This window comes from Prosopis cineraria, unplaced genomic scaffold (genome assembly GCF_029017545.1).
Source record: "Prosopis cineraria cultivar Desert tree isolate PC_DT_omini unplaced genomic scaffold, ASM2901754v1 PC10, whole genome shotgun sequence".
Classification (NCBI taxonomy): domain Eukaryota; kingdom Viridiplantae; phylum Streptophyta; class Magnoliopsida; order Fabales; family Fabaceae; genus Prosopis; species Prosopis cineraria.
The window spans coordinates 30068131-30140219 of record NW_026555341.1 but is presented as its reverse complement, the minus strand read 5'-3'; the positions used below and the strand labels follow the sequence as shown (position 1 = coordinate 30140219).

General features: G+C 31.9%; 4 protein-coding genes across 6 annotated transcripts; 3 read left to right on the top strand and 1 right to left on the bottom strand.

The window, feature by feature from the left end:
- Positions 1–1701: 1701 nt before the first annotated feature.
- Positions 1702–5102, top strand: LOC129322544 (cytosolic sulfotransferase 12-like). The gene is made up of 4 exons (XM_054968849.1): positions 1702–2037; positions 2168–2311; positions 2407–2544; positions 4980–5102. Exons 1-4 carry the CDS (start codon positions 1702–1704, stop codon positions 5100–5102), a joined length of 741 nt encoding a protein of 246 aa, XP_054824824.1.
- Positions 5103–28294: 23192 nt separating this feature from the next.
- LOC129321297 (cytosolic sulfotransferase 12-like) lies at positions 28295–35244 on the top strand. Of its 2 annotated transcripts, XR_008595974.1 has the most exons (3): positions 28295–29435; positions 29550–29629; positions 35153–35244. XR_008595974.1 is itself a non-coding variant. In XM_054967017.1 (1 exon), the coding sequence occupies exon 1, from the start codon at positions 28313–28315 to the stop codon at positions 29339–29341; it is 1029 nt and encodes a 342-aa protein (XP_054822992.1). In that variant the 5' UTR covers positions 28295–28312; the 3' UTR covers positions 29342–29482. The 2 variants fall into 2 exon arrangements, 1 of the variants encoding a protein (XP_054822992.1); XM_054967017.1 differs by lacking the exons at positions 29550–29629; positions 35153–35244 and having other exon boundaries at positions 28295–29482.
- An 8577-nt stretch (positions 35245–43821) lies between these two features.
- On the bottom strand, positions 43822–44856 carry LOC129322543 (cytosolic sulfotransferase 12-like). Its single transcript, XM_054968848.1, has one exon. It carries the CDS (start codon positions 44854–44856, stop codon positions 43822–43824), a length of 1035 nt encoding a protein of 344 aa, XP_054824823.1.
- A 6436-nt stretch (positions 44857–51292) lies between these two features.
- Positions 51293–52665, top strand: LOC129284628 (thiosulfate sulfurtransferase 18-like). 2 transcript variants are annotated; one of them, XM_054920154.1, is made up of 6 exons: positions 51293–51398; positions 51482–51562; positions 51687–51766; positions 51843–51910; positions 52232–52285; positions 52380–52665. In XM_054920154.1, the coding sequence occupies exons 1-6, from the start codon at positions 51382–51384 to the stop codon at positions 52467–52469; spliced, it is 390 nt and encodes a 129-aa protein (XP_054776129.1). In that variant the 5' UTR covers positions 51293–51381; the 3' UTR covers positions 52470–52665. The 2 variants fall into 2 exon arrangements, with proteins under 2 accessions (XP_054776129.1, XP_054776128.1); XM_054920153.1 differs by having other exon boundaries at positions 51843–51913.
- The last annotated feature ends 19424 nt before the right edge of the window (positions 52666–72089 follow it).

Here is a 72089-nt window from a genome sequence, read left to right as displayed (position 1 = left end):
TATAAATATTTAAAAATATTTTTTATAAAAATATAAATATTTAAATTATGCCTTCATTAATTTATTTTTTTGGGCTGGCAGAAAATGTTTCACATGTTATAAAATAATTATCATGTGTAGGCTGCTTAACTTGTCTTTTTGAAGTAAAAACTGTAGTTCATTTATTCATTGAACAAGCAGCAAACTCTATCCCATCGACTACATAACTCCTTAAAGATTATCCTTCTTTTTTTAATTGTGCCAGGAAAATCAGAGCTGCCATTATCTTATTGACTAATATTGCTTAGACCAACGCCACCACAAATAATAAATTCACCTCTTTCATGATTAATTTACCAAAGCTTATTTCAACGGGGGAATAACATTTAAAAATTAAGTAAATTATTCATAAATAAAGATCAATGACAAGTCGTATTCGAAAAAAAATAAATTATATTTTTATTTTAATAATAATTTATTTTATAAAAATTTTTATTTGTAAATAAGTTTTTTTTGATGGTTTTTAAATGTGATTCTCCTAGAAACTGTACCACCGACAGACAATGGATGCTTTGTTCGTCTTTTATTTCGGCCCCACCTCGCACTGGGCTTGGGGTATCTAATTCTCTGCCTCTGTTATCTTTTATCTTTTGTAATGTTAAGTCTTACTAACTTCGGGTTTTTTTTTTTTTTGACTTTTTGACTAACTAATTTTTATATAAAATAAAAGATACTTTAATATTTTAAAATCACAAAATGAAAATTTTTATATTTTTATGAATTTTTGAAAATAAAAGTGTGTAACTTTAATATTTTTATCTAAAAAATTATAAAAAAATATAAAATTCTTTTGTTTCAAAAGTTCAATATCTCGTATTTTATAATTATGTAAAAAATAATAATTCAAAGAAAAAAAAGTTGGAAATTAAAGGTGGTACATTACAAATGGCATAAGAATAAATATTAAGAAATGGCATCAAAAACTCCTAGTGATAATTCACATATTTTATATGCTTTTATCGAGAAATTCTTAGATGGACTTGATGTATCATATCATCTATATTTCATTCAATAAATTTATGACATTCAAATGACATTAAAAATAATTAATTCTAATATTAATGATAATAATAAGAGAGGAGGCAAGAAATTGAATAAACATTTTATTATAAAAATAAAGTAATTAAAAATAATGATACATAAAATTTTATTTAATTGAATTAGTGTAATATTATTGGATAGACCATGATGTGGTGTATCATATCCATCCAAAGCTTCTCCACTTTTACTTCTCAAATCTTGGCTTTTTAACGCTTATTTTAGAGTATTTTGGTTTATTTGGTCTTGTAATTAGAGGCTAAGGTAATATTTTTAGAAATTTTTTTGATTTTTTTTAAAAAATTAATTTTTTTAAAAGGGAGGGCTTATGGTCTAACTCTAAATCATTTGAATAAATACCGAGTGTCAAAAAAATAGTAAAAATTACAGTGATCAAGCTTATGAACCGTACCTACAAGGACGGGCTAGTTGGCTGCCCAATTATAAAAAGTTGGAAAAGTGTGGCACTAAAAAAGCATTAGAAAAAGTTATATCAGACTCAGAGGCTCTACCCTCTCAATACATGCAATATAACACGTGTTTCAATTTCCTCGAATCTCAGTTATATAAACCCATAAGCTATTTCCCTACCTTCACCCATTATTCAATTGTTTTCTCTGTACAATGGCCTATCCCAAGAAAATAGACGACGAAGACCTATCCCAAGAATGCCCGGACTTCACTGCCACATTACCCTCCGAACCCGATTGGTTTGCAACTCAACCGTACAATTACCAAGGATTTTGGCACTCCAAGAGACTAATGCAAGGAATTCTCAATTTCCAAAACCACTTCCAAGCCTGTGACTCTGACATCTTCCTTGTCACCTTTCCAAAATGTGGCACCACTTGGCTTAAAGCTCTCACTTTCACCGTCCTTAACCGCAAGAGCCATTATCCAAGCCCGAATCCAGACTTGACCCGAAGATCAATCATTCCTCCTCCTCACCCTCTCTTCACTGTCAAGTGTCAACCCTCATGTTCTTGTCCCTCTCTTGGAGTTTAAACCTAACCAGCCTCATGATCTCAGCTCGTTTCCATCATCACCGAGGCTTTTTGCAACTCATCTGCCGTATGTTTCATTGCCACAGTCGCTGAAGCAATCAAGATGCAAGATAATATTCATGTGTCGAAATCCTGAGGATGCGTTCGTCTCACTCTGGCACTTTGGTAACAAATTACGACCAGATCAGTCCAACAGGATCGATGGTGCATTTGAGAAGTTTTGCCAAGGAGTGAGCATTTTTGGGCCACTTTGGGATCATGTGTTGGGGTACTTTAAGGGTAGTGTTGAGAGGGCAAAAAAGATAAGTTTTTGAAGTATGAACAGCTAAAGGATGAACCAGTCCAGATTTTGAAGAAGCTAGCCGAGTTTATAGGGCATGGTTTTTCTAAGGAGGAGGAAGATGGTGATGCTGTTGGTGATATATTGAAGCTATGTAGTTTTGAGACGTTGAGTAATTTGGAGGTGAATAAGAAGGGGAAATTGCCGATAGGTATTGAAAATAAGCTTTTTTTTAGACGCGGAGAAGTTGGCAATAGAAAAAATTTTCTCACATCTGATATGATTCAGCGTCTTAATGCTATTACACAAGAAAAACTAGGAAAACATGGCTTGAAGTTTTAAATCCATTTAAAAAAAGCAAAGTCTGCTGTAAGAAATAATGGTTTTCTGCAGAGTATGCATGTTTGCTTTTGATATCTTAGCTGACTTCATATAATAAATTGATCTGTAGGAATTGTTCTTCATGACGTTTCATAATATAAAAATCAAAACATGTAGAGGTATATATCAGTTCAATTGTGATTGCTTGAGCTACTTTATTTTATTATTTTTACTTTCCATTTTACTTACAGTGATGTGTATATGCGAGCTGTGTTTCCTGTGTCCATGAAGAGTTCTGAGGTTCCTAGATGTTTGAGAAAATAGTGTTTGACGCTTTTCTTCAACCGTTGACATAAACATATACTCCCTCCGTTCTTTATTATATAGCACTTTCTGTAGATTTTTTTTTTTGTTCTCAACATAAAGCATACTATGGGATATTAATGTACGTTTTTTTAATATTATTCAAATTATAAACTCATTGATTATGAGAGAGAATATAATACAAATTTTAAAATCTTTTCTTTAGACAGGGGTGAAATTGAAAACTTATTCTATTTTTAGATAAAATTAATAAATTGACTACATATCCTTTGTTGGGTTATTCACCCTTGGTGGATTTGGCCCATATAAAAGCCCAAATTAAAGAATGAGGTTCTTGTCACAATTATGAAAAATGCTTAAGTTTAATGTGTAATTTACTCAGGGTCTCAAACGTAATTTTCTCCAATCTTTGAATTTTGAGAGGGAACGGTTGAGAAACTGAATTTGCCGCACATTCCCATATATCTTTGGTTATAGGTGCGGTTCACTCGATTTTTTTTTTCGGAGTGAATGAACAAAATGCTCTCATTTGTTTTTCTTGGCTTCTCATATTCTCTTTGTGTGTGCATTTGCTGTGTGTATCCGAATGAAGTTTGACCAGTGTGGCTTTGTTCCCACATACATATGTGCAACCCAACCACTACATGTATGCTTTCCTCCTCAGATTCTTACATTAGTATCAGAGCCAGGTTTTTCCTGGGCTACGTTTCCTATGTCTAAAGAACCTATAATGATTTTCTTAACCATATACACGCAAATCTACAAGTTCAATTTTTTTGTTTTCTTACTGTGTTTTCACATGAATTTGTATCTATTCGTCTTTATGATTATTATTGCCAAAATAAACATGTTTATATACTTCTTGGTTGATATGAGTGTTCGATATAAGGCTATACACGTTCTGCATGCAATTAACAGTGATGAACGTAACAACCGAAATCAAACCAAATAATGGGTGTTTAAAAATTGAGTTTTTTGAACAAAAGGATTACATAAACGTGTAGAGCTCGAAAAAACAAAGAAAACAACACCAAGAACACATAAAATGAAGACTGGACGGAGGAGATATGGCCTCTGAAAGTTTCAAATCTGACAAACTCGACCAGCTAGAGGAACTGGGTCAACTTGACTCGGTTAGAGGTAGAAGATGATAGAAACAATGCATCATTTATGTCCACGTCAAAACAACATGTCGTCAACAAAAATGATTGTCCAGAAGCCTTAAAAAAATAACTTTGGGCTTCCAAGCCCAACCTAAAAAAATAGTTTTTTTGTTTTGTTTTGGGTTATGGGCCTATGTGTTGGGTACATAAAACCCGACCTAGATTCAAAAAAAATTTTAATAAATAAAAAATATATATATTTAATTTAAATTTTTAAAATAAAATATAAATAAATATTTGAACATGTGGCACATGGGACCTATCAGGAGACTAAATTGGCGCGTGGTTGACCCATCCCTGAAGTCGTCAGCACATGGAGCACAACGAACAGGCTCATGTTGATATTGGAGCATGATAAGGTGACACATGCCTCTTCCGAGAGTGAAATATTCTTTTTTTTTAAGTTTTTCTAGAATTTCTTAATCTAGAATCATTCTTGAGCATGTGTGGGCGCATGTAGAACAAGATTGGGAAACAGTTTGTCTTAAAAAATTCTTAAATTTGATATCTTCATTTTGATATATAATTCACATGTTTTAGAGACAAAACAAGAATTTATTTTTGAGTTATCTAGTGCATTTTATGAGTTTAATAAAAAAATATTTCCTAAATTTTTTGTTTTATTTTTTAGGTAAATATGAAGCAAGAGGCTTCTAACAGCACTGATAACTCACAAAATTATTCTGTTAGCGTTGAGTATTTGGATGAACTATAATATGATCCTCTTAGTGAGGATTTTGACTTAAAACCCTTCGAAGAGGAGGGGGAATATGAACTTCAAAGTGAGATTTTGATTCTGATCTTGAAAAGAATCCTAATGTTGATCTTAAAAATGTGCCAGAAGGACCTAAAGAGGTGTGCATGCTGCCGAGACCAAAATATGAATCAGAGGGTGATGAGAATCTTCAAGATGAAAATGATGATGTGGAATAACCTTTCACACCTTCAATGATCATAAATATAGCAAAAAGAGAAGCTCAAAGGATTAAAAAGCCATATCAAATTTCTCAAATAGTAAGAGCATATTCAAGCTTCATAACAAAAGAAAAACAAGCTATGGTTGTAGGAAAAATTTTCAAACAATTTAGGAAAGAGTTTGTGCAACATAACAAGTAAAACAAGTCGTACTCAGGAAATCCTCTATGGAATAGAGCCATCAAGGGGATGAAAGTACAAGAAAAATATAAAGACATAATTAAGAGTTGTCTTTTTAGGTTTATACCTCAAGCGTTTTTTTGTTTTTCAAGAATTTGTTTTTAGTTAAGTTATGTTGTATTAAGACCTTGATGATTTATGATATATATGAAGCATGTTATTTTATTTTTTTATTGCTTTATATATACTTTATTTGAGCGGGAGCTCTAAATTGATAAGTCATTTAAGAGCCATATATGATGATTATGAAAAAATTTGTAAAATTCTTTATAGATGATAGTGATTTTGTTAGAATCAATGTGATGAGAGATACAAATGTAGCCTCTTATTGTTGACCTTATAGAGTTGTTATCACTCTAATAAACAATAATACAAATATAAGCCATTATATGTTTCTCATAAGTATTTTATTCTTGGTTTAATATAGAAAATTATTAATGTGCGATAGTTTGTCTCAGAACTAAGAATGGCAACAAAAAATATTATCGCTAAATTGAATAAGGGCAACAAATTAAACAGGGATAACTGAGATATCTGGCACCGTAAGGTGTCATATATTTTAAAAGAACAAGATGCTGTTGAGCCACTAACTATGGTTATATCCAAGCCTGAGGTAGGAAACTCGGCTTAGTATAGGAGAGACCAAGAGGCATTTGTGGCATGGAAACAAAAAAATAGCATCACATGAATAACACTTCTAAGTGCTATGGCCGACAATCTGATGTGTGAATTTAAGAAGCACTCCACTGCCCAAGCCATGTGGGCTACCTTAAAGGAAAAGTTTGGTGGTACCTCAACTACCAAACTGACAAGGCTTACAATTAAATTTGACACTTATAAACTAAAGCCAAATACTCCTATATAGCAGCATCTTAGAGAGATGGCCAACATGATTTGTGAACTTAAAGAAGACGAGCACGATCTTTCTGATGAACAGCAAGTACAGGCTGTAATTGTAACATCCCAATTTAAATTTTAATAGTTAATTTGGGTTAATAGAAATTTTGAAAAATATTTAGAGGTAAGCAAATTAGTAGGAGATGATTATTAAATCTAACTTAGGATATAATTATAAATTAAAATTAAAAAATTTAAAAAAATAAAAAAAATATTATTAAATTATTATTATTATTATTATAAAAAAAAGAGAAAAGGTAAAAAAAACAAACAAACAAAACGAGAAGAATAAGAAAACTTTCGGCCGTGCGCGTGTAATCATTATATTTATATAATAATAATAATAATAAAAAAGAAAGAAGAGAGAGGAAAGAGGAAAATAATAAAAAAAATTTGTGGGACCCACATTCATTTTTTTAAAAACCACTGTTCTCTTCTCATTTTTCCTTCATTTCTCTTTTCTTTCGTGTGCGATCAGAGAGAGCGTCTGTGAGTCAGGTCGCCGGTGCGAAAGATCTAAATTTTTAAGGTAAGAGTTTTTGATAGGATATTTAGGGTGTGATTTCAAGCTTTTCAAGACTAAGTATGTGTTCTAAAATTTTTTCTTAGTCATCCTTTCTCTTTAGTTTCTGATTTTGTGGTGGTAGAAAATTTAGGATCTGAAAAAGGGATAAATTTATGTTGAATAAATATGGTTTATGAGATTGTTAGTAGTATAATAAATGTTCTAGAGTATAAATTTATTGATGATCTTTGAATTTGTGGCTTATGGATCAAATTCTAGACTAAATCTGAAAATATATGTTGATTTATTGAGGTTTAGATGATTATTTGGGATGAGAAATGAATTATTATGGCTATAGGATTATGATTCTAAGCTAGAGACTTAATTTTTAATTTTTGGGTATTTTAGGTGCGAATTTATAAAATAAAAAAAAATTTTGATAATAGAAATTAGTTTAAAATTTGATTTTTAGATTATTAATGTTTATTGATGAGTAAAAGAGGAGTTAAAAATTTACTTAATAGTATTAACTCTAGATTTGTATTAAGATTGAGATTAGGAATTATGTTATATTTTTAATTCTATTATTAGAATTATTTATTAGTTTCAAAAATTGAAACTAATATTTATAAATAATATGTTATTTGTAGATTGTATTATTGGTGAAGATTGTAGTGGGAGAGAAATTGTAAGGAATAATTTTATTGAAAAAGCCACAAGGTAACCATACTTTTAATTTGAGATTAGTGTTATTTCATGTTAATTGGGTGATTATTGAAAAAATTATGAATTTTGTAATATTGTATAATTGTGCAATATTATTATGAATTTATTTGATTATTGTGGAAAGTGTTGGGAGACTTGCTATTGTTGTTGTATTTATGTGCCACGTGGTACGCCTCTATTGGAGCTCAATAGATGGCTTGTAAGGGCTCAGGCTAATTTACCTTTGGCCGGGTAATTTAGCACCGAGTGAGGGCTACGGCTCGAGGTTAATAGAGGGATATAAGGATGGTTGTTTGTATGTATTGTAATATTTCTTATAATTGTTGGAATTATATTATTTTTAATTTTCACTTAATAAGCACACACTTAACTGTTTGTATACACTATCATAAATTGGCTTTGGTTACTGGGACTTTTGAGTCTCATTATGTGGTTAAAAATTTTCAGGAGAAGAGCCACGAGTGACACGTGGAGGAGTCCCAGAGGCTTAGTGGCATAGATCCACTGTCTCTTTTGGGTATTTGATTTATGATTTAAAATGTGTTATATTGCCAATATTAGGGCTTTTTATTTATTGTCAATTATATGAATATATAAATATAATCATGCCTTTCAAACTATTTTTATTTTTGGTACAATTTGGATGACTATAATTTTAATATTTGGTTTACTTTGGATTGGTTAAAATGGAATGATTATAAAGACAAATAATTGGCTTGTATTGAAAATTGACTAAATTGCTTATTTTACTTGTTGGGAGTATAAGGATGGACAAATGTGATTTAGTTTACTTGTTGGGAGTATAAGGATGGACAAATGTGATTTAGCCTAATGGCATGTGGGAGGTAAAAATTTATCTGAAATGTTATATTGTGTGAGTTGAAGCCAATTATAAAATATTTTATATTGAAATTATTGATATAAAAATGTGTTGGGTGGCTGTAACCCAACTATGGTTAAGTTAAATTATTTTAAAAAAAAATTTGGTGTGTTACAGTAATCAGATCTCTCCCAACCAATTGGGAGCATATGAAAGTTAACTTAACCCATAATGAAAACATTGTTAACTTTAACGATGTGGCTAAGAACTTCGCTATGTAAGAGAGGTTGGAGGATCGAACCTGGGAAGGCTCCCTTAGCGCAGTGGGTGTGGGAAATAACTCCTGAACTACCAGGAGGAAAGCCGGCTGGTGGTTGCCGTGAGGTGGCACGGCCCAGTCCACCACTCGCAACAGTGGGCTCGGGGGGGTGTGACTGTTACATAGAGGTTGAACATCTAAAGGCTTACAAGTCATTTGGACAGGCTTACCTTGTCGAGAAAGGTGGTCCTTCAAATTCTAAGGCCAAGAGGGGCAAGAAGCAATAAAAGAAGGGTACAAGAGTGGCCTTAAAGTAAAGAAGGACAAATAACCTTTCAAGAAGAAGGGAAAGAAGAGCCAAAAAAAGAGAATTAACCTTAAAAAGGTTAAATGTTTCGCCTGTCAAAAGATGGGCCATTTTGTAAAGGATTTTTCTGAGCAAAGTGGATGTGATCATGTACTTGTGAATTATATGAATTCACATTTTTCTTATGTTTCCAGTAATATTTTTCTAACGAAAATTGTTTTCTCTTCTTAGATTATAGACTCAGGCTCCATAGACCACGTAAGCAAGGATCGTGGATCTTTCATAGAGTACCGTCAGTTGCAAGGTGGCAACAATGCGAGGATCAAGGTAAAAGACGTAGGAACTTGCAAGTTGAACTTGCGTGGTGAAAAAACCTTAATTCTTCTTGATGTTTACATGCACCGAATATCCGACAGAACTTAATTTCAATTGCTTGTCTTTTAGAATTTAGGTTTGTAATTAATTTTCATGACAAGATTGTTGACATTATGTACAATTCAACCTTTTATAGTTGTGCTTTTCTTTCAAAAAGGTTCTTTATTATGAATATTGTTGATAAAGTTTATTTTCATGATTGCTTTACCACCTCTTCCAATAATGTTGATATGAATATCTAGCATGCTAGACTAAGGCATATTAATCAAAATAAAATGATTAAACTAGCTAAAGAAGGAATGCTAGGTCCAATTACAAACATGAAAATTTCCTTATATGAAAATTGTCTAGCTGGTAAAGCAACGAGAAAACCTTTTGGTAAAGGTGTTATGGCTGAAAATCCATTGCAATTAATCCATTCTGATATATGTGGCACAACTATATTTTGTCCAGCCATTTTTTTTAAATTTAATAAAAACAATAATAAATAACTAAAAAATATATAAAAAATGAAATTTAATCCTTTTTAGGATTATATTTTCAAAAAAAATAATTAATAGAGTTTAATTTTATTTTATCCTAGATAATCTTTTGTTGAGTAAGATTTTATTTCTTTTAGTTCATTAAAATAATTAAAATATATAAAAATATAAAAATAAAATTTAATCCTTTTTGGGAATATATTTTAACAAAATTAAAAGAAAACAACCTTGCTTAAATCTTTAAAAATCTCTCCCAAATTATCCCAATGATTCGAAAATATTGGGAGTCAACTTTTGAGAGTCAACTTTTCTCTCCTTAAATCTTATTTTTCATATATATATATATATATATATCTGTGTGTGTGTTAATCTAATTATAAATTAATTATTATTAATTAAGGCTGGATGAAACGCTAATGAATTAGTATTTCATCACAAGCAAAATAAATTAATTAATTAAGGCTGGAAGAAAAATGCACAGAAAGAAAGTTGAAGGAGTAAATGGAAAAGACAGGGAAGAAAAAGTTGACCAGAGCAACACACACATGAAAGCAAAACACACGCAGAGAAGACCATACACATGAAAATGCATAAAAAGAAAGAGTAGAGTAGAAATACAAAGACAGAAAGCAAATCTGAAATGGCATCCCTTCGGTTCGAAAAGCCAGACACGACCTTAGAGAAAAGTAGGGAACGATAGAAAAAAGATGAAGCGAGCGTGTATAGAGAACACACAAAACCAGAGTCACAAAAGCAGAGAATAGCGAAACAACCCATAGACAAGAGAGCTTTCGGCACACACGCAAAAAATGCGGCGGAATAGAAGGAAAAAAGCAAGAAGCAGAGTTGTGAGTAATCGCCCTTCCTTTCAATTCTCTATAAAAGCTAGAGAAGGAGACGGAGAGTAAGAGACAAAGGAGATTGAGATCAGAGGGAGAGAGTTTTTTGAAAAAAAGAGACTGAGAGAAAATGTCGAGATCAGAGGATAGAGCAGACTGAGATCAGAGGGAGAGTTTTCTGAAGAAAAAAAATAGAGATTGAGAGAAAGAAGAGGCCAAGAAGAGATGGAAAGATGAAGAGTTCTGAGAAAAAGTGAGCTTAAACTGAAAGAAAGAGAGGATCTTTGAAGGTGAACGACGAAGAAGTGAAATTTGAAAATTTTAAAGAAGGGACTGAGAGAGGTTTGGAGAAAGGACTTGCATTTTTCAGAGAGTAAAGGAGGAAGAGGCATTGCACAGGTTCTCTAATCTATATGCTTTTAGATCTGGAATATTTTCCAGTTGATTTCAACTTACATTTTGTAAAACTCCAGGTTCTGTTTTTACATATGAACATTGCAAAGATTTTACATATTGTTCTTGTATGGCTTGGCTATAGAAATCTTTTTTTTTCTCTTTGGTCACGAATTTGGATGGATTAAATGGTTGAAAACATTTGTTTGATGTTCATCAAGTTTTGGACTAATATTTTGTTGCTCTGATTTTAAGTTGTAAGGGACTATGGGTGTGCTTAAGATATCAATAAAAATGGTATGAGAAATCAAACACCGTATTGAATTCTTGGATATGAGGTTCCTCTAGGGTAGACTTAGTTATTTGAGATTGCTAAAGTGCTTGCCTTGCAATTTGGTTATCTTGGAGAGTTTTTTTATAAAAAAAAAAGATTATGATCACATGGCTTTATATATTTAACAAATGGAATGTTGTGAAAATACCTTTTGAAACAAAGTTCTTATGTGAAAAAAAATGATGGAACCTTTCGATATAATTACCATATATGTGGCTTTAGATGGCAAAATGTGAGTTGAGTTTATTCTCTTTAAAAATGTTAGCTTTAATTAATGTTGATTATGTTGTTGTTAACTTAAAGGGAATGCATTTTTTAAAATTACACTTGTTTGCTTCTTGAGCCATGGCTATAAAGATTGCTGTGCTGTTTTAATAATTGAATAAGTAAGATTTAAATCTGCATGAGTTTGGCTATGTATTTTTAAATTTTGTGCTTTAGTTCTCAATAGACATGGCTTCAACTATGTCAAACAAAATTGATTGTATGAGATTTTAAGAGCCTTCACAATTGACTAAAATGACTTCTTATCGTGTATATCGATAAGATTCTATAGGTATGAAGATCAACCTTTTATATAATGAACATGGGCTCCAACGACCTATCATTAGAATTAATTCAAATTAATAATTTATTTAAGTCTCATGTGAGATTTTAAGAATCTTCGTAGAGACTTAAATTAATCACATCATCATGTAGGATGATAAATCCTCGCAGATGTAATGATTTTCAATTTCTATAATAAATAAATGATTTTGGTAAATAGTGATATAATACACAATTTAGAGAATTAATTAATCAAATTAATGCATTTAAAGTGTAATCATATTTACCAATTATATTTTTTAGTCATGTGAGATTTTTGAATTTTTATAGACTTTTAAAATAATCATGTTATCGTATGAGTCAATAAGACTCTGCAGATATAATGATTAAGTTTTTTTAAAAAATATGTATATAAATTATATATTAAATTAAAAATATATTTAAATAAATTTAATCCTTTTATCGTGTGAGATTTTGAAATCTCCATAAATATTTAGGATAATCATATTGTCATATAAGTCAATAAGGCTTTGCAGGTATAATGATTAAGAATCTTTAATATATATATATATATATATATATGCTTAAACAAAAATAAATAAACTAAGTTGCTAAATTTTTTTATCGTGTGAGATATCATAATCTCCGTAGATATATAGAATAATTGTATTATCATATAAGCCAATAAGGTTCTGCAGGTATTTATCATAAAATATAAAAAAAATAAACTATTTTCTTTTCTTTATTTCAAAAATTGAGAAAGTAATTAAAATTAAATTACTTTTTGCAATTTAAAACACACATATCAAAATTTTAGAAATTGTTTTATTTACAAAATCATAAATTATTTCTAATTAATTTCTCTTCAAAATAATATATTTTCACTAATAATTTTTAAGCCTAAACTACATAGACTTTGATCCCCATCACAAGGTACGTAGACCTTAGAGTTTGATTCTGAGTCAAGTCCTCCCTCGTAAATAAATAAATACTTCTCACTTAATTCTTATCATTTTTATATCAAACACATGAATATAAAAGGGATAATTAAAATAATTTTAAAACCATATTAGTATAGCACAACAAACTTCAAGTAACTGTTCTCACAGACGGGTGTTGTGGGGTACTCAACACCTTCCCCATACTCAATCGACTTCCGAACCTACTTTCTGATTTCACAAACTATCCTTATTCTTCTTTAATTGGTTTCCCTAGATTTTTCACAAACTATCCTCATTCGTCCACGTCACACTTTTCGGGTGTAATAGTAGTCCTATGAGTATAAGGGCAAAATATAGAGTTTGGTATTTTATTACCTTTATCGATAATTTTTCATGTTTTAGTCATGTCTATTTGATATCACAAAAGTTTAAAGCTCTTGAGTGCTTTAGACGATATATTAATGAGGTCAAAAATCAAATGGACGATAAAATTAAAGCATTGCGAATTGACCAAGGATATGAATACTTGTCCGATCAACTTAAAGAACTCTATGAAGAAAAAGGAATAATTAGACAACTAAATATTCCTGATACTCCACAACATAATGGAGTTGCTGAAAGCAGAAATAGACTCTTTTAGATATGGTTAAGTCAATGATGGTACAAGCAAATCTTCCAATCTCATATTGAGGGGATGCTTTACTGACTACAGCCTTCATACTTAATCATATGCCCCCAAAATCAATTACTTTCATGCCCTATAAGTTATGGACAAAACATAAACTAGATTTAAATATCATAAGACCATGGGGGTCAATTGCATATGTCTATGATGATTCCCATAAATATAGAAAATTAGGTCCAAGAGGGAAAAAATGTATCTTTATAAGATATTCTAAGCAATCAAAGGGTTATGTTTTTATTGGTGAAAATGATGATTGAACTATAACTGAATTTGAATCTAGAAATATCACATTTTTAGAAAATGAGTTTCCTAACAGGGGAGAAATTGATCAAACTGTATCTCTTTATGAGACATGGGAGTAAAATAATATAAAACAAATAGATAGGCTTGAATCATCACAAAATGCTGATTTAAGTGGGAGCTCTAAAAGGTCCACCAGAAGACCCAAAAAGAATCAAAATTCATAAGAGACCCCATTTTGAAAAAGTAATCAAAGTGTGTTGAAAAGATGCTTCCAAATTGAAGGTGAAGCATTGATAGTAACTCCTTTAGATGATGATGAGCCATGTTTTGTAAATGAAGCTTTATCAAGAACTGCTAAAGATAAATGGAAGAAAGCAATGGATGAAGAAATGGGTTCTATGAGGACCAACCAAGTATGAAAATTAGTTGATTTATCATGTGGTTGAAAGGCTATTGGGAACTAGTAGGTTCTCAAAATCAAAAGAAAAGTGGATGGATCAATTGATAAATACAAGGCTCGCTTGGTAGTAAAATGGTATATACAACAAAAGGGAATAAATTATGAGGACACATTTTCTCCTGTTGTACGCTTCAATTCTATCAGACTAATTTTGCAATAGTAAATAGTCTGGAATTAGAGTTGTACCAGACCAAATGGATGTAAAATTGCTTTTCTAAACGATGATCTGGATGAAAAAATTTATATACAGCAACCATTAGGTTTTGTTGAAAAAAGAAAAGAAGATAAAGTATGTAAATTAAATAGATTAATTTATGGACCAAAATAATCATCCAAATAGTGGTATTTAAGGTTTCACAGAGCAATAACCTCATATGACTTCCAAATGATTAAAGAAAACCACTGTGTTTACATTAAGAGGTTCAACGGGAACTTTATAATATTATCTCTTTATGTGGACGATATTCTACTAGCTGAAAATAGTTTGGATTCGATAATTGCTTTTAAAGAATGGCTTTTATTAAATTTTGAAATGAAAGACATGGGTGAAGCAAAATGATTCTTGAAGTTAAAATCTAAAGAAATCGCTTTAAGAAGCTCCTTTCTCTGTCATAAGAGAATTATATAAGGAAAATTCTTGAGCATTTTAATATGAAAGACTATAAACCTATAGATACCCCAGTAGCTTCAAGTATGAAGTTTAGTCCTTATATGGCTCCTAGCCAAAAAGAAAATGGAAAAAGTTCCATTTGCCAGTGTAGTCGGAAGTTTGATGTACGCAATGATGAGTACAAGACCAAATATTTGTTATGCTATAAGACTTGTGAGTCACTACCAATCCAACCCTAGAGAAGATTGGAAGGCTACAAAGAGGATCTTAAGATACTTAAAGGGTACTTTTGACTATACACTGTGTTATCAAGGGAGTGATTTATGCCTGACAGAATACTCTGACACAGATTTTGGCAGAGATGAAGATGAACGAAGATCGACTTCAAGCTACACTTTCTTACTAAACAATAGGGCCATTTGTTGGAGCAGCAAGAAGCAGATATGTATTGCCCTACACTCTATGGAAGTTGAGTTTGTAGCATGTATTGTAGTAGTGCAAGATGTTATATGGCTTAAGAGATTTTTAGAACATCTTGGGTTTGGAAATGAAAGTACAAATCCAGTGCTAATTCATTGTGACAACACTGCAACCATAGCCTATACCAAAGATCCTAACTATCACAGCAAAACCAAACACATAAACATTAAGAATAATTTGATAAGGAATTATATAGCATAAAAGGTTATCACTGTTTAATACATTTCCACAAAATGTATGATAGCAGATCCCTTAACAAAACCTATAGCAAATAATATATTTGAAAAACATGTAAGGGCTCTTAGTATGGCTAGATTGATTTAATGTAATATTTTGGTTATATTAATGAGAATTTTCATTACTTCTATATATGTACACTAAAGAATATATAATGTCTAGTATGCCGTACAAGTTGATAAGGTTGACTCTCTCACATGAGTAATAGCCTTTGACATTTAAATCAAAGATAAGACATTCGTGTTCACCAACAAGGCAACAAAAATGTTGATATGGTAGAGAAGAAACACAAATCATATGTTTCCTCGATCAAAGAGCAAGTCGAGATGAGATATGTAAGCATACTTAGATCGAGTCATGGATCCCCATATCCATGATACTTGTAGCCAAACAACAAATTCTTCTAAATTGATGTCATGCGAGATCAATAGAAAAGAAGAATTTAGGTTTAGGTATAGTGAATATCTAAACTTAAGTTTTTATGGTACTAATAATAAATGAAAATGACGTACGCTCTTACAAGCAAGAGTAACACCATAACATGTGTTTCATACCACATGTGCTTAAGAATCACAATGGGAAGCAAGTAAATAAATCCTTGCTTTATTGCTGTGTGATTCTCAAAAAAAAAAAATCCTTTCAATGATTTCCTTTGACTTTGACATTATCATGGAGATATGTTACAGCGTCTGCTACTTAACATACATCCTATGGTCATGATTGATGTGACCTAAAGGTTTCATGTTAAGAAAGCGATTGTTTCATATCAAAGTGGTGTATGGGCGAAATGAAAATTATCTTAAATATACACGTCTATACTTGTATTCAAGACATGTCCCTTAGGAAATAATTTTTAGATTCATAAGCAAGGATACTACGCATATAAGAGAGACTATCTGAGTCTTAGACTGACTTAAGAGGGATCAGATTAGTTATAATGAAAAAAACATATATTAGTAAATCTAGGACATTAAGGCATAAATTCAATTAAAAATAAATTCAACTTTAGGGTTATTTATGCTGGTCCTTAATAGGATTCCTAGTGCGAAAACCCAAAATGAAGACATCAAGCCTTTGCGGTCACGACAAAGTACCTTGTATGAAGAAAGGAAAGAGAAAGAGATAGGATTGACATTATCTTCTCCACCAAGTGTGAGTGAGAGATGTTGGGTTATCCATCCTTGGTGGATCAGGCTCATATAAAAGCCTAAATTGAGGAATGGGGTTCTTGTCACAATTATGAGAAATTCTTAGGTTCAATGTGCAATTTACTCAGGGCCTCAAATGTAATTTTCTTCAACCTTTGAATTTTGAGAGGGAATAGTTCAGAACTGAATCTAACACACATTCCCATATATCCTCAGTTATGGGTGCAGTTCACTCGATTTTTTTTCTGAGTGAATAAGCAGAACGCTCTTATTCATTTTTCCTGGCTTCTCACGTTCTCTCTATGTGTACATTTGCTATGTATATCTGAATGAAGTTCGACTGATATGGCTTTGTTCCTGCATACATCCATGCAACTCAACCACTTTCATCCTCAGATTCTTACATCCTTAATTTTGGTGAATTAATTAAAGGTACCTATAATAGAAATTGGGAGAACTATATTGCAACACTTCTTACTTATGGGAACTATTAAAAAGTATTGGTATAAAAAGTTTTTTCCCCTATTTAAAAAGGGAGAGATCCAACTAGGATATGCATGGTAATACAGATACAAGGTATGGCCAATGCATAAAACATCACCTTGAAGAAGTTGGTATAAAAAGTGTTTTTAATATTAGCAATGTGGACTGGTCATGAGTAAATGCAAATTTAGAAACTATAACTACTAGTATATTTTAAGGTTGATTTAATTTTCAATTTTTTTACCTCACTTAAAATGGTTAGGATATTGATTATACCAAGAGGGTGGGTGTGTACAAGATACTTAAAAATGAGGCAATCATGGAAGAAGCAATCTTATGGTGCTTTTAAATACATTTTGTTTATAGTGTTATTGGTGGATGGGTGTACCAAAGGATTTTGTCTTCAAACATTTTGATACACCTGACTTTTAAATCAAATGATGAATTCTAAGGATTATTTCTTACAATTTTTCTGGATGTAAATGCATAAAAATAAATAAAAAGAGATGGTACAAAATGCAAGAATTACATAACAGAAGCAAATATAATATTATAACTATGTAATGGTAGATATTTTAATTATTTTATAGTATTTCAAAAGGAATTATTGTCTTGATTAATAATATTAATCATTATTTAAGTTTATTTATTATATATTAAATCTCATTATTATTCAAAACATCTTTTATTTTATTTGTATTAAGATGTTATTATCTGGTGTTTTATTGCCCAATGTTCATGAGAATTCTGCCTTAAAAAGGTAGTTGTTATCTTAGGTTTTAATACATTGTCTTGAGCTTTCAGCCACTCTCATCTCCTCCTCTCCTCATTTGTGTTTCTCTTGAAATATTATGTGATTTTTTGTTGTTCTGTGACCTTGCTTCCTACATAAAGTGTTCAATCATTTATTCCTAAGGAGTTATCATAATTTAACTACTGTAGCAAAATAGCTCTTAAAGACACTATTCTAGGGCACAACTCAAATTAGCTTTTCTACAAGATTTACAACATGTAATACAAAAAATAGAAGAAAAATGCCAAAGCCAAGATGTTATTATTCTACCACTTATGTAGAAAGGGACATCTATATTGATTAAAATTGATTATCTACATTGATTTTATAATCGGTGTAGATAAGACTAGTATAGAAACCATACCAATATCTATACCGATTATACAATCGATGTAGATAATGATGATATCTATACTTGTTAGATAACTAGTGTAGATAAGTTTTTAGAAATTTTAATTAATTCTTTTCTTCTTAAAAAACCTACACTGGTTATGGCCATAACCGGTGTTATATATATCTACATTATGGCCATATCGGTGTAGATAATGCATATTAAAAAAAAAATACCACATTTGTTTCTTTCATTTACGTTAGCCATGATAGCTACAATTTAAACCTGCAATACAATCAAATATGCCAAAAGCCAAACAACTAGACAATTCTAATACAATCAAATATTAATCAAATCAAATGAATTATTAAATATTTATATTTCTGTTTACATAAAACTACACAATCTAACAATTAAACATCAAATGAATTGTCAAACCTGAACATTTAACTACACAATCCTACACAACTACACCAATTTTTTTCCACAATTGTACATTCAAAAGGATGATTGTTGTGATGGTTTAACAGGAACAGTTTGCAATGTTTTATAATATCTTAGATCTCTAATTCAGGAAATGGAGACGGATAATTGAACATCTAAAAAGATTAAGGATAAAAAAAATTAACTTAGCAATTCAAAGTAAAAAAAATTGGCAACACCTAAAATTAAATTTACCTCTTTAGTTAACCCAATCAAGCTAGTTGTGATGATATTGTATACATGTCTCAACACATAAAAGCCACACAAGTTAGTAGAGGGTTGATGATGGCTCTATAAAATAACACAATATTATCAAAATTATATTTAAAGAAAGCTCTAGCTATCATCAAAATTGCATAGAATAAAAACATGCATATACTACTTACTTTTGATATTATCCACGTGAGATCCTTGACATTACATGAGGCCTTTTCCAAGTAGATTTGTTAGCTAATAGCCCTATTATCAACATCACATAGCTAGTAATTTAATCACAGATAATAATGTATTATAAGACTTCTTAAACACACTTATTGCTCACAAGACTTCTTCATTGCCAAATTAAGTTTATGATGCAAAGAGCATAAAAAGATGATAGAATTGCTCTTTATTGAAAAGACGATCAATTGCCAATGTGTATTGCAAAAAAAAAGTAACTTAAGCAAATATTTAATACCATTACAAACAAATTTAAACACATTTACTTACAGATTGAGAAACATGAAAAAGTAATACTCCTTGTAGTCTTCATTGAGCCTCTAATTCATGTATTCCTCCTTTGCCTCTTTGGTGATCTCCTTATCATTAGTGTAACATAGGAAATGAAATCTATATTATGTGTCTTTACTAGACGAAACTAATTATTGATGCAAAAATATGTGAAAATGAAAACAAGTTGGTTTCAAGAGCCAAATTGTCTAATTTCATTTAAATTTATAAGAAGACATTTACATCATTCCAATTTGAATGTCCGCCATAATCAAGTTAGTATCAATGAAAATCCAACAGAGATCAATATTCTCAATAAAGATTTCTTAGTTCTTTATGCTTGTAAGATCAAGAACTGCTTGAAAACACCTAAGTGGAAATGGTCCACCATATGCCATCATGACAAATCAATCCCACAAACTCAGCTCGAACAATTAGATCTTTCAACCTCCTTTATTGATAGATGGGGTCTCCTTTTAAATTAAAAAAATGTTGGTCAAATATGCTTAAATATAAATAATGAATTATAACTAATTAATTTTGTTACCAAATCTTTAAGGTTACCAGTAAGTCTCTTTGGCCATATTCTAAAAGCACCCTTGGCATCTTTCATCATCCTAATCTCATCAGTAGGGAACGAAACAAGAGCATCATCAATTGACAACAACTTATTGAACTTCCTAAAAGTGGCATTTTAACCAAGCCCTCATGGATGCAACTATGAGTTACCGAGCATCTCTCCATATCCTCCACATACAAGAAGCATAGTTTATCAAGCTCAGGGATGAGGTCATCCTCTAAAGGAATTGGAATAATGTTACTCCTTTTAGTACTCAGATGACAAGTTGGAGAATGGGACATTGAGAGACTTGGATCCTTGTTTAAGCTCATCATCATTACCATTTCCTTCTTTATCTTTTTCCACCCAACTTCAACGGTAGCCTCCGTAGCCCTTGCCTCTTCCCTTGATTGAGCTAATAGTGCATTCCTCTCTTTCCTAGTCGCAAGTCCTGAAGAACGGGGTTGACAAGGTGATCTAAATACATCTCTTATGCTTATCCCTAATATGAATCCCATAACATGTCCAAAATTTTCTATTTTTCCTATGCCAACAGTTAGGATGTCATTTTTTCCCTCTGGGATGAATGATTCATCAAATTGTTTTTGTTTAAGCTCATCCTTTTACATATAAATAACTAACAATTAGTAATACTTTATGTTTAAAATAAATATAGAGAAGACAAATGCTATACTTATAATTTTTTGACCAACATCACAAGCATGCTCGCTTGAAAAGGACCCTTCCTTCTTTTGGTGAGTATAGATCCATCTCTTATCACAACGTACATGAGATGGCGGAGATAGCAAAATAGAATGATTAAATTAAGCTTGTTATTCTCTCTTCCCGCTCTTGGCATCCGTCAATTCTTTATCGATCAAAGTATAACCACCACGAGACTTTGTTTTGGGATAGTTATTCATCCTTCTAATTTCTTATGCTTTTTCTCTTTCTTTCTTGTAAATTGTAATTACCAAAATATTCGTAATCTAACAAAAACAAGGATTTATAACTTAAATGAACTAATAGAGAATAATTAAATTTAAACAAACCAACTCACCATAGCATCTAGTATAGTCTGAAACTTAAAGAATTCTTCAAAAGTATCTACTTCCAAAAATGTATATTTGACCCAAGGATCAAACCAAGGTTGTCCTTCTAGCACCTCAACATGCACAAATGTTTTCGCTAATGATGTCTTGAAACCCCTCCAAAGCTCATAAGCCCAAGTCATCAACCTATTCTTAAAGTTTGCATCGTTAGAGACATCATAAGTGATCTACAATACATGCCATTGAAATAGTTAGTAACATAGTGATATTAATAATTAGTAACAAAAAGTGATAAAAGTGCTCACATTTATGGCTTCCTAAATCTATTCCTTCACATGTTCGAGGACATCAACTTGCGTGGGTGCTACTATACTTAGCTTTCTTTAGGCTTGGAGGCCTGCAAAACTGGTAAATTTGGCCGCATTAGGCCCGATTAGCTTCCAATTATTGTCAAATTGGATCAAATTCCTTTCACCTTTACTTTGACTTAAAGCCAATTCTCTTAATCATGTACAGCTTCTAGGACTCCTTATTCATGTAAATTGGCTGCTACCCACAATTTGGGTTTAGTCTCCCATTACAGGGATGCTCTAAGGCATACCCTTATCACCAGTAATAAATACAATTGGAGTAGTAGAAGGTCAGACTAGTCTTGATTAACATTTTGATCCTCTCTTTTCCTATTTAGACAATAAATAAAATTTATTAGTGGTATAACTAATATGAATCAAACCCAATGATAAATAAATTGAATAAATAATTTAAGAAATAAATCGAACATAATAATAAATAACTAATTTTATAAATAAATCAAATGTAATAATAAATATTTTTTATGAAACAAGAAATAATTATAATCAAACACAATGATAAATAAATAACTAACTTTTGCGGTAGTTGTAAATAGTAATATTTTTCTATATCCCTTCACAATGATCATCTCTTGTACTAGCACTTTAACAATATTAGAAACACAATCTTCCTTCTCAACCTTCTATTTGAACCACTTTGCAAAAGTATTATTATGCTCCCTAATCAATCTTTGCTCAGTCATTCTAATTCAACTGTTTTACTCCTTCACTAATTCTTTATACGCATCTATGTAGTCTTGAACTTGATCATCATTATTCAAGATGTGTAAGTGTGCTTGTTGTAATTCATAAGGATGCACATTTTTTATAGAAATTCCGTCTCTACGATCTTTGACATCATGTTGTCTTAACCTAACAAGTCATTCATTTATCAAATAATCTTGGCAAAATTCCGCCGATTCTTCAAAGACATATTTTTGAACAATAGATGCTTCAAGACAGGCTAAACTCTTCACATGCCTTTTGAGGAATTTCATTGTTCTTTCAATTGGGCATATCTATCATAAATAAATAGGGCCACATAACTTTATCTTCCTTACTAGATGAAAAATTAGATGTATCAGGATGTCAAAAACTGATGGAAGAAAGAGATTTTCAAGTTGGCATAGGATAAGATATACTTCATTTTCTAGTTCATGCAATTCTTCAATCTCATGAACTTTATGGCATATAGCATTGAAGATATGACATCTCTCAATTCATCTTTCTAGAAGCATCAAATAGCTAATGGTAATAGTCATTGTGTTAAGACATGGCAATCATGAGGCTTGAGGCTTACTAATTTTAGATCCTTCATCAATACAAGCTTTTTAAAATTTGAAGAATATCTTGTGGGCACTTTCATGCCATATAAGTACTCATAGAATCTTCTTTTCTCTTCCTTACATAAAGTATGTTCAACCATGGGACAATAAGTCTTTTTACCATCTGGCCTTTGACGTAAGTCCTCTTTAATTTTCATGTCCATCCTTATCCAATCTTGTCTTCACACTATCCTTGGACTTGCCCAATATCTCGAAAAGTGTTCCAACAATACTATCACACATGTTCTTCTCACAAGTATGACATCAATACAATGTTTCACATTAAGACAGCACCAATAAGTAAGGTCAAAGAAGATAGACATCTTTTTCTAAATATTTTTTTCACTACTCTTTTTAATTTTACTGAAGGTAACATTGATGTCATTCACCAATTGATAAACCTGCTCTCCTGTCAATGGCTTCAGGGCAGTTTCATGCTCTTAGCCACTATAGAAACCTTTCCTCATTCTACAATAATGGTGAGCCTCTTCAAGAAATCTCCTATAGCCAAGATGCATTGTTTTCTTTTCATGATAAAGTTGATGGTAGCATATGCTTGCTTTACAAATTGGACATGCTTTATATAACATCCTCAATTTCAATTTGTATATTTTAAGTGTTAAGAAGGGTAAACTAATAAAATTGAGTTATTAATGAATTGATGGTGTTTTCGGATTGCTACTGAAGTTATTAGATCATTGAGCGACCTTGTAATTAGGCTAGATTGAAGTTCGAGAAGACTAAGACCGGAGTAAGGCCCAAAAATATTTTCAAAATATGATTTCAAAGTAGGATTCTGGCAACTATGAATAGATCTTATAGACAATTACAAGATGGCCTTTTGCATTCATAATGCCCTATATTAATGGACAGTTATGCCCTTTAGGTTCAAAATTGTCCCATCACTATTTCAAAAGGCCATAATTTGAATCTTCAAGCCCATTATCGATAATGCTCTAGTATACATAGATGATATCCTACTGTTCTTAGAATCTGAATAGGAACACAAAAATGTGCTGTTCAAATTTAACAAAATAAGTCAATAGTATGGGATTATGCTTTCAGCCCGTCAAGGTCACATAAGTGAATGCTTATCCAAGATGGACAATATTAGCCTAATTCATATATTGATGAGGAATTACTAAATTTTCATATTGAAAACTTATCCAAAATTGAGATCCAACAGTTCTTGGGTACAATAAATTATATCAAGGACTTTATTCCTCAGGTATCTCATCACACCAGCCAGCTGTCCAAAATATTGTGAAAAAATCCACTGCCTTTGGGTTCTAGATATACAAAAGCTATCTAGCACTTAAAGCAAGTTCGTCATCCTCCTCCACTAAGGATTCCTAACAAAGGACAAAGAATTTTACAAATAAATGCAAGTAATGATTATTGGGGAGCAGTATTCATAAAGAAAAAAAATAGGAAAAGATATTACTATGGTCATGCTAGTGTTGAATTCAAACCTTTTGAAAAGCACTACCACATACCTTACAAGGAAATCTTAGCTATGAAACATGGCATTGAAAAGTTTAGCTTTCATCTCTACCCCTACCACTTTATTGTGGAAATGGACAACGCGTCATTCCCAAAGATCCTTGATCAAAGCAGGAAGATTCTCTCTGAAGCTCAACTTCTTTAATGGAAAGATTGATTTTCCTGCTCACAGTTCGACATATCAAAGGAAAACCACAATACCATTGTAGACTACCTCACCAGACCCTAAAAAAGGATTGACCTCATAACACCCCTCAAATTCAACCTCTCTTCATCCTTAACATCATGCCTAGTCAACTAGTTTTCTCTCTTGGTCATTACCCTACCATAGTCCATAAAGTCCAAAAGTTAGCTAGAAGAAGTCTCTTCTTTTAGCTCCACCTTCTTCTTCAAAATACCTAGCTCCAGCCACATCTTGAATTCTTTGACATTCAAACCCCTTACCTTGCTATACCTTTCATCAAAGGCCTTACACTAGATGAACTTATGTGGTACCTTTGGTCTCTTTCAACCTTCCATATTGGTGCTTTAGCTCTTTCCCCATTAGAAATATATCATTATCTCTATGACTCTACCAATGAAGGATCAAACCTTTAGAAGTTTCTTGATTGGTTTGCACTAATATCCAAATGGCGAAAGGAATCATCTCAAGTAATTGAGTCGATTATAATTGAAAGTGCTACTAAATAGACAAAAGGCTTACTGTTTCTTTATTGTCTATCATATCCCTACCATCTTGACAGTAAAGGGAAACTTTGTGTAGCCAATCAAGCATGTCTGTGGAAAACCTCAACTAACTGGCCATCACATGAGAATTCAGTTTTAAGTGAAGTAAAAGAATTTTTATGTAAAATGAATAATTCTCCAACAGTCATAATCTTTTTACAATTATAACTTCACATATCTAATAGTTAAATCAATTATGTTTCATTAATAAAGTTTAACACTAATTATTTGCAACTACTTCATTACTAATTTACAACTATCACTTTTATTTTTTACAACTATAACTTCACATATCTAATAATTAAAAGGTTTAAATATTTAATATAAAAGTTAAAATTATAATTATACAAAGTTGATTACATAACTAATTTTTTACAAACTTTATATTAAAAAAAGCTCTTTTTATAATTATTGTGGTAACAAATAATATCATTACAAGTTTTATTCAGTTTCTTACATTTAATCGCACATTTTTACGTTATTCACTCTGTCAGCATGAATAGTTTAAGGACAAGAAAAAACAGTCCTAAGGGCTTAAACTCATAATAGTTTAATGGATGGCAGCAGAAAAATCATAAGCTATTATCACGTGTTATTAAATAATGCTTAAAGAAACGCAGCCACAAATGATAAATTCACCCGTGTCCTGATATGCCAATGCTTTTTAATTTTTTATTACAAAACGTACAAGCACCCAGATATGGATTGTTTATTCGGCTATGATTTCGGCCGCTCCAGCCATCGCGTGCTGTACAGCTCATCAATATCATGTACAGTGTCAATCAAAGAAAGCCTATAAGAATCTAACATATCACCTGTGTCCTGATCTACCAATGCTTTTTATTACAAAACATACAACCACCCCGATATGGATGCTTTATTCGGCTACGATTTCGGCCCCTCCAGCCATCATGCGCTGTACAGCTCATCAATCTCATGTACAGTGTAAGGATATGCATATAATCTGATTGCCCGATATGCTTGCCCGAACTCAGTAAAATTTTGCCCAACCCGATCCTAAAAAAAGTTGCCCGAGATGATTTGGGCATGTTTGGGTAGGGCATTATTCAGGCAAGGTCGGGCCACGGGCAGGGTAGCATGCTCTGCTCGTTTAGCCTAACCCGAGTACATTAATATATTTTTTAAATTTTTTAAAGAATCAATTATATTAATTATTAAGACTTAAGGAAAGAGAGAAGAGGAATTGGGAAAAAGCTTTTTGTAAATTGAAGTCTACTCTGTGAAATTTTTTTTTTTTCATGATGCTCCAAACTTTTGTAAAATTTATTGTTTTTAATGGATTATTATAGCTATTATTTTGGATTGCATTATGGATAATTTCACTATGTGTCAAGACTTATGGTAGTTTTATATTTCAAGTTAGATGCTGAATTATAGATAATTGGATATTATAGCTATTATTTTGTATTTATGATTTACATCTTTATGGATGTTATTTTGAGTTGATGGGCTAGGTCATTGTTGTTGATTTATGGTAGTTTCATTTGAAATTGATAAAAAGAGAGATTATCTAATGGGCAGGGCGGCTCGAAAGTGCTCACCTTGCCCTGCCCAGCCCAAGCTAATAAGACATTTTGCGAGCAGGGCTGGGCGGGCTACATTTTCCAGCCCATACATCCTTTGGACAAGGCATCGGGCAAGGCTTTGCCCAGCCCAACCCAACCCATGTGCACCCCTAGTACAGTGTCAATGCTTGTAATAAAAACGTGTTTCGACTTTTGAAATATCATATATATATATATAGATATATATATATATATATATATATATCATTTAAGGATTCCTATAGTATTTTAATATCAAAGAAAGACTCTAAGGCCCTGTTTGGTATGCATATATGAACTTTGAGGGATTGGAATTAAGATTGGGATTGGGACTGAGATTGGGATTGAGATTGGGGTTGAGACTTTAAAAATATGTTTGGTATGAAGTAATATTTAGAGAGAATACTTTTATTAATTCATCAAAAATGAACAAAATACCATAATGCCCCTTATTATTAATAAAAAAATAATCATGAAGATGAACAGTGCACAATTCAAGGGACGAGCTTTGCACTTCGGATCTGGAGCTTCTCGACGGTGGATGCGGCGGAGCTGGAGAAGAAGGCGGTCGATCTACTTTCATCTTCGACTTTACGACAGATCTGAAATCACATCTTCGTCATCTCCATCGCAAATTCTGAAACCCAGATCTACTTTCATCTTCAACTTTGTGGCAGATCTGAAATCGCATCTTCGTCATCTTTATCGCAAATTCTGAAACCCAAATCTACTTTCATCTTCGACTTTGTGGCAGGTCTGAAATTGCATCTTCGTCATCTTCATCGCAAATTCTAAAACCTAGATCTACTTTCATTTTTGACTTGATCCCAGATTTGCTGCTTGTTAACTATTGCTTTTATCCAAGTCATCGTGGGTAAGGCAGAAGTCATCCCTGACAATGGAGGAGGTCATTGCCGGCAACGGAGGAGGTCGTCCATGGTGAACGTGCTTGAGCTGTGAAGGAGAAGGGAGTTCAAGGTTTTTACTTTTTAGGAGGGTATTTTGGTAAGGAAAATTTCAATCTCAAGATTAATTTTAGTGGGACTGAACAATACCATGGGAGGTAGTGGGTTTCAGTATTCACACTTAAGTGGGACTGAGTAACCCCAAATGTTGGTGAATCACTCATACCAAACATGTACAAGGTGAGATTACTCTGACCCAATCCCAATCCTCACCTTCCAATGCTACGTACCAAACGAGCTCTAAGAATCTAACATATCACTAACCCTGTATGAAAATAAGATTTTGGGACAAAAGACTTAATTATCCCTGTAACATTTTACAAGTCTTGCTTTAGTATAAATAATAAAGTATTTAATTATTGACATGTTATCGTACAAAATAAATAAATGGGTACTTGTTTGTGGACAAGTTAAAAAAAAATTGATGGGTCTGATTTAATTTTACAAATCTTGCTTTTAATTTAAAAAACAAAGCATTCAACTATTAACAAAAATTACCATTAGACTATAAACATTAAGTGAATAAACCAAATTTATAAGTATTTGTAATTTGTTTATGATCGAATGTTTGCTTATTAATTATATATAGTAATTTGCCAATAGCCAAATGTTTGGTTATAGCAAGACTTGTAAAAGGCTATAGAGATACTTAGATCTTTTCCCCTAAATCTTATTTTTCAAATATTTTTTAAAGTGCAGTGATATTTCAGATTTTTTAAATTTTTAATTTTAAAACGCGGCGAGGCCCGTTGATGATGTTTTATCTTAAATTTCCCTCAAGTCTCAGTTATATAAGCCCATGCCCGTCACCTATTTCTCTACCCTCAACCATCTATTGCTTTCTCTATACTTGTAACAATGGCAGCAGAAAATACTAAACCCTCCGATCTTGATATCATTCCCAAGTATCTCCTGGCAGACGATGAAGGTCTATCCCAAGAATGCCTGGACCTCATTGCCACATTACCCTCCGAACCCGATTGGTTTGCGACCCGACTGTACCAATGCCAAGGATTTTGGCACACAAAGAGACTAACGCAAGGAATTCTCAATTTCCAAAGCCACTTCGAAGCCCGTGACTCTGACATATTCCTTGTCACATTTCCAAAATGCGGCACCACTTGGCTCAAAGCTCTCACTTCCACCCTCCTCAACCGCAAGATCCATTATCCAAACCCGAATCCAGACTTGACCCGAATCATTTCTCCTCATCCTCTCTTTACTGTCAACCCTCAAGTTCTCGTCCCTCTCTTGGAGTTTATCCAGCCTGCTGTTAGCTCGTTTCCATCACCGAGGCTTTTAGCAACCCATTTACCGTATGTTTCTTTGCCAGAGTCCTTGAAGCAGTCAAGATGTAAGATAATTTACATGTGTCGAAATCCTAAGGATGCGTTCGTCTCACTCTGGCACTTTGGTAACAAGTTACGACCAGATCATAATACCCGTGATCAGTCCAACAAGATCGATGATGCATTTGAGAAGTTTTGCCGAGGAGTGAGCATTTTTGGGCCACTTTGGGATCATGTCTTGGGGTACTATAAGGAGAGTGTTGAGAGGCCAGAGAAGATTATGTTTTTGAAATATGAGCAGCTAAAGGATGAGCCAGTTAAGATTTTGAAGAAGCTAGCTGAGTTTATAGGGTGTGGCTTTTCTAAGGAGGAGGAAGATGGTGATGTTATTAGTGATATACTGAAGCTACGTAGTTTTGAGACATTGAGTAATTTGGAAGTGAATAAGAAGGGGAAATTGCCGTCAGGGGTTGAAAACAAGGTTTTTTTTAGACGTGGAGAAGTTGGAGATAGCAAAAATTTTCTCACAGCTGATATGATCCAGCGTCTTAATGCTATTACACAAGAAAAACTAGGGAAACATGGATTGAAGTTTTAAATCCATGTAAAGATAAATCAAAGTCTGCTGTAATAAATTTGCCTGAAGATTGAGTATGCATGTTTGCTTTTGATGAAGTCTTAGCTGGCTTCATGTAATAAATTGATCTCTTAAGGATTGCTCTTCTTTATTCACCTTTAATTCCCCGCGTGCGATAGCGTCTTCAATTCATTATCTTGATTATTTTTACTTTCTATTTTACTTACAGTGATATGGAGGAGCTGCGTTTCTTGTGTCGAGGATTAAGAGTTCTGAGGTTTCACTGATGTTTGAGAAGAGTGTTGGACTGTAAGTGACGCTTTTCTTCAACTGTTGACATAAACAAATACATTATATTGCAACAATGTATTAGTAATATTAATAATGACAATTTGTTTTCAAATAACTAATTTATAATCTCTCCTAAAATGTGTATTAAATATAAAAAATTCAATCGAAGAGATGTCAATCTTTAATGGACAAATTATTGCCAACATCTTATCACATTACAATAAAAAAATAATTAGAAAAATATACGTCTAAAGCCCCCACTAGAAGAAAAATTACTTTTCATGCCCAATACAATCTGATAATCGTGTGCGGGCAAGAAGAACTCATCGGCAATTAATTTCCAAGCTGAAATGCCTGAATTACCCTTAATGATTGAGAAGGAAATATCACACATATTATTAGTTTGTTTTGGTTAACTACCGTTGAAGAGGTACTTCCTAGCGGGTTCCCATTCAGATCATTCACTAGCCCACTAATTTGTTCACCAAGTCAATTATAATTTCCTAGATAAGATATAATCCCCTGGGCATGAAATGATATGACCAGGAGCTGAGTCAGAAATTTTTTATAGAATCAAGATGAAAAAGTACATATGATAATTAAAAAAAATTATATATATCACCAACATAATATAAATATTTCAACATATATATTTATATTTAATTTTATACATACATAACAATATATATATATATATATATATTTTAAGTTTTTTTAATCAATTTTTTATGGTATAAATTAAAAAATACTAGTTAGTAATTATGTCTATGATAAATGTTTTAGCAATTTCCTTCTCAATATAAATTATCATTAAATTGGTGAAAATTTTATTATCCTTACAAGCATTAAATGATTTAAATACACCATTGAAATTGTGCTCTATTACTTGCTTATTGAATTTACTATTTAATTCTTTCAATTGATAATCATAGTAAATAAATACATCAACACATTAATAATACTCAATTGTATTTTTATGTTAATAAGATTGAATTATATTAGAGTAAAAATTATTTATATCATATATTTCAATAGCTTGATTATTTTTAAAAAAAAGTAATTTTTTTTAAGAATATTTTCACCAAACCTCTTGACTTTTGGATGAGTGATTTTATGATAGATATCAAGTATATAGCATTTAATATACCTTAGGATTTTTGTTGCAATTCTTAACAAAGTTTTTTATTAACAATTCTTATAATTTCTTTCATTAAATATAAAATGAAAGTAAAATAAAATGATATTAATACTTTAAGAGCATGTATAACATTATCTTGCTGAAAATAAATAGATCCTATGATAACGATATCTTCAAGCTATTGAAATAGTTTGTATATACAAACATAAAAGACTATATATATAATTTAAATGAGAATTTCATATAATGTTTCATAACATTTATAATACGCTAACTTATAGGAGCCGAAAATATATAACTCCTATATTTTATTGAAAAAAATTAAAAAAATTAGGAGGTACCATGGCCCCTACTAGTCTCCCCCTTTGTCCACCCTTAGATATGGGATGGTAGGTTGATAGTGAATTTCACTGATTGTTTTTGATTTTAATGTCTTGTTTAGAGTTGTTTTGGTATTTTAATAGAATGGTCAAGTTTCTTGTTGTTCACAAGTTGCATTATTTCTTCTTGTTCAAATTCTGTTTTAATAAAATGGTCAAGTAATTTTTAGATAAAGTTAATTAATGAGTTTTAAATTTTTTTTATTTTAATGAAACATGTTGAAAATAATTTATAAATAGGATTAAAAGAGTATCATTGGATGGACTTGTGGCATACTTCTTACCCATCCATCCTTCATTGGGTAGCTTTGGTGATCATTAAGAGATGTGCACCATGATACTCATCATTTTTGGTGAGATTTGGATCATTTAAATTTAATATAGACAATTCAAGTTTAAGGCTATTAATTTTTATTTTATATTTATAAAAAAATTATTTTCAATATTTAATAAATATGCTCATCATTAATCTAGTCATTTAAATAGTAAAAATTTAATCTGGACCGTCTACTTTAATATTAATTTTTTTATAATTTTTACAAAGTAATAGTCTAGTTGCATGACAATTTAGATTTAATACTTAATTTTTATAAATTTTTCTTTTGATAAATATAATATTAAAAATAAAGATAATCTCCCATCTAAAACTTTTCAAAAAATATTTTTTGATAAAAATAATTAGTTAAAATTTTTAAATCTAAATCATTCAAAAAAAAGATGGATTCAAAACTTATAAAAAAAATTGAATCTTAAATTTAGAACATTCAAATCCAAATCTAGTACGCCATTCGTCCAAAAATATAAAACTTTTTTGTCTTTCAAGATACAATTAATGAGACTTTTTCAAAAACAGCCTTAATTAGAGGGTATAATTAATAAATTTTTTAATTGATATACACAATATTAAAGAAGGATAGACATAAAAAGAGTATGTAATTTTAAATATATTTAATTAATTCATCAAAGAATAGGAAAAATAACAATAAAATCTCTTAAAATTATATAAATAACAATTTAATCTCTCAAAATATTATAATTCTATTATAGTTCCTAGGAACTTTTCTATCATTAATGAATTTATATAAATGACTAAATTGTCCTTATTGAAAATAAAATAATTGCAAGTATTATTTAAATAATTATAACTTTTCTTCTTATATTTGTAATAATGTAATAGTAAATTACAAATTCTCATGCCAAATTCTTGATATTGGTACAAATGTTGGAAATAAAAAGTAATGATAACAAGTTTTGCTTAAATAATTATAATTTTTCTTCTTATATTCGTAACAATACAATAACAAATTACAACTTCACATGTCACATTCTTGATATTATTACAAGTGTTGGAAATAATGTAGTAATGATCATAATTTTTGTTTAAATAATTACAATTTTTCTTTTTATATTTGCAAATATGTAACAATAAATTATAAATTCTTTTGTCAAATTCTTGATATTGCTACAAATGTTGAAAATAAAAAATAATAATCACATGTTTTGCTTAAATAATAATAACTTTCTTTCTCATATTCGCAATAATACAAATAGAAAATTACAACTATACATGTCAAATTTTTAATATTGCTATAAGTGTTGGAAATAACATAGTAATGATCACAAGTTTTGTTTAAATAATCACAATTTTTTTTATTTGCAATAATGCAATAACAAATTACAAGTTGTTTGACTTGTTGGAAAGCTTTAAATGTCTAGTTTCCTTATAAAAATTCTCATGAGCATTGGACATAGGTTACTACATGTTAAATAATGAAATAGTAACCTTCCTCTAAAAATAGCCTAAACTAGACAATCCCAATCATGCATAGTAAAATCATGATTTCAAGACTAGCTTAGGACTCCAAATTGGCCATCATACATCAACACATATCCCTTATACATACCAAAGTTTCATCATAAATTTACATAGCTTGTAGACTTATTTATACATTTTTCATCTCTATAAAAGTAATGCAGTAGTAAAAATCATCTCCTAATCTACTTACCTTTACATCTTGCTCTAACGCTTCCTTTGAAAGCTTATAACCTATCATGGTTAATCATTGTGGATAAGATTCAATAGAACCTCAATAGTAAACAATATCATTCAACCATATAAGGCAGAAGTTTCGTACATAACATATACTTATATTATATGACTTCACAACTAACTTATTGACATGTTACATGCTCATACATCATACATAGATCATGGAACACTTAAAAACATAGCTTCAGACATTCATTAATGAATGCGTTGGATGTTTAAAAATGTAAGGTATTTTTTAAAGAGTTTGATATTTAAAAATGTAAGGCATTTTTAGTCTTTTAAGGTGTAATCATTACCTTTTTTTAAAAGTGCCTCTAATAATAATAACTTTATATTTATTGTAGAGTGTTTAATAGAGATAAATATAAAAAGATAATGTTAGTTGAAAAGTAGGTAACTATTTTTATTGGGGGTGAGATTTAGTTAAAAATGCCTTATATTTTTTAATGGAGGGAGTACACTTTGATGAAAATAAAATTTTATTAGTTATATTTGTTTTATTATCCTTCTTTATATTTTCTCTATATCTATTTGATGTTTCACAAATAATGTTATGTCATATAAAGGATATTTTTAAAAATTTATATTTGTATTTTTTAAAAAAATTTAAAATGTGTATAATAAACATTATTGGTATACATAATATAAAGTATGCATAATTTTAATAAAAGAAAGTGTCAAATAAACTTGAGGAAAGGAATATAATATTTTTAATAACTTCATCTTTAAATAATAATGATAAAATCAATAATGAGATAAATTTAATAGACCAAATCGATAAAAAATAAATTTGAAAGATTAAATTGATAATTGATGCAAACTTAAGAGATTAAAAGTTTAGTTATCTATTTTTCCCTCAACAAAACCTTCATTATTAGCTCAAAGATGATCCTAGTGTAGGCCAATTCTAATAGCAAAGTCATTCGTGTGATCACCAAATATTCTTATACTAGCTAGTTGCTATCTCTTCATACATATTTTGTATTTCTTTATTAGAAGCAATCCAAACTCCTTTCTTTTTCAAAATATTCCAAAATACTTCTTTTGAAAAACGATCATGAACTTTTTTTTAAATTATTGAAATCATATGTAAGTCATCATTATCTTTGCTTTGATACTTCTTTCTTGATCTTCTTAATAGATAAATCACTTCTGTAATAGTCATTCTTGGCATGAAACCAATAATTGAAAACAAACTTAAGGGGACAAATTAATAAAAATTAAACATGGAATATTAAATTAATGATCAAAACAAACTTGAATAACTAAAAATTTCATTTTGCTTTTTTTTTTCAACCAAATCTTCATGATTAGCTTAATGGTTATAGTTTAGGGTGAGTTTGGTTTTCAATTTTGTAAAAATTTATTTGATGAAAATCTATCTATCAAAATTTAGTCTAATAAAAGTTTGTTATTATAATGAGAGTTATGTTTAGATAATTTAAAAACAAACAGTTTAATAAACTGCAAGTTGTTTGAATGATATATATTAAAAACTTTTTATTGAAAAAATACTTTAAAATATATATTATTGAATATATAAATTGAAATGTTAAAGATTATTTTTTTTCTCAAACTGACTAAAAATTCATTTTCTTTTTTTTTCCAACCAAATCTTCATGATTAGCTTAATGGTTATAGTTTAGGGTGAGTTTGGTTTTCAATTTTGTAAAAATTTATTTGATGAAAATCTATCTGTCAAAATTTAGTCTAATAAAAGTTTGTTATTATAATGAGAGTTATGCTTAGATAATTTAAAAAAAAACAGTTTAATAAATTGCAAGTTGTTTGAATGATATATATTAAAAATACTTTTTATTGAAAAAATACTTTAAAATATATATATTATTGAATATATAAATTGAAATGTTAAAGATTTTTTTTTTCTCAAACTATTTTTTGAGGAGGCTACTCAAATTTCACAAGTGGCAGTGACTTCCTCATTCGTTTTCCTCCCTCTGCTCTATTCACAGGTGGCTTTAGCGCCCAGCAAGGATTAATTGACGATCCCTTCTACTTTTTGTTTCCTTTCCTTATCACTTGGATTATTCAAGGATCATTTCGGCAAACGAAACCCAGAAATATTTCACTGCAGAGGCATAAACAAGAATAGGGGAAAGAAAAACAGAGAGACAGAGAACTTCGCAAGTATGACCTAGAGTTGCATTTGTCACGGACACCAAACTGAATGGGTAAGATTACAGAAAAACTGGAGGAAAAATGAGGTTCAAATGGTAATATTCATTAACCAACAAGCTTAAGGCAACATATAAACTTGGCTAAAGCCAATTACAATCAACTAAAGGCATTAACAGCAGAAATTTAGTAGGAGAATAAAGAAGCAGAGCAGCAGATTCAAAGAGAGGAGAAAGCGACTCAGAGGGAAGAAATCCAACAAAATTCCTTAATGACACCATGTAATGAACCCAAATGAAGATCCAAGTGGGAGCCCAACTATCACAACGGATAACCCAATTCTACAGCCGACGTTGGAAGCTAGAAGAAGGAGCCAGCGCACGAGGAAGAAAACGTGGAAATTGCGCGAGTTGGATGAAGAGAGGCTATATAACGACAAATACGGTTACGTGAGGGGGTGTGAAATGATTGCAATATCTCTCTCTTTCTCTCTGTGCTGAACCTTCTCTACGTTTCTGCTTCTGTTATACTTTTCTGCATGCCTTTGCTGTCATTTTTCTCATTATTCCTGCTGTAGTGCCTTTATCAATTTCTAAATTGTAATACGCTCCGTGAACGTTGGTTTTGTCAGTTTTTACTTCGTTAATATTATAACATATCCTGAGCATTATAGATTTGGTGCTTTCGTTGAGAGATAATGGCGAAAAATACCAGACTGAAAGAGCTTCAAGCTGAAGTAAGAAAGAACAACGAATTTGCTGAGCGTACTGAAGGTAGATTCAAACGACTCGAAGAACTCATGGATGAGCTAATGAAGTCGATAGATAATCTGAATTGGAGGTTCGAACAACCTAGCCTTAAAGGATCTAGAGGTTCACCTTCGAATACTACAGGTTACTTGCCGATGGGGTACTATGAGGGACAAACAGACAGGTGAAGATAGACTTCCCTCGCTTCGACGGCACTGATGCACTACTGTGGTTGCTTCGAGCAGAGCAGTATTTCAAATACTATGAGATCAAAGACCTACAATGTTTGGTTCTCGCCTCTATGCATCTAGATGGAGATGCTTTACCCTGGTTCCAGATGATGGAGAAAGCTCAGAAGGTGCATAACTGGGCTGCGTTAGCTCGCATCGTTGAAGAGCAATACGGCCCATCCAAGTTTGATTGTGCAAGCGCTCAACTCTTCAAGCTGACACAACAAGGCTCCTTAGAGGAGTATAATAACAAGTTTATGTCATTGGCAAACTGAACGGAGGAGATCACTAAGCAAGCTTTGCTTGATTGCTACATAAGGGGGTTGAAGTTGGAAATTAGACGAGACGTTCTGGTTCAACAACCTAACACGGTATTGAAAGCTATGACTCTTGCTAGATTATTCTCTGAAACAGTTATTTATGGTGTGACAGGAACCAAACCCTGACCTTATAATAGTGCCTTGAGTGGCTCTTCCTCCAGTAGAGCAATCGTGCCTTACATAGGTGCTTCAGGAGCCTCATCATCCAGTGGAGGAGGTAAGGCAAATTTACCACCATTATTACCCACTTTAAAGATGCCGCCCATTAAACACATCACCCCTACTGAGATACAGATACGGCGAGAGAAGGGATTATGTTATACTTGTGATAAGAAGTTTACTTTGAATCATCGATGTCCTAACAAGCAACTAATGATGCTGATAGGTGACGAGGAAACAAGGATAGAGGAAGAGAAAACAGAGGATCCATCGGCTGAGCTGGAGCATGAGGCTACTCTCCATCATCTATCTCTCCATGCTCTTTGAGGTACCTAGGGTCCAGCCACAATCCCTTTTATTGGAATGATCATAGGTTCAGAGGTTCAAATATTACTTGATGGAGGAAGCTCTAATAACTTCATACATCCTAGAATAGTTCATCATCTAAAAATTCTAGTGAAGCACACAACTAAAGTACAAATATAGTATGGAACGGGTCAGATAATGAAAAGCAAAGAGATGGTCACAAATATACCGGTAATCATTAATAATTATACCCTGTTATTGACTTTATTTGTTTTACCCATTGCTGGTGTTGATGTAGTGATAGGAGCAGATTGGCTTGAGACATTAGGTCTGCATGTGGCGAACTACAGTACTTCTACTGTAAAATTTATTCAGAATGGGAAATTTGTGACTCTCAAAGGCGTGCGGGGCTCCTCAATAGCTTAAGCACAATTTCACCATTTGGTGAGAATTCAACACACTGTTGCTGTGGCAGAGTATTATATGATTGAGAAGCTGGAAGAAGACTCAAAAGAGTTGAAAATTTTAGAAGAAATTGCACCTGACATGGCTGCATTATTACGGAGATATCGCTCTGTATTCTTCCAACCTCATGGTTTTCCTCCCCGACGAGAACGTGAACACAAGATTGAGTTGCAACCTGGGACGGGACCTATCAAAGTGAGACCATACAGATATTCATATAGTCAGAAAATAGAGATAGAGAAAATGGTCTTTGAATTGCTCTCAAATGGATTGATACAATAAGCCCTTTTTAAGCACCAGTGATTCTTGTGAAAAAGAAAGATGGCATATGGCGATTTTGCGTCGATTATCGAGCGTTGAATACAGTCACAGTGAAAGACTCATTTCCCATGTCGACTGTTGATGAGCTTTTAGATGAACTTCATGGCTCTGTTTTTCATTCAAAGCTCGACCTCCATTCTGGCTACCATCAGATCTTGATGAAAGAGACAGACAGAGAGAAAACTGCATTCAGAACACATCAAGGGCTTTATGAATGGTTGGTGATGCCCTTCGAATTAACAAACACACCGGCTACTTTCTAATCGCTAATGAACTCAGTTTTTCGACCATTTCTCCAACGATTTGTCTTGATTTTTTTTTTTTGAGGATATACTAATCTACAATGCCACATGGGATCTCCATTTACAGCATGTGGAAATTGTTTTAGGCCTATTGGAATAACATCAATTATTTGCCAAAATGACTAAGTGTGCTTTCAGCCAATCCCAAATAGAATATTTGGGCTATGTCGTCTCAGGTGAAGGGTAGCGATAGATGACGCAAAGGTGAAGGTCATTCAATTATGGCCGAGCCTAACAAATGTCACATAGCTTAAAGGATTCTTAGGCTTGAGTGGGTATTATCGAAGGTTTATAAAAAATTATGCCCAAGTTGCTAGCCAACTTACAAAACTCCTAGCTAAAGATCAATTCATATGGACTTCAGAGGCCCAAGAGGCTTTTAATAATCTAAAAAGGCAGTGACTGAAGCGCCGGTACTCCCGTTGCCGGATTTCACTAAACCATTTGCGTTAGAAACGGATGCATTTGGAGTAGTAATTGGAGCAATTCTGAGCTAAGACAACCATCCGATTTATTTTTACTTAAAGAATCTCTCACCCATAATGCAGGCTAAATCTGTATACGCTTGAGAGTTGTATGCCATTACTGAGGCAGTTTTAAAATTTTGATATTATTTGTTTAGAAACCAATTCACAATCAAGACAACCCATGCTAGCCTAAAGCATTTGTTAGATCAGAAGATTCAAACCCCAAAACAAGAGGCATGTCTTCCAAAATTATTAGGGTATCAATTTAATATTGAATACCGGCCTGGGAAGCACAATCAAGCTGCCAATGCTCTTTCACGGGCTACAATTATGGCTTTAACATAGATAGAAAATGTATTCATAGAGGAAGTCTATAACAAGGTGTGAGAATCTCCTCTGATTTTAGATCTTAAAAACAGAGTGCTAAGTGACCCATAGTCTATGCCAAAATATCATATAAGGCAGCCAGATTTATATTGGGGCAATCGCTTGGTTATACCTTATGATCAGCCAGATTTGATTCATAAGATCTTACAAGAGTTTCATTCTTTAATAATAGGTGGACATGCAGGGTTCCTCCATACTTTTCATTGCATTACTCGACTTTTCTTCTAGGTTCATATGCGACAAGATATAAGAAACTTTGTTCGACATTGTTCTGTGTGCCAACAAGCAAAATTGTCTCAGCTTCATCCTACTAGATTATTGAATCCGTTGCCCATTCCTAATCACATTTGGGAAGATATAGCCATGGATTTTATCACCGGCTTGCCACCAGTTAAGGGTTTTTCTATTATTCTTATGGTTATTAACTGATTATCCAAATATGGCCATTTCATTCCACTGCCAAGCACCTTTTCCAGCCCTATTATTGCTGAAGCTTTCCTCCAAAACATGGTTAACTACATAGAATGCCAAAAATGATTATCTCTGATAGGGACAAGACTTTTACCAGTGCCTTCTGGAGCCACTTAATGAAGTTACAGGGTACAAAGTTGTGTGTGAGTACAACCTACCATCCTCAAACGAATAGTCAATCAAAAGCTTTGAACAAATGCCTTGAGATGTATTTACAGTGCTTTGTGCATGAATACCCACGTCGCTGGCTGCAAGTTCTTCCTTGGGCAGAGTTTTGGTATAACACCGCCTTTCATACTGCTATTGACATGATCCCATTTAAGGTAGTTTATGGGAGAGACCCACCTCCATTGATTTGCCACTCCTCATAAGAAGATATGCTTTGAGAAGTCCATCAGCAATTGGAGTTACGTGATCAACTTTTAATGGTGCTCAAACAAAATTTGTTGAAGGCTCAGACACAAATGAAGCAATTTGCAAACAGACGTCGATCAAAAGTTTCTTTCCAAGTAGGCAACTTGGTTCTGGTCCGTCTTCAACCTTACCGTCAACACTCTATTGCACTAAGAAATACCAGAAATTAGCCTTACAATATTTTGGCCCATTTTCAATCGTTGAGCGAATAGGGACAGTGGCGTACAAACTTCAAATTCCAGATCATGCATGCATCCACCCTATATTCCACGTTTCACTTTTGAAGAAATCTCAAGGGTCTTACTTGCCATTACCCCTGTCTACAGTTCCAGAAGGTCCCCTGTTGCAGCCTATAGCAATGGAAGACGTGTGGCTAGTTCAACAAAATGGAAAATGTGTTTCTTAGGTTTGGATTCGTTGGAATGGGTCCAACAAAAATACTTGGGAGGATGCTGTCACCATGAGTCACTTGTATCCATACTTTGACCTTGGGGACAAGGTCCATCTTAGTGAGGGGGAATTGTAATAAACCCAAATGAAGATCCAAGTGGGAGCCCTAACTATCATAATGGATAACCCAATTCTATAACCTATGTTAGAAGCTAGAAGAAGGAGCTAGCGCACGAGGAAGAAAACGTGAAAATTGCACGAGTTAGATGAAGAGGAGGCTATATAACGATAAATAAGGTTACGTGAGGGGGTGTGAAATGATTAGAATATCTCTCTCTTTCTCTCTGTGCTGAACCTTCTCTACGTTTCTGCTTCTGCTATACTTTTCTACATGCCTTTGCTGTCATTTTCTCATTATTCCTGCTGTAGTGCCTTTATCAATTTTTAAATTGTAATACGCTTTGTGAACGTTGGTTTTGTCAGTTTTTACTCCATTAATATTATAATATATCCTGAGCATTGCACTCCGCAATTGCCCTACCACTTGATATACCTAATTCTTCCAATTATGCCATTTACTCTTGAGCTCAACAGTCACCTTTGGCCCATTAATAGACAACTCAACCCAGTCCATAGACAGCATTGTTTGAATTGACACTAGAAATTTATGCCAGTTACATTAGATTGGAAGGTAAGAATTGAATTTCTTACTTTTGCAAGTGGGATGGAAATCTATTAGTTAATTCAATAAGGTGTGGTCTCTTTGAAAAAGTTGTGCCATGAGAAGTCTAAAAAATTGAAAAGGCATGGTGATTTGTGATTCGCATTGATGGTTGAATAATAAATAAGTCCTTGGTGAGATGCCCACGAGGAGTTGTGATATGTTATGCCTGTGTTGATGGTGAGAATTTGATAGCTAAAGCAGGGGAGGTGTGAGGCAATAGAAACCTTGTCCCCAAAAGGCGAGAAGGCATGGAGGGTTTTCTAAGTGCGAGACGCAAGAGTGCGAGACCAAGAGTGCTTTCCTTTGGTTTTTGAGCTTTTATGGTTATGAGTTTGTGATTATCATCATTGTCTAATTCAGAGTTATTGCGATTTCAGCACTTAAACGAGAATATGTGCTAGCACTTGGAATGGCAAGGATGAGAGGTAGCGTTTGGCTATAGAGGTATTAGGGAGGAAAAAATGAAGTGTGAGAGAGTGAGTTATTAGGACCCACAAATTTAGATAAATGTCCGCTAATAAAATAAATGACACAATAAGGGCGGAGCTTATACTTTTTTAAAAAAAATGAAATATTATATTTGATAATTTTAATTTTTAAAAATGAAAAAAAATAACAAAAAGGATTATGGGCCCAGCCATAAGTCTTTTAACTAAAAATCAAGCTTTTTAAAAAATATCAATTTTGAAGTAATTTGATTTATGAATTTCTATTAGAATTTTGAGTAACTTTTTAAACTTTAGAATATATATTTATATTTTAAAATTAAAATTTTTTTATTTATTTTTATTTTTTAACATTATAACTTGTATTTTTTAAAAAAAACTTGCCATATTATATTTGATAATTTAAATATTTAAAAATTCAAAAAGATTTAAAAATAAAAGTGGCCTTACATGCTTGACTTGAGACATTTAAAATTCAAAAAGTGATCATTTTTTAGGCAACCCAGCTTCTGAGTTTGAGCCCATAAGAGTTAGGTCTATATAGGTTAAGTTCGCTCGTTTTTTAGTTCTACATCAAAAGTACTTGATGTTAAATCCTAACTTTTAACAATTTCCCTGCATTACTATAAGCTATATGGTTTAGGTGAAACAAAAAATAAAGTTTATAAATTAAAATTTACAAATTAATTGTCGAGGTTACTGCTTATTGGTAAGTTTAAAATTTTTGTTAAACTTTGAAAAATCATAACTAAATCTAAAAACATCATATGAGGATGATCTAAAATTTTCTTGAAAGCTCTTGAAGTCCTTTACATGAGAAAAATATAGTTTTAACCATTTTGCATCCCAAACTATACTGTTTAATCATCTTCCAAAACTGTTTTGTTTTTGGAATAGAATCCAAGAATTGTCACTGGAGGCATTTTAAAACGCGACCAATGACAAAAAAACGCTCCCCTAACACAATATTTTATAGCGAATTTCGTATTAACATCCATATGTACTCACATAGATTTTCAAGTAATCCGTCTAGCTTAATTGTACCAATACTATCATATGAAACCAACCCATACAAAATGTTTATCTTCAAAAAAATTTCATTAATTATATTATGCGTTTGAAATGAATATCAATTATTGGTTGCGCCATAATTTTCATGCACCATATGGGAGAGGATTCTGTTTTGGGCATAATTGAACACAGTCACACATCCTACCATCACACCCACACATTCATCAGCAAATGCTTTTACAATCAGATTACCACTGAACTAGTCAAAGCACCGGCTCAAAGTTTAGTGATCAGATTGTGGTCGGACATGGTTTTAATTAAATTAATAAAATTTAAAGAATATATGAAATATAAAAATATATTAAGTAATATTTATCCATATATTAATCACAGCGACATTACAGTTTATTATAAATCACTCCAATCATTGAATGTGCTGGATCAATTGTCCAACCAAACTAATGCAAGCTAACTTCCACGATTAACTAGATACATGAACAAATCATCAAATATATCTAATACTCAATACAAATAAAAACTCAAAATAACATAATTTTGGATTATTGGAAAATTAAAAACATAAGAAAAATCAGTTTAGGACCAATTAAGACCGGTTTCTCATTGATTCACTTTTTGACCGGTTCTAGAAGCGTTTTGAACCGGACATATGGCTAGTTTCCCATTTAATCGATTGAACATGCCAGTCTAATCCAATTTTGGCAAACACCGCTCATTATAGCATGTACACCACAAGCTTTGAACTTGTGACCTTCCCCTCCAAAGGAAGCATTTTAAGGGCCTACTTGGTGCCATTTAGGCCATTCACGATCCTTCCATATCCTACTGCCTTGACTAAAAAAGGATTTCATAAGCGTTACGATCATCTTAGTTCTTAGGTTTCTATTTTGTTGCAATAGGCTTTCTACAAAATCATATCGACCTTTAAATTTGAGGGAGGTATTATATATGTTCGAATGCCAAACATCCATCTCGACTATATATATTAAAGTTTAATTATAAATATCAACATTTAAAAAGCAGCTTGATGTGAAAGTTTTATGAACATCACAACTCTTATATATCATCATAAGGAAAACAGCTCGGTCCTCTCATTATCATGTTATTGATGATTATCCTTCATGTTTACGATTTGAATATAAATTTACCTGCGAGGTTATCAAAGATTTAAAAGCTAGAGTATACGTACAGTGTCTGAAAACCATTATTCATTACTAGCAAACAATAACAGTCAATCAATAAGGAAGAAACTGATATAAGATAGACAATGCACTTAAAAAGTTATAGTCGAATCTCGAATAGATGGTCCAAGTAACATATATGGGTCTAAAAATTGAAGCCATGTTTTCCCAGCTTCTCTTGAGTAATAAGATTAAGATGCTTGATCATGTCAGATGTGAGGAAATTCTTCCAATCTCCAACTTGTCCACGCCTGAAGTAAGCCTTATTCTCTATCCCACACCACACTTTTCCACTCTTGTTAACTTCCAAATTGCTCAAGTTCTCAAAACCACAAAGCTTCAATATATTTTCTACAATATTGTCATTCTCTTCGTCCTTAGAAAAACCACAACCTATAAACTCTGCTAGGTCCTTCAAAACATTGACAGGCGCACTTTTCAACTCCTCGAACCTCAAAAACATTGTCTTCTCTGGCCTCTCTAAGCTCTCCTTGTAGTATCCCAAGATATGATCCCAAAATGGCCCATAACCTATCTTTCCCTGACAAAACTTATCAAATGAATCCTCAATGCTAATCAACCCTCGGGTTTCTGGTCTTAACTTGTTTGCAAAGTGCCACATGGAGACAAACTGATCATTAGGGTTTCTACACAAGTACACAATCTTACACCTTGACTGCTTCACAGACTCTGGCAATAAAATGTAAGGAAGATGAGTTGCAAAAAGCCTCGGTGATGGGAAAGATCTTAAGTCAGGCATGGTGGTCTGGAAATACAAGACAGTATCTAAGAAGGGTACGAGATCATGAGGATTAGTAGTGAGAAGAGGATGAAGGTGGTGGGTTTGGGTCAGGTCTGACTGCGGGTTTGGATAATGGGTCTTGCGATTGAGAATGGTAAAACTAAGGGCTTTGAGCCAGGTGGTACCAGCTTTTGGTGAGGTTACAAGGAGAATATCAGAATCCTGAGCTTGAAAGTAGCTTCGACAATTGAGAGTTCCTTGCAATTGGCCTGTGTTGAGCCAAAACCCATTGTATTGATGAATATAGTTGTTGATCCAACCCGATTCTGTGGGTAAGGTATCAATGAGATCCTTGCATTCTTGTGAAAGTTGTTCATCTTCGATGAGGTACTTGGGAAGAGCAGGTAGATTATCAGATTTAGAGTTTTTCGCTGCCATATGTTGTTCTAGTGTGAGAAGTATAGAGAGAATAACCGGATAAATGATCAAGTGATGGTAATGAGATATACAATCTCATCACAATAATTCTGAAGGGAATTAAACTTGTAAATGGTTAGCATCAAGTGAACATGTTATCGTCGTGGAATTAATTGATGGAAATACCAATTAAAATTTTGGCTTGTGTTCAGATTTTAATCAGCGTGACTTTAGCGTGTTGCATGAATTGAAATCTGATAAACAAATTAATTGTGTTATTATACTTTTAGTTTGAGTGACCAAGTTTTCATGTTATATGAAAATTAAATTTTAAATGAAGGAATTTTGTCATGATCAGGTCAAACTGACCAGTTCAAGTAGCAACTACCCTATGGTTTCGTCCAGAGGCGTGCCAAAATCGGTAAAAATAAAAAAATAAGAAAAAGAAAAATCGGAAAGTAATAGACCAGTAGAAAATTGTAACTTGAAGTTGAACGGATCAAAACCGGTAACATCGGTGGGTTAATCAGTTACATCGGCGAAAAATATTGTTCCAAGACTTTCATTATCATTAGGAAATAAACATCTAAGGAGAAGAAAAAAATGTAATACATCATTATCTAAGGGTATCTAAAATCGATATGAATCTATACTAAACCAAACTGACATGAATCAATTAAAACTGATTACAAATAAAGTTTGATTCGATTTTGTGTTTTGACAGAACCAATCAATTTGTTTCTGTTTGTGTTTTTGCCTCTTGGAATTTGATAAGTGTATATTTTATAGATAAGTAGGTATTGATTTTAATTTTTTTTTATATTTTCCTCTTATCAATCAATTATAAGATAAGAAGAGATTTTGATTAGTGTCATGAGCATAAATTCAAAAGAAAATCCCATTCTACAAAACTAACTTATTAGGTGGTAGAGTAGTTCATGTTTATAAATCTCACTCTACTTGTGAGTTTTCTCAATATGAGCACATGACAATGCCACCTTCACTACAAAAAAATAAACTTTTGGCTGTGACTTTTCAAAAATTGCCACTAAAAGTTTTTTTTTTTTTTGCTACTAAAAGATTGTTGCAATAACAATCATCACTAATAGTTGTCGCTATCAAAAATATACTTTTAGCGGTAATAAATGTCGTCGTTAAATTTTTCGTGTAGCTAAAAGTTTATTTTTAGCTTCTCTTTTAAAATAATAATAATATTTATTTTATTATTTTTGTCGTAGCCAAAACTTTTTTTTAACTTTTAGCCATGACAAACTATTTTTTAAAAAATAACAATTTATTTTATGCCACGTCCCTTCACCATGTGTGTATCACCCCACCAACTCATACCACGTCACATGCCACACATTAAACAGATGTTGCCACATTGTGTCACGTCACCACCATGTGTGTGCCTCTTCAAACCACCTCATACGCCATGCCATCACCATGCAACATATCATATATTTGTTGCAAAATATGCTAAAGTCAAAGTTTGAACTCTTGACTTCTTCTATCTTCAAGCCTTAAGTGTCCATTTTTTGTCAATTAAATAGAAATACACTTACTATTATTATAAATGAAATTAAATATATATTATTTAACTACATACACATATATCAAATAATATATTATTAGAAAGATATACATATATTTTATTTTATTTTCAATTATTAATATGATAAAATAATCTATATGAATATTTAAATTATATTTTGAATAAAATATCATTTTTACCAATAAATATTACTCCCTCTATTAAAAAATCTAAAATATTTTTAATTAAATTTTACCCTCCAATAAAGTAGTTACCTACTTTTAAACTAATTCTATCTTTTAATATTTACTCCTATTAAACACCCTACAATAAATATAAAGTCATTATTAATAGGAGTGCTTTTAAAAAAAAGAGGCAATGGTTACACCTTGAAAGATTAAAAATGCCATACATTTCTCAACATCCAACTTTTTAAAAAGTGCCTTACATTTTTAAATGGACGGAGTATTTTTGTTAGGAAAATGAACTTAAAATAAAAAAATATTAAATATTAAATAATATTCTCATATACATTGTAACCAATTTTTAAATTTTATTTTTTAAAATGAAAATTATTAAAGTATATAATTTATTTATAAATATGTATTATATTAGTTTATGTTAAATATCTTTTACTTTTTCCTTCTCCATATTTTTATCAAAAATTGATAAATTAAATGATTAAACTTTTATCTTCTCTAAAATGGTTAAATGTTTCCCCCTCTTTTATAAAAAAAATATATTTTATCTACAATTTTTCAATATCTTAAAAATTATTTTAATATCAAATTAATTTCAATCACCTAAATTTTGTTAGTAGTCATTTTGAATAATTTTAAATTTTTAACAAATACTAACAACTTTTATAATACAAGATAATTACAAGGATCTCATATGCAATCAATCTAGTTAACCTTTAACCATTCTCTACCTTATAGTAAGGTGAATTTAAATAATTTTTTATATTCTTCTTAGCAATAATTAGTTATAAAAATTTTATTAGTAATTTTTTTTATAACAATGAAAACCTTAATGTGCTAGGCAGAATTACATGAAATTCTTGTCCAAAAGTCATTAGAGCTCAGCAGAAGAAGTAAACATCATATGTATACCAAGCTAAGCATCAAGTACATAATATGCTAAGTAACTTATAATATCATTTGTATCTCACAATATCCATACAACTTTGACATCTCAATATCATTTATGTATTTATATATAAGTAATAATTTATATATAACTTAACCTGATTGTAATTAAAAGTAATAACTCACCAAAATTTTAATTTATCACATTAAAATACTAGCTTAATAACATAATTCTTAAAAAATATGAGCTATATATGTCTAAAAAAAATTATGAATAATATAAAATTAAAAAAATGATTTAGTAATCAAACTTAACACATCTTCACCATTATTCTTTTTGTTCCATGATCCTATATATCGTTTATTTCTAATTTTGTATATAAAATAAGAAATTTAATTTTATAAATATCTTTTGAATGATTTTATTTAATTTTTAATTCATAAGAAATTTTTAATAATTTAAATGATAATTTTATAAATTATTTTATATAATTTAAAATTATATTTAATTTTTTAAAAATACTTTTAGTAAGAATAAATGTTGTCACCAAAAGTAATGATTTAAATTATTTTTAAATTTTAAATTATTTTCTATAAAAACACTTTTAGGTCTACTTTTGGTGGGGCTATTAAAAGCCACCACCAAAGGTCCACTTCACTATGCAATGTCTTGCTAATTAGAATGCTTTTGGGTGGCTTCTTCATTACATATCTATAAAGTATCATAATATTATTTTTTTAATTTATTTTCTTTTAAATTTCTTATATGTATCCTATGCTTTTAGATTAAAGAAATTATAGCTTTTTGAAATCATATTTTTAGTGTGTTTTATGCATTTTTTCTGTAAGTATACATGCATCATAGGTGGGTAGTCCTTTTCGTGATTATATCAACCTCTTAATAAAAGCACCAATATTATGAGCACAAGCTTAGAGGAAAAGCTCATCCAAAAGACTAATTTATTAAATAGAAGAACCTCTCACATTTATAGATCCTACTTCACTTGTGAGACTCCCGATGTGAGGCTCATGATTGACATCTACTTAATTATATAATTTTTTTATATATATTGTGCAGGAAAAATCAGAAAAGAAATTAGCTAGAGAAGGGAAGAAAATAAGAAAATCATCAGAAGATGAAGCTTTTAAAAGTTGGGTGTTTCTTTTGGCAAAGAATGCCCAAACCGGTACTCAAGATGTTAGTGTTTAGATAGACACCTTTTTATTGTTGTGATATTTTTATTAGTGAAAGAAGCTCATGCTTTAGGGCCTGAACCATTATACTTGTACACTCAAGTTTCGGCTTGGCCACTTCATTAAAAAAAAAATGGTGGAAAAAGAAATTGAAGCAAAAAATGAGCAAAGAAAATTAAGATAACAAGGAGAGAGAAAGGGAAGAGGCTGGTCAGGTGAGTTTTGCAGAACCCCCCCGGGGAGGGGGGGGAGCAAGAACGCGTAAGATCAAACGCAGAGTAGAAAAAGAAAAGGAAATAAATTAAATTCAAAAATTTTAATTATTATCTAGAAGGAAAAATATAAGAAAAATAATATTTTTGGTATTTTAGAATGACATGAAAATCTCATCTACTGAATATTATAAATAAGATCTCATGGAACTATTTAAAAATATTCACTCTTCACTAAGATCCCAGTTGGTTACTAGAAATGACTAGAATGAAATGAATTAAAAAAAAATAAAGGTAAAAATAAGATGATTAAAGAGATAGGTGAATTACATTCATAAGGGAGATGGATAATTAGTTCATGGGGTTGGGAATCATGATTCATAAGTTTTTTTGGAAGACATGATGATTCTCACATTTATAGTATATATTAATAAAATTTATCATGTTTACTATGAGATTGAAGGGCAATTTAATTTTTTTTTATTTTTATTTTTTTAATCTATTGCATTCTATTTCTTTTAGTAATCAAATAGGATCTAAGAATCATGGCCTATGGCCAATACTCAATTTTGAGAGTTTGGATTCTTTTACGAGCAAAGTGAAGCAGTTGAGCAAGATTCTTGTTTTTTTTTTTTTATAATCTTTTTCTTTGAGTTTGGAATTTTAGTCTATGTGTTGCTAATTAAACTTCCACTTAGAGATAGGATATAGAATGTATGATATTTAATTTAATTTATTTTAAATTATATCTCTCTCTCTTGTGCTTCATGTGGGTTTTATGCCTCATCAACATATTAACAAGTAAACTCAAGGGACTGAGATGTGAAAAGTGAGCATAGGTTTAGAGAGATAGATACAAATAACTGAACCCGACATAGATCACTACAAAAGCAAGTTTTAAAAAATCAAATGCAACTTGATTCTTTTGAGTTCTTTATGGTTTTTTTATGGCATTTTCTTGAAAGGGGAAAAAAAGAGTAAATGGCAAGTTATTGCTGGACTGGATTATTGCGTAGTTGATAATTTGGATATTACTTTCGGGACATGGAATGTTCTTTTCTGTTGGAAACTTATTATGATTCCTTATTAGTGTGGGTGTATGTGCTGTGTGTGTGTGTGTGTGTGTGTGTGTTTTACTTTTTTTTTTTTTGAGAAAAGTCATTTAGTTATAGAATTTTAAAAGACTAGTTGCAACCTGGAATGCAAGTAAAGAAAGAAATTTTAAACCAACATGAAATTACAGAAGGCAACGTATGCAAACATGTGCGGCAAAAACCAAGAAATATATGTGTGTGTGTGTATATATATATATAAACCAGAATCATCAAAGGGTGACTAAGAGGGAAAGGGATACCAACCGATTTATCTTATTCAATTTTCTTAGCTCAAATTCAATCTTTTTGAGTTAGGGGTGGCTAACTTTTACTGAGGTTTAAAGAGCACCAAATTTCAGTCTCGAAAAATTTCAAGCCTGTTTAAAACTATTTTTATTTTATTGTTTTAAGAATTGATATTTTGTAAAATATGTTTTGAGATAAAAAATGATGAAAATATAAGTTTTTTTCATTCTTCTTTGTCCTCTAAAATAATATCCCATAAAAACAACAAAATATTTTCATTTTTTTATTTTTTTAAATATTTTTTAAAAATACATTACCAAATAATTTTTGCAGAATAGGTTGTCAAACAAGCCTGAGCATCTTTTCCTTCAAGTGACAAGCAAGTTCTGGTGGCGTATGATGAAGTAGACATTAAAATCTTAAACTCTCAACTAAACATCACTATTTCATGACTCACTGTACTACTATGATCTGCAAGATATTATATAGTAACAAATCTAAAAAAGAGGAATTACAACTCTCAACAAACCCAATATAATCTGTAATAATAAACAATAAAATAACTAAGATGACTCGTGATTTCCAGCTAACGTTTTGATCTCGCCGAATAGCTCCAACAAAGAACTTGAACATTTATCACATGTCAAGCTGTCGACCAAGAATTTCGACGGAACGGAGCTTCAGATTTTACTGTGTAATGTCATGTCAGGTTTAAAAGACTATCTTGAATAATTCTCAACGAAGTTGTGATAATTCTCTCGAGCGATGATGGATGTATAGCTTGCATCCCGATGTACACACACCATGATAGATGTAATTAAGTTCAATCTCAAGATCCAATATTGCACCAGAAGGGGAAAAAAAGCAGTGTAATCTTAATACTTTAAGAAAACGGAGAGGGATAAAGCTGAAGCTTTTTTTACTGTTAATTAATACGGTACGGGTGGCCTTACTCAAATGGCTACAGCCCGACGAAAGCTGTCGTTTTCGGTGACGTGGCGCATTGATAACAAACGGTCCCACAATCGTTTTCGGTGACGTGGCGCATTAATAACAAACTGTCCCGCAAAAGATGGGATCCGACTCGTGCAGCAATTCCTGGATCACATTTTACAGGAAACGAAAAGCAATCCAGACTTCTTCGTCTCCTCCTTCAACTGGTTTTCCAATTCTTCGTGATGAGCATTCTTGAAAGGTTCGACCTTCTAATCTGACTCCCCATACGCTGTACAACCAGTGCCATTTTCTCTCCATCTTTCTTTTTGTTTTGTGGTGCAGTTCAGGAGCCGAGGTTGTCACCGTTGACGTGCACACAGCCAAGGCTCTGACCCATGCCGGCCATGCTTATCTCGATGTAAGGTAGAAATCTTCCTATCCTCTGTTTGGTCATTTTCGGTGAGAAAATGGGACGAACACTTGCTGATATTTTTGGGGGCAACATAATAATTTTGATGCGGAGAAATTGGACCCAATCGTGAAACAGGACGTCGGAAGAGTTCGAGGAAGGGCATCCAGCTGTGGACAGGATCATAAACATTCCTTACATGTTTGATACGCCAGAGGGTAATGGAATTTTAATTTCTTCTCTCAGGACACCTCGTCTTTATTCTTTATTTGAATCTCTGCTGTCGTGCAACAGGGAGGGTGAAGAATCCAGAGTTTCTGAACCAGGTTTGGTCATCCTGCAACAAGGAAGATCATTTGGTGGTGGTAAACATTTCTTTTTTCTTAGGAATTCTATTTTCAGAACGAAGATAACATACCACAATATTAGATTTTTTTTATTATATATATTATTCTATATAGTTAGAGTTTTCATAACTATTTTATTTTTTTTACTATTATTTTATTCTTTATGAATTTTTATTTTATTCTCTAATAGATCTTAATAAATCTTGTTCCTTAGTGTAAATATATCTCATATTAACATTAATAAGACAAGTCATTATTTTTACAAATTGTATTAGAAGAAATACAAGTAGCTAGTTAAGGGCAAAATATAGCTGATGAGGTGTGTGCAATGATCAGGGTTGCCAGAGCGGGGTGAGATCTATGCAAGCGACGGGGGATCTTGTGGATGATGTAAGTGGAATCACTTGAAATACTTGAAGGTCACTTTATTTATGTAAGAACTGAGAATAGTAATGATGAATGAATATTGAAATGGCACTGGCAGGGGTACAAGAATGTGAGGAACATGGGAGGAGGGTATCTGGAATGGGTCAAGAACCAACTGCCCGTGCAAGCGGCAGTGGCCAAGGATTAGTTTATCTGATATGAACCGCCAAACTTATAATGCCTTCTCTGTGTTTACTATTCAGCTTCCCCTCGTGACTTCATATATCCATATCCTCCACCTCTCTTCATGTTTATGTTGGATTGGTATTTGGTGACTGTATTTGATACATGAACTAAGTACTCGTATTAATTAAATCATTAAAATCCAAATTAATTATTTTAAACTCATACTCTACTTGAGATTAATTAATAAATGAGTGAGTTTATTTGAGTTGTTGATATAGATTTCAACGACTTAGATAATACAAGCACTTAGTACCTACAATTACCAAATTCAAATCCATTTATGTCTGTAACTCTGTTTGGTCATTAATTTTATTATATGTCCTTTTCCTTATTTGTCACACTTCCTAGTCAAACAGAGTCGCCTTAAGGTAAATATGATTTTATTAATTATGAAATCCCTGCACGTTAATTCTCCTTCTATTTTCCTGTTCTCTTTTATATAATCTTCAAAAATTCATGATCTAATTTAGCACATTCTCTCCTATTTTATTAATTTATTAAATCATGCAGTATCTCTTTCAAACTAATTAGCTCACATTTCTCACTATTAAATTCCATGCCCATTTCAGTTTATTCCAACCAAACGCCTAATATTCAATGTATGAGTCGAATTATATTTTTAAAATTTAATTCATTCAATTTTCATCCAACACAAATGTTGGGAGTTTATTGAAATGCTTATTATTTTTTCCCTAAAAAATGCATACTTTAAGTTTCAAATGGTTGTTATTTTTTTTGTCAACTAATAATTATCTTAACAGTAATGCCACCTCTTTCTCTTGAAAGAATTCTTAGGTTTGAATTTAATGTTAACACGAATTGTATGCGTGCATGGGTGGCTGTGTCTCAGGAATAAAACTGAAGGAAAATTAATAAAACAAAAAAAAAAGATCATTATTTTTGAATTTTTATTCCCAAAAAGGTCAATGACACGTCATTGTTGATCCAAACTGTTGGGTAATTGACATGACTTGTCTTTTGCTTTCCCCCTTTATTAACTTGACATGAACTATCATAGCTATTTTCTTCTTTAGTTTGAACAAATCTCACGCTTACACAGATAATTTACTAATTCTTGCTAGCCGGGAAAAAAAAAAAAAAAAGAAGGATAATTGCCTGAGTATTATAATTACAGAATGGTCATTTCTATTAATAAAAGATGAGCGTATGATATAATGTAAAGATGGGCCGAATCGTTTGTTCATATGTGGAGATAAATATCACGAATTCAACACCATGCTCAAGTAATAACTATAATCAATATCAATCAATATAAAATCAAAAATATCATTTTTATAACAACACAATCAAACTGACCCAAGAATTGACGTGTTAATTGAAATTGCCATGTTTAGGTAATGTGTTTATGAGACCTCATTATGTAACATATTAAAGAATTTAACTCCTAATTAGCCGAATAAATGAAGTTAATTAAGTAAACTAATATGGTTTGTAATTATAAAGGGCTAATGGATATTTTGGGTTATTCGCTTAGCCTTAGGAATGAGTCCGAAGTGAAGTCAAGACATTCGAATGTCAAAAAGTGAGAAAAAAAATAAAAAAGATGAATTTGTGCCACATGTCGCGATGCGTGTATAGCATGCCATGGTGCACAAGCTATCAGAGCATGAAGGTCCCTCTCTCTACCACACATCGCAGCATGTGGTACATGCGTCGTGACATATGATCATTTTTTTGCAAAAATAAGAGCGATTTGTAGCTTGAAAAAAAAATGAACAAAGAAAAAATGAAGGAGAACAAAAAAGCTCTACTAGAACATTGCAAGAATGAAGGATTATGAGCAATTTGAAACTTATAAACACCAATAGTCCACTTTCAACGGCAACAATATGTCGCTCCCAAAAGTCATCACAAAAAAATAGATTTTTAATAGCGACTTTTAAATATCACTACTAAAAGTGCAACATTTAATTGTCTCTACCAAAACTAACATTGTTACTATCAAAAGTATTTTTATAAAAAAATAATTTAAAAATTATAAATAATTTGTATAATTACTTTTGATGACAACATTTGTCTCCACTAAAAGTATTTTTAAAAAATTAAATATAATTTTAAATTATAGGAAATAATTTATAAAATTACCATTTAAATTGTTGAAAAAATTTCTTATGAATAATTTTAAAAATTTAAAATTAAATAAAATTATTCAAAAGATATTTATGAGATTAAATTTATTATGTTATATACAAAATTAGAAATAAATGATATATATGATCATGAAACAAAAAAAGAATAATAGTGAAGATGTGTTAAATTTAAGGGTAAAGGGAAAAAAATACCCACAAAGTGGTCAACCACAACCACCCAATATTCTAAAGTGAGTAAAATAGCAAAACTACCCATAATGTTATATGAGTAGGTGTAAAAGTAATCAGATCATTAACTTTGACCTAACGCCATTAATTTTAACTATTAAATATTGATTATACATGTCACGCGCTAGTCTTTGCTGACGTGGACTAATAAAGGGTAAAAATACCCATGAAATCGTTAGCCAATAGCAAAAATACCCACGAAATCATGGGCTAAGAGCAAAAATGCCTATAACGTTATTAGAGTTGGTATAAAAGTGACAATCCATCTAATCTTTTCATCACCATACCTTTTACATTATAACTTTTGAAAAATCCTTTTGATTTGTGTGTGCTTTGGCATAATTAAGTGGAGATTAATATGAGAAGCAAGCCTATAGTAGATGGTTTACAATAGATAGAATTGAGTGAAACACTAACCTGTAACACCTTGAGCGTAGAGTGTAAACAATTGATTGGTGAGGAATAACTTGTTGAAAATTATCTTTGCTTAATTAATTGCCTTACTGCTTTTATTTTTTGAAGGGGAGAAAGGTTTCTAGTTAGATCAAGTTCTTAAAAGTTTGGATTGTATGTGACTTTGCAATATGCACAATTTATTTTAATATTTTGTATAGTGATTTTCTTTTTCTTGAGGACAAGCTAATGTTTAAGTGTGGGGGTTTGATGATGTAATAGCCCAAAAAATAATAAATAATAAAAAATTAAATAAATATATGAGTTTGAGTTTTAATAATTATTATATTAATTCTTAGGATATATATGATAAGGAAAGTTATTGTAGTAGCAACTGAGTAAACATTCTCCCCATAGGTCTGAGGTTCGAATCTAGCTGAGGCAAAAAGGGTGAGATTTTATTTTATTTTCTTGCTTCTAGAAATTACTAAACTGCCCTTATCCCCATCAGATTTTTTAAACTCTTCCTTCTTCCTTTTTTTTGATGGTTCTGGAGCAGAGAGGGATTTAGAGTCTGACCGACATTTTGCTCTGCCTCCCACTGATCACTGCCTTCTTCCTCCTCACTGTAGCTAGCGCCGTCGTTTGCGTGGGTCGTCGTCACCGGTGTGCCCGCTGCTAGTCCGTTCGCCTCAGCTATGAGTTCTTTCCCTATTTTATCATTGTTCTTCTGCCTCTGTCACTGCTTCAAGTATGCATAATCTCTCTTTCTTTCACCTTGTTGTTTTGTGTGCATACAAATGCTTTGGGTGAGCTAAGATTTCTTCCTCTTATTTGTTTTTCGGTTATTGATATGCTCACTCTTCTTCTTCATTTACGATGGTAGTCCTTCCTTTTTCACCATTCGAAGTTGCTTTCTCCTTCCTCTATCCATGTGTGTTGGTTCATCTAAGGTTAGAAGCTTCAATCTCTCCTCTTTCTCTTTGTATAATCTATGTGTGTGAGTGGCTAGGATGATATTGTGGAGATTATAAATTTCTATGTGTTGCCTCTGCTACCCGTGCTGAAAATGGGAGAAGAAAGAAATTCAATTGATCTAGAAAAATCTATCCTGAGGACTAACAATGATATATATATATATATATATGGCTCAAAATATGTAAGCTAAGTTGATTTATTGGGTTGGTTGATCTTGAATAATTGTTAGAATGGATTTAAAAGAGAAAGAGCTTAGGTGTGAAATTTGAAATTTGTGCCTATAAGATGGTTGTTACAATGCTTGTAAGAGGAATTAAACTTGATTTTTGAGTGTTTGAAATTTTGTTGGTTCTTGGGATCATAATGGATATTGGTAGTGTAAGATTTATGGAAGCTGAAATTTGAAAGAAAAGATTAGTCTAAGCTTGGGAAAAATATAATCATAAAGTGTTTGAAAGAATGCCTAGAAGAAGAAGTATGAATATGGAAGATATGGAATTATGAATGAACTTGTACACTTCAAAGAAATGTAACCATGAAATTTTATGTAACCATTTAAAATTTTGGCATTTACATGGATGATAGTAAATTGTTGGATATTTTAAATTGAATAGTTAGAAATAATATATCTAAAGTGTTTGGTGAAAATTACAGGTGAAATTCTACTTCAAGTAAATAGAAGGGCATGACTAAAATAAATTGGAAGAAATTAGTAATATGAATGATAATACTTGGACCAACTGTAAAGCATGAAGTTTGATTTTGAAATTTTAAATGATGAGGATTGGTTGAGATTGTATAATACATTTAAAATTTATTAAAATTTATTTATGTCTTTATAAGACATGTGGAAGAAGAGGATCCTGATAGAAACTGAAGAAAGAATATTCTGAAAATTTGAAACTACAACAAGTAAGTGAATAACATTCCCTTTAATTTATTTTATTGTAATAGACTTTTATTGAAACATTTTACTCTTATGAATTACATTAGTTTTGGAAATTATGGAACATTAATAATGGAAAATTTGATGATGATATGTGCATTTATTTTCTCAAGAAATATATTTCAAAGAGTTGTGAAATTAGTTTGTTTATTAAACTCTGGAAATGTATGGCTATTCAATTAACGCAAGCTCGAATAGTTTTTATGATGTATTAGTTTCAACAAGTATTAGATTGGAAGTTGAAATGACTCATGCGAGTTAGATATTGAAAATATAAATTGTATTTTAGAAGTAATTATTTCTCGCATATTTTAAACGTAATTTTAGAGGACTCTAACAGAACACTACTGCTAATGGCAGTTTCATTAACCCATAGTGCACTATGGTTAAAAACTAACTAGTTTGTTTTGTGAACTTTGTTTTCACGTTTGATATTCATGGGCTTTGTATCTATATTTGATTTCGTGGCCTGAGCCACGTTTGGTTAGTATTACCCTCGTGAACTGTGTGTTCATGTTTGTTTTTGTAGCTTCAGCTGCGTTTAATTAGTTATCCTCATGGACTGTGTGTCTATGTTTATTTTCATGGCATAAGCCACGTTTGGTTATTTACTCTCATGGATTGTGTCCACGTTTGTTACCTATTCTGTTGAGTTCGCAAAATTCTAAATATTGACTAATATGTGTTTTCAAAATTTCCATGGTTTTGGTTGACAATTATATCACTTTGATTTATTTACAAATAAATTTTTTTCTTTAAACATGATCAAATAAACTACTTCCAATTTATTCTCATTTTACAGTTATGATTATGATTTATAGAATTATAAGTTTATTATGATGAATTATCATATTTTTAACTAATTTACATGATTATTTTAGTTTATTATTTTAATTCTTTTAAATTTTATTTTGGGAATGTTATTCACTGAAAAAATTTATTTTGGTCTCAAATTTACTAGCTGACATTGATCCCACCAACCTCTAAAAGGGCAATGCGCTAAATTAGATGGAATTTTTGTTTGGTACTGTTTTTTTATGTCAATATTTAAACTTTATGTATTTTGATTTAGAAAGATAGATTAATTGCTCTACATAGATTGTTGATAGACTTTATTTTGATTTGTATACTGGTTGCTGGCTGGAAGGAGCTACGCTCTTAATTTATACTATAATCTATAAAAATTTTATGTTGTAGAATTTTCAGGAGATCTTAGTTATAAGGGAGGTTCTGCTGAAATTTTTACAAAAATGTTAAAACTTTCTTATGACAATTAGTATTGAGCTATTAGAATTTTCATGTAATCTAATTGATTCTTCTAAAAAAAAAAAAAATGGATTACATTTTCATTTTGAAGCTTACGGGAATGTGTGAAATGATTCGCACCCATGCTGGTCACCCTCTATTTTCAAGGCGTGACAAATGACTTCCAATATTTTAATGAAATTAATAGAGTTTTTAATGCAATTGGAAGTCATCTTGTTGAATTAATTAGCAAATTTATGATTTAATAGATGATTATTTGTGAGAGTGGATGTGGATATATTTCAAGACAATTGTAGAAGTTATTGAATCAATTATGGCATTAAATATGGGTTTTATTCATATAGGGAGGCCCAATTTATGGGTCCAAAGCTAATAATTTTGAAGCCCATAAGAAATTAAATTATGCCTCAGCCGTAGCACCAATTTTGGATACCAATTTTCAGCAAAATGCATAGTTTCACTTAAAATTGTGTTTTAAGGGATTATGGCTATCATTTTCATTTTAGTTCATCTTCATCTTTAACTAGCAGCTACATGTCTAGGGAGCATTCTAAGGTGGAGAAAGAGTTGGAGAAGCCTGGGGAACATTTGGGTCTTGCGATTTGTTATAGAAATCATCCCTACTAAGCTTTCTTCTTCCTTTTCTCTTCATTTGGATGTGTATTTTGTTGAGTTTTGTTATTTCCATGGTTGTTAGTGGCTGAATACCTTTGACCTAGAGTAACTATGAACTTGTGGGTGGATTAGAGCTTGTTTTTACCTATTTATACTTAACGTTGATTTTGGTTGCTCAATCTTGTAATTAATTGTCTATTTGATGTTTAGCCACCATTAAATATGAATTTGGGTGTTGGGATTTTGCCTTAACAAAGGGGAATTTATGTGGACCCGTAGGTTGAGTAATATGAGAAGATTAGATTATTATCTAATTTTCAATTAGGATAGAAATATACCAAAGCGCCCCATATAATCATATTAGAGTGAGTTTGAGTTGAATTTGACTCTTAGATAATTCTGTTAGAAATAACATAATTACTTTGGGAGAGGGTTATTTGAGGTCCGAAAGGCCCTTATAGCTACCAATACTCTAGATAACAAAATTGGCATTAAAATTAATTAATTCGGTAAAAGAAAAATCTATGAAGCTGGCAAGGGATTTGTGATTCTAGATTGCCTTGAACATTTGTAGTTGTTGGATTGGGAATCTCATTGCATTTTATTTAGTTCACTTTTTTAATTTTGGTTAATCAATCAATTCTAATTGGTTTTGCTTAATGTAATCAAAGGTAAGAACTTTATTGTTTAATTGTTATTGTGCTTGATTCCTTGTAGGATCAATCTTGACCAACTAACATATTGCATTTGACTTGTCCACTTGTGGTAAAATATTTTGTGTGCATTATATTGCAATTTATGATTGATTTTTATAATTCAAACGCAAATACAATATGTTGTATATTTGACACTTGCTAAGATTTAACCGTCAAGTATATGATTTATATACTTGATAGTTGTATTCAAACAAGTGTTAAATATATTTATATATAACATAATTTTACTACTAGAAAAATTGAATCCCTTGCTAAATGTCATTTTTCATAGCTAAATTGCATTTTAGCTACGACTTTTGTCCCTCACTAAATTCGTAGCTAAAAAAGAACTCGCTAAATTTAGCGAGGAATTATATTTCCCTCGCTACTAAAATTAGCAAGGGACTGAATCCCTCACTAATCACTCGCTAAATATGCTTATATTTAAAAATAATTATGCCACATAACCCGCCATGTGTGATGTCAACTTATGACATGTCATCAACAACCTCATGCTTTGTCAACCACCATGTCACCTACTATCTCGTGCCCTATCACCCACTACATGCGCGACAATTCATGACACGTCATTGTCCACCTTGCGCCATGTCACTTGCTCCTTACCATATCATATATTCATTATGTTTATGCCAAAGCCAAGGTTTGAGAACCCTTGACCTCATACCTTTCAAGCTTTATGCTCTCCTTCTTTACCAGTTGAACTGAAAGGCACCTACAAGCATTATATGATAAATTAAATATATATATATATATATATTATTTAACTACATAAATATATCAAATAATATATTATAAAAATACACACATATATATATTAAATTTTATTTTAAATTATTAATATGTTAAAAATATTTATATTTTATTTAAATTATTCTTTATATTATATTTTTAATAAAATATTATTTTATTAATGAAAATCAACTTAAAATAAAGAAAATATTAAATAATTTTATTATGAATATTGTAGTTAATTTTTAAATTTAATTATTATTTTTAAATAAAAATAATTAAATGTATAATTAAAAGTCATTGTCAAAAGGTAATTTTTTTTTATAGTAATTAGCTAGGGATAAAATCTCTTGCTAAATCCCTCACTAATTATCTTATTTTAGAGAGGGATTGACAATTCCTCGCTAATTTCCTCATTAATTTTAAGTTAAGCTACGAAATCAACATCCCTCGCTAATTTCCTTGCTAACTTGGTATTTTAGAGAGGAATAGATGATCCCTTGCTAAATTTCCTCACTAATTTACATTTTTCTACTAGTGTTTTAAATAAGATATATTTGATAGTTACTATCATAAAACCATCAATTATATATTTAAATACTTAATGGTTGTTTTGAAAAAACTGTCAAGTATTCAGTGCCTTTTTATTGGTCTTTTTTAGCTTATAAACATCAAATATGTGGTGTTATATTTAGCTTATTCTGTGATAGTGTACAATTGATAATAGTGTAATTGATAAATATTATATATTTAAGTTTGGAAAATGCAAACAAAAATCAGCTGTGGAATGAATTTACTCAAATGTAAATATGAACCCTTAGCTTTCATATTTAATTATACCTCATATGTTTTGATTTAATTTTAAATTTTCATTTATTTTATTTCCATAGGCAGCCAAGAAACACAGAATGCAGATATTATATTATTCGTTACATGTATGAGATAATTCAAATTGGAAGTACCAAAAGATTAGATGAGGTGTTTGGTTTTGTTTTTAGTTTGGTTTTGTTTTTTAGTTTAAATTCTTATATTTAAGTCCCTAAAGTATTGTTTTGATTAACTTTATTATTTAAATTTTTAATAATACAGAGTCCTATAATGAAGAAGAGGTTGACAGTATTTGAGATATTTTTGCTCAACAACTTCTCCAAGAGCACTTTTCAAAGTGACATTGAACAAAAATTTTATAGTTTTTTTAGTAATTGAATAATTATATATACAGATTAACATATTAGATATATGGAGAAAATATTATCTTGGTTCATTTCAAATATATATATATATATATATATATATATATAGTTATAACTTGTTATATATTCATTGATTATGTTGGCTGGCTATTTATACTTGCTGTATATTCTATGCAATTTATAGTTTTAAGTTCTGGATGTATAGAAAGCAAACAAAATTTAAGAAAAATTAAATTTTTAACAACAATTATATAGAAAACTAATGTTAAAAAAATTTTAACATTGATTTTCTATTTATAACCATTGTAGAAAGTTAACTTTTGATGTTGGTTATTAATCATAAACTGACGTGAAAAAGTTGACTTTCCACATCAATTAAATAACTGATGCTAAAAGTTGACTTTTCACTTTTTTTTTACTTTCCCTTAATAACCGATATAAAAAGTTTAAAATAATTATTTTTAAAAGACCTTACTATAATAATGTTCTCAAGTAATAGAAGGAGTGTGCGTGACTCTGTCAATTTTTGTTTCGTTTTATTTATCTTTGCCTAGCTAGACCATATTGGGCCAAAATCCCTTTCTTCAGACTTGGGTTTCATGGACCTTTGACTTTTGGGCTTGGTACTCCAAATTTGGTATAAACACAAACTATATAACATATACAATAGAAACATCTTTCTAGAATTTCCATGGGCAAGTTTTTAAATGTGAGAACTCAAAGTAAAAACTTCATTAGAATTGTGATAAATACTTTCCATTTCTATCAAGGGTAGTATGGGAAATTAACTTAATTATCTCAAATCATGGTTCTCATGGACCGTACGTGGCTGATAGATTAGGGATCTACATGTAGGGCAATATAATAATGGGCACTTCAGATCTCACTTTTTAATGCCTCAAAAGGTCAATTCTGTGGTATGGTTGCCAACAATTGCTCACTATCTTTGGTAATAAATCTTCACTACTTTGTATCCTATGCCCATGTAGATAAGCTCAAGGACTAAAGACTCCATAAAACATGGACATACACTAGCTTTTTTGTTTATAAAGCGATTGCTTTATCTAGCCCTTCAGTCTTCTTTTTTACCATTTTACATTGCATAAGATATCACAATTTTACTTTACATTAAAGAAAAAAGGTATAAAAAAAGATAAAATTTGAAAAATAATGGTTTTTACTGCTCTATTGGCTTATCTTGGCACAAAGAACATTGATTTCTCATGAACTTTTTTCTTTTTTTAGAGACCAAGACCCCGAAAATGGATGTCTTGCACTTTATTTTTTTAGTGCTAATATATATTATAATTTACTCCTTCTAGATTATAATATAAGGTTTTTTTTAGAAAATTCATTTGATCCAGAATATGCATATTGAGTAGGTTTTATATATATTTTTTAGATTATATATAGAGACAGAGAGTGATCTGTATAATCTCCACAAAATCAACCTAAGGATACCTTGTAGCAAAAGTCAATAACGAGCAAATTTTAATCAGAACCAAGTGGCTCTGAGTAAAAGACAAGAGCTTTAGCAAACTTTTCATGAAATTCTATATTTCTATTGCCACGATCCAACCTCTCCTTCACATGAGCTTCAGCCATCCTTTCTAGTGCTCTAAGTGAAGCATGGGCCCTTCAATTCAAGATCCAGTAACCCACAATCAAAAAGCACATTTTGAAAACTCAAAATTATTCTTAAAACTACATGCCTAACACCCTCCTTATCCAATGGCAAACTTAAATCATTAAAGTCACCCACACAAAGCCATAAACCTATCACCCCCTTACCAAACTTCTCAACATATTCCAAAGCAAACCTCTGTCTCTATCAACAGGTGCACCATAGATAGAAGTAATAAATTGTGGAACAGTTAGACAAGGAGATATTAATTTTCCATGAATAAAATTTGTTGAGTGAAACAGAATATCAAAATCAACCATTGCACTTCAACATACAGCCATACCCCAGAGTGACCTCTCGGTTTCACATAAAATTTCCTCTCTAAGCCACACTTGCTTTTTATTTTTTTTCCTACTTGTTACCATGCATTCTAGTCTCTATCAAGAAAATAAATAAGGGTTTATATTTTAAGGTACAGTACCTCATATTCTTAACTATCAAGGCCACCCTCATGCCTTAACAATTCCAAGATATAATTTTCATGGTGACTTAGGGGCTGTTAAAAGCCAAACGCCCTCACCCTCAGCCAAGTTTCTTCTAGCATCATCCAAAAAGTCATATACTCTACCATTATAATTTGCCAACATATTCACCAAGATCTTCTCAAGACAACTTCTTTTATTTTTTTATTTTTGAATGGAAAGGCAAGCCTGAGGCTTGGAGAAAGTATAACAAACTAAGTGATGTTTGAGCTATCCTCACATAACATTGCATGCAAATCAGGTGGTATTACATGAAGGAATTCAATTGTTGTATCAGTCTGATGGTTATGTTTTGTCAAATAATCAGCACATTGCAACACTTCTCGGTAAGCATGGTGAATCTCCACCTCTCTATTGCTGTAAATGAGATCTTGTATATAATTGATATCAGTCCTCCAAGAATGATCTACTACATAGTCTTGTAGTATCATGTTAATAGCATTCAATGAGTCAGAGTATAGAATAATTTTGCTAAATCCAAGTTAGAAGGTGACCTCAAGTCCAGTTTTGATGGCCATCATTTCTACAAGTATGATTGGAACATCTCCCACTGCACATGTAAATCCACATATCCATTCACCTTTATTGTTCCGAATCAAACCACCACATGAGGCATTCTTCCAAGGTGATATTGAAGCATCCACATCAACTCTTACGGTATTTTCTGGTGGTGGCATCCAAGTATTCTCCATTACAACGAGATTAGGAAAAATAACAAGTTTGAGATTCTCGAAAGCTACATGTTCATGAATGTGAAAGAGGCAGCTATGAACTAGCTCTTGGGCAGGGAGTCTTGCTCCTTCAAAAATGGCTTTACACCTGTTTTTCCACAGTAACCAGAATCCCAGTCCAAATATTCTCGTCCAAGGCCATTTAGAGAAGGTATTGTTGGCCGAATTATAGTTAGAGTTCCAGTTGAACTAAACCTGCAAATTGCATTGAAAGAAACTAGAGTAATGGTTAGTTGAAATCAAGTATTTCTAGAAATCCTGGGCAATTTGGCAGTCGCGAATAATGTGTATGACACTGTCCTCACTATGACACTCAAAGGGGCATTCACCAGTAGGTGAAAGCACAAGATTGGCTTTAAGTGAGTTAGTATTTAATCTCTCATGAAGTACTTGCCAAAGGAAAAATTTAATTTTCTCCAGGATTTGCCATTTCTAAATCTTTTTTCAAATGGATTCTCCCACAGGTTTACTGTTATGATAGGTAAATTTATAAGTGAATTTTACACTAAACCTACCATCTGCAAAAGGTCTCCAACAGTAAGAATCTTTATTAGTGGAACAAGGCAGAGGTATGGAACAAATTTTATTCACGACCTAGTCCGGTAGAAAGCATTTCCATGTATTAATATTCCAAAAGCCACTAAGGAGAATAAAGTCTTTGATTAATGCATAAGGATTAAGAAGATGATGATTTTTGTCCACAAAAGTGATAAGGGGACGATTCAAAGGGAACTATAGATCCCACCAACATCTCGTATTAAGGCCATTTCCTAGTTTTCAACTAATACCTAAGGAAAAAGAGACCCAGACAGTTGTAATGCTCTTCCAAATCTGTGAAGGGCTACGTTTCTTGCATATAGATGTAATAGGATCATATTCACATCTATATTTAGCTTTCAAGCATTTAACCCAAAGGAGATTAGGTTGTGTGAGGAGCCTTTAACAAAGTTTCATGATAAAAGCATTGTTCTAACTGAATAAGTCCTTAAATCCCAATCCTCCATGTTGCTTACTCTCTTTTGCCATCTTCCAAGATATTAAGTGCATTTTCCATTTGGATGGGTTTTGGGACTAAAGGAATCTTTTACTATATCCTTCAATTTCTTTGATGATGCCCTTAGGAATAAGCAGAGATTGCATGAAGTAGCAAGGAAGCACTGAAAGAACTGATTTAATAAGAACTGAGTGACCAACTATATTCAAAAAGCATCCTCGCTAAGAAGAGAGCTTCTATTGGACTTTTTGGAGTATAGGTGTAAAGATCAGCTTAGTTACTTGTGAATGAATTAGAGGCACCCCCAAGTATTTGCCTAAATTAGGTGTGAGATTAATACCTAAGATCTGGCAAAGGGCCCGACCATGGTTGGAATGCACATTTTTTGAGCTGATTGCTTTAGATTTTGCTAAATTAATCTTGTAGCCAGAAGCAAAGAAGAACTTTGCCATGATATTTTTAAGTAGATGCATTTGATTGGAGGAAGCTTCTGTAAATAAAATGAGATCATCCTTAAAGAAAAGATGGGAGATAAAAGGTCCTCTTAAAGAGAATCTGAGTGGTTTCCATTTTTTCATAACACAAGCATCCTTTATGAGAAAACCAAGTCTCTCCATATAGAGAACAAAGATATAAGGTCTAAGGGGATCTCCTTGACGAACACCACGAGACGATCTAAAAGTTTCAGTTTCTTCCCCATTCCTTAAAACACGCAGAGAAGTAGTACTAATGCAGTTCATGATGATCCAAATGAGCTTGTTGTCTAGACTGATGATGTAAAGAGTTTGTTCAATAAAATCCTAGTCAAGTCTATCAAAAGCTTTCTCTATATCAACTTTAATTGCCATATAGCTCCGTCCAATTTTCTTACGTCTTATTGTATGGATGGCTTCTTGAGCAATGATAATGTTGTCACAGCTTTGTCTTCCCTTAATGAAGCTACATTGATAGGGGTCAATAAGGAAATCCATAACCTATTGGAGACGTCTAGCTAGGAGCTTGGTAATGATTTTAAAGCTAATATTACATAGCGAGATTAGCCTGAAATCTTTAAGTCCAAAAGGCTGTTCATTTTTAGGAATCATTACAATACTAGCTTGGTTGATCTTCTTTATATGTTTAGGATTTTGGACGCATTCTTTCACAAGCTCGCAAACTTTAACACCCACTAAATTCCATTAGCTATGAAGAAGTGTGCTTGAATGCCATCCGGTCCTGGGGCTTTGAACGCGTCCATTGCAAAAGTTGCATTTTTTATCTCAATATCTGTAACATCAAAATTGAGATAAAGGAGGGTCTCACTATCAATTTGAGGGAAGTAATTAGGCCATGATGAATCAGGTACAATGTTTATATCTTTGGAATATAAATTCTTATAGTACTCTGAGGCCATAGATTTTAAGGAATCAGAGACTTCTATCCAGTCACCCGCGTCATTTTTTAATGTCTTAATCCTTTTTCTCCTTTTCTTGATAACATCAGAGGCATGAAAGAATTTGGTGTTTTTATCACCCCATTGTAACCATCGACATCTAGATTTCTAGTACCAAATTAATTCTTCCTGTGTGGACAACTTGGTGTATTTCATCCAGAGCTTATTCTCAATTTTAGCCAAGCCATTAAACTTATTTAAAGCCCGAGCATGATCAATTCCATCTAGCCTCTTTAAGATTTCTCTTTTTTTCCTCTGGATACTACCCACCTTCAAATCGTTCCACGAGTTTGCAGAAGATTGAAAAGAAGAAACACCATCAACCCAGTCATAATTCAGCTAGGCATTCAAAACAAGATTTCCAAAGTCAAGTTCAAGATTCTAGGAAACTTGGTATTTAAACTGGGCAGGTCTATTGGGTGAGTTATGAGTGAGTGCATCTGAAATGGAAATTGCTCTGTGATTTGATTTAAATTTAAGGAGATGATGTACTTTACTGTATGGATGATTAAGTTCCCAAGATAAGTTATAGAAAGCCCAATCAAGATGTTCTTTCACATTGTGACCCTCCCAAGTATATTTGTCTCCAATAACAGGTAATTCAAGTAGCCCTAAATCATTGATACAATTATGAAAATCTAAAAGGGATGACCAAGTTGGACCTAAACCAACAAGCTTGTCATCAGCACGTAAGAATGCATTGAAGTCACCAAGCACAATCCAATCTTTAGTAATTTGGTTATTGAGATATATGAGTAAATCCCACAAGATTTTTGTTTTATTCGGGGATGTTTCTCCATACACAAAGGTAGAAAGAAATTGCTTATTTGTAGAAATGTTAGAGATTCAGTAGTGAAAAAGTTAGACATTTGAGGAGATATATTCAACATTAAAAGCATTACTATTCCACAGAATCTAAATACCACCAGCAAATCTAATGGCTTCAAGTCTAATCCATTTATCAAAACCTAAGCGACGAACAACACAATCAAACTTTGAACCATTAATACGTGTTTCTTGAAGACAGAGAATGTCAACTTTATACTTTTGAACAAGATCTTTAACGATACCCGAGAAAGCTTTACATCCTGCTCCCTGAAAGTTTCAAGAAACGATGATCATTAAGGTTAACTGAAAAGTAAAAATGGTACATACCCATTTCAGTATTCCTCTTGGTCCCAGACAGGGCTGGCAACATCCTTCTCATAATGAGTTCCTTTTGAATCAGATAAGTCAATCTTCAATTCTACTTGAGCATGTCTTTTATTCAATTTCAAGGAAGAGATAACGTTTACTGGTTGAGGTGCAGAGGGAAGATAATTTGTTAGAGAAAGTAGTAAAGAGGAGATCGAGAAGTTAGTTTGAGGGGTAAGAATTTGTGTTACCGAATAGGTTGAGATGGGGTGAGGTGAAGAAGGGGTCAAGACAAATTTTTGCTGTATGCAGAAGTTTGATTGAATTTTTGGTGGTTTAAGATTGACTTGGCATTCATTTTAGGCCAAAGATCCACTAACCACTACATGGGCACGTTGGCCTGCTGCTCTCTTGTCTTGTCTTTTTTCTTTTCCTAAAAAAAGGTGTTTGATGCTTCATTTCTCCCTTTCATATTAGAGATTGAGCTTGACTCATTTAGAGATGTTGGGTTGGGCCTAATATTTTCTTTTCCTTTGGGTACATAAACTCATTTGCCCCCTTGAGCATCTTTTCCTCGCTGGTTATTTTTCAAATTTATGTCCAGCTCATTTTTACTCTGAGTTTCCTTTTTATTTGCAACCACTACCAATGCTTTTCCTTTATTGCCAAAGGTGGCCTCTCCCCTAGTAGTTTCAGGATTTAGCTGACTTCTTGCATCCTCTTCTTGATCTAACTCTGCAAGAATAGCATATCGCGAAGTAGTCATTTTATTGTCATCTTTTTCTCTATATCTTGTATGCCTACCTCGGTACTCATGTCTATTTTTGTAGCTATCAGACCTTGAAAAACAAGGTTTTGTTTAGTTAGAAATGAAGTTCCAGGTACTGTAGACTTCTTCTTCAGGAAGTTTGGTTGCTAGTGTGAAAAGCAAAGGTGAACTGGTTAAGGGTGCACACTGTGAGGATTGGTTCACTGTACTTGCTTTCCATGGACAGGATTCTTTTCTATGCCCATACCTTCCACAGTGGAAATAAATTAAGCCTAATCCTTCGTATTCCACGTTGAAGAGAGATGAAGCTGAGATTATTTTAGGTACCAACTTTTTTCGCAGATCCAGTTCAACGCGTATTCTTGTATATCTTCCTCTCTCTACCTTGGCCCTCTAAGCATCTGGGTCTATAATGGTATTCATATCTACTTTGATAGTTCAATCGATTCTATCTCCTAATCTCCAAATAAAACTTTTTGTGTAACAATACATAAGAATATTTGGAACGCGAACCCATGTTGCAATGCGTCCCAAGGATTATGGAACGGATCAAAGTAAGGAGTCTACCTTTGAACAAGCACACAGTGTTGTGCCACTACCCATAGTCCCTCAAAGAGAACCCTCTTATAGTGATGTGCCCAATTGATTTCATCTGTGAAGCAGACGACATAGTAGTTATTTGGCAAATCAATCAGTTCAAAATCTTTCAATTGCCAAAGCTTACTTAGTCGTTCTTTAAGCTTATGCAGAATGAATCTGGTTCCAAGTATTGTAATAACTAAGGCATTATTCTAAGGACGACACCAATCATTGAATTCATCTTATGAAATAGGGACTACTGGGTAGATGTTCATCGATTTTTTTAGCTCTTCCGATGGTGCAGGTATCTCTTACTACTGGTCAAGAAGATCTGATATCAAAGGATCATCATCCATGGCTGATGATCCATAAGCCACTCTATTGAAATCAGTTCCTTTAAACCCAAGAAGAGAGTCTTTATAGGACCCCTGTTTTTGGTTCGTCGGAATGCTCTGTTCTTCATCAGATTTCTGTGCATGTTCGACACAACCCTCCACGTCTTCCATTTTGTCAGACATAATGGCATCTTATTTGATCCCCTTCTTTGTTTTCTTCAGTCGATCATCTGGTGAGAGCTCCTCAATAAGTCTATTTGATGGCATTTTTCGATTCAGTGATTCTTCCATTGGTGCTGCATGATTTTCAAGAGAGAGAAAAGTCGAGTTGTACGTATGCTCTATTCTTTCAACTAGATAGATCTTTTCAATAATTGAATGATGCAACAAAACAAGTACTTCTTTTATTTATACTTCCTAACTTACTCTTCAATTTACCTATTTGCTTGCTCAAAGATTTCTTCTTAATATGATCCCTTTTCATTTGCAAGGCATAATTTGACACTGCCAAGGCCACATAACTAACACACTCCTCAATTCTTTTTTTTTCTTAACTATTCCCACCATCAATTCCTCCTCAACATTCCTTTTTAGATTCACATTAATAAATCATAGTTTTTATATGTTTTCTTCCACCTTTTGCATATATTTTAAGGATAATTTTGGACTAATTTTGATTTATTAGATATTATTTGAATTATTAATCAATTTTAAAGAATAATATATTTTTGAATTAATTATAGGAATTTTGAGCTTAAATTGTGAATATTTTATTTTTTTATTTTAAACATATTTGAATTTTGCTAATCTTTTGTCACACCCTAGTATTGAGGGTGCAACCTGCATGGAATATGAGATAGACTCACATTCCGTAAGCTTTAATTAACTAAAAAATTAATTCAAGATAATGATATATAATCTATATCTAAATTTAAGATTCGTAAAGTCTTAACTATTATGTAGAAATTTCGACAAAGTCTCCCCTGTAATTATGACCTCTTAAAATTTATACAATAACAAACCTGTCAGCCAAACCAAAAAAATGCTTAACTCCACACTAGCAGATTTCACAATAATAAAATGAGACTAGAACCTAACTATGGCATACGTGGAGCGCTAACTACCATCATATAATGTAATGAGTATTTACATTAAAATAAATGATTGAAGTGTGCTTCTGCTCATCCAAAAAGCAACAAAATTCCTTAATGATCACCAAAAGGTGCAAGGTCTATTACATTATCCGAGACAAAAAAAATTTTAGTGAGTAGCGTCCCAATCAAAATTATAGATAAAACATATAAAAGTAATAAGTAATAAAATTTGGTTTAAATAAATCAATAGAATATTAAATCACATATTATGACTATCAATAAATGACAAAGTTGCTCACAACAAAATTGTGAAGTAAACCAATAATTTTAAAAGTTTATAGGTTATCAAGAATCATACAATTAATTAAACATATACAAAAAGAATTTAAATGATGATATAATCAAGAAAAATTTATAAATAATTAATATAAAATAATAAATTTTTGAATCCAATTTAGGAGAAAATTTACCATATAAAATCATATACAATTAAACAACGATTTATTTATTAGAATAAATTTAAAAATAATAATAATTTTTCAAAATATCATATTTTAGTGGGACTTAATTAGAACGATTAACAAGTGGATACACAATCCATGAGGATAAGTCACCAACAAGCATGACTTAAAACTACGAAATAATCAAACGTGGCTAAAAGCTACAAAATAAACATAGGCATGTAACTCATGAAACAAGCGTGAGTACGATGCTCACGAATATCATTCCTCTATTTCACGTGTGTTGGTCTGCGTATGGAGCTAGCACCTCCTACAAGCATTCTACTAGCTAGATGTACCATGGCATAAAAGCTAATAGAACTGCCGTTAGCATTCAGCATTCTAAACTCAATTCATCTAGTAAAAAATTTTTACTAGATGCCACCTGAAATTTCTCTGGGAAGCTCTCTCTGGTTTTATTATTTTTTCCATCTTCGGCTGCAGCTCCTAATCTCCAGTGTCTTCATTATCTTTCCCCTTCATCCATTGACTCTTCTCCACCCATCAGCGATAGCCACTCCATTGAATCGTCATCCTCTCTTCTCTTTCCCTTTCAAATTTTCCCCCACAGATCTACCACAACTCAATTTTTTCCCCCTCTCCATTGTAAATCTTGACAGCGCCACCTCATATCTCCAATCTCTCATTCAAGGCCACGTCCGCAAATCACCTC

What these genes read in the sequence shown, in the direction of transcription:
- LOC129322543 (XM_054968848.1), bottom strand. Translation starts at nt 44,856, where the DNA reads ATGGCAGCGAAAAACTCTAAATCTGATAATCTACCTGCTCTTCCCAAG.
- LOC129321297 (XM_054967017.1), top strand. Translation starts at nt 28,313, where the DNA reads ATGGCAGCAGAAAATACTAAACCCTCCGATCTTGATATCATTCCCAAG.
- LOC129284628 (XM_054920153.1), top strand. An exon ending in CATGCTTATCTCGATGTAAG is followed by an intron (nt 51,563 to 51,686) that starts GTAGAAATCTTC and finishes ATCGTGAAACAG; the next exon opens with GACGTCGGAAGAGTTCGAGG. An exon ending in CATGTTTGATACGCCAGAGG is followed by an intron (nt 51,767 to 51,842) that starts GTAATGGAATTT and finishes GTCGTGCAACAG; the next exon opens with GGAGGGTGAAGAATCCAGAG.
- LOC129322544 (XM_054968849.1), top strand. Translation starts at nt 1,702, where the DNA reads ATGGCCTATCCCAAGAAAATAGACGACGAAGACCTATCCCAAGAATGC. An exon ending in TTGAGAAGTTTTGCCAAGGA is followed by an intron (nt 2,312 to 2,406) that starts GTGAGCATTTTT and finishes AAGTATGAACAG; the next exon opens with CTAAAGGATGAACCAGTCCA. An exon ending in AGACGTTGAGTAATTTGGAG is followed by an intron (nt 2,545 to 4,979) that starts GTGAATAAGAAG and finishes GATCTTGAAAAG; the next exon opens with AATCCTAATGTTGATCTTAA.